Raw genomic sequence first — 72089 nt, forward strand, 5'->3', positions numbered from 1 at the left:
ATTTAATCACAATCTCTAACAAACCACATTTCTTTAATCAATAGTTGCAAGGACAGCAGTAAAGTTACCGGGAACAGAATGTCCTATCCAAAATCTAACTTTGGAACTGAACTTATAGAAGGGAAGATAATCATAATCAAAAGTAAGGAGAAGAATGAATATATGAAAGACTACCTCAATATAATCAGGAAAGTAATAGCTGAAAAAGAACTCAGTTTCAAAATTATTTAAAATGCATTAACAGGAATGTGGAAAAATTCAGATAGACTATGCATATCAGAGGTAGGTGAAAACAAGGTCCATATAAATTTTAGAAACAACTGGAAGGGAGTACAAATCTTGAAGGGAGTCTCGTAAAGTATCAGAGACTACCTAATTAATTTACAGCTTTGGTCTCAACATGAGCCTATGTTGGAAGTAAGTCATGATTTTATGGAGTTTTGGGTTCAGATGCATGGGGTTTTTTTGGAATACATGGATAAGAAGACTGCAAAAATAATTGAGGATTTGATGAGTATAGTAATTGAAGTTGAAGACCCAATTAGGAACAACGTTTTGGTACAAACTTTCCTTAGATCAAGGATAACACTGAACATTACATGTTTTTGGATGACTAGGGAGGAGTTACCTAACATCTTGGTAGAGCTGAAATATGAGAGGTTGCAAGACAGCTATTGCTTGAAATGGGGTATAATTGGGCATGGTAAAAAAGAATGCAGGAGAAAATAAGCAATGGCATCTTGAAATTCCAACATCCCTAGATACACAGAAGGTATGGGGTCAATTAAGCAAAATCCCTTGTTATTGCGGATAAAAAAAGAGGTAGAGTACAAAAATCATATTCATGGGGAGGGAGAGAAGATGAAGCGTGTGAGGCTCAAAACACTCACTAGGAAGTGGGGGAGCAACAAAATTCCACAAGCAATGGAATAGATGGTTATCTGAAAGAAAGGGGTAAGGAGGTTTGGTGCACGAAACTGGCTCCGCAGAATTCGCACAAATAGACCGGCAAGTATACTGGGTCGTCCAAGTAATACCTCAGGTGTGTGAGGATCGATCCCACGGAGATTGTTGGTTTGAGCAAGCAGTGGACACCTTGTAGATCTTAGTTAGGCGGATAGAAAATATAGTTTGTCACGGGAAAAACGCATAAAACAAACAAATAAATAAAATGTTACTAGATAGATGATAATTCAATGGAGATAGAATCGTTGAGGCTTCGGAGATGCTGTCTTTCTGGATTAACTTTTCTTATTGTCTTTTTCAATAACCTTCTGACTCCTTCAATGGCAGCAGTAAGTGATTAACTCATGTCCTCTCATCAAGCCACCTCTAGATTTCTCACTATAGCAGAAGATGAAGCTCTAAGCAGTCCACTTTCCTTCACGATCCTACTCAAGGTGCCACAGATAAGGCAGATCTTCCGGATCAGAAAGTGCTGCTTCTCTGACTCTAGCCTTAACGCTATAGAGACCTCACACACCCATAGTCAATGGGATTTCATGTCACATATCCAAAGTTGCTCAGATGCTCTATTGAAATCCGCAATGAAATCTCTAGCTTTAGTTCAACGCTATCCGGGTCAGGACTTGCAGGGAACCCATGTAGAACGAGGGTGATTGTCACGGCACCCTCAATTCATAAGATGAAGAACGAGGTTGCATAAGAGAATAGAATCAGACATGTTGAATGAAAACAGTAAGATTATTGATCCATAAAACTCATCAGAGCTCCTAACCTTAACCTTAGGAGGTTAGTGACTCATACTGTACAGAAAATAATGAAAAACATAAAAGTGGGCAAAAGATCTCTAACAAGGGTGATCTTTGTTCTATATATACTAGTCTAGTAACTAAGAATTACAGAAATAAGATAAACTAGTCTTGTAGTGCGAAAATCCACTTCTGGGGCCCACTTGGTGAATGTTTGGGCCGAGCTTGAGTGTCTCCCACGAGCTAGTATCCCTTAGGGGCATTGAACGCTGGCTATGGACCTCCTTTTGGGTGTTGGACGCCAGCTGCTCCCCTGTGGGTGCTGGACGCCAGGAATAGGGTGGGTGGCTGGCGTTGAATGCCAGTTTTAGGCCTTCATTTCCAAAGCAAAGTATGGACTATTATATATTTCTGGAAAGCCCTGGATGTTAGATTTCTATAAGAAGGATAGTTTAGTTTGGCCTTATTCAAAGGATGGAGTATATAATGTGAGGACTGGATATCAAGTGGCAAAGAAAAAAAAAAGAAAACTTAGTAGAAGATTCCTATAACCCCTTGTCTAGTGCAAACTTTAGGACATATGGAAGAAAATTTGAAGGCTGCAAACTCCTCAAAAGATAAAAAATTTTATTTAGAGGACAGTAAATAACATCCTTCTAGTAAATGAAAACCTTTTCAAGAAAAAAAAATTGTGAAATCTCCTATTTTCCAAATTTGTGAGAGATATAGAGACAATAGAACATGCTATTCTGCTATGTCAATGGACAAGGACAACTTGATTTGGAGCGCAATGGCAATGTTGTCCTACACATGATTCAATATCAAATTTTGAAAATTTGCTTCTTGAAAAAATTCAGAGAATTAAAGAAGGAGGAGGGGAGGATATAGGAAGGAGAATAAGCAGCATTTACATCTTAATATGGGAGATTTGAAAAATAAGGAACCAAGCTATCTATAAGAGCTGTCATGTTAATCCCATAGCTACAATCATAAAAGTTAAGACTCTAGAAAAATTTTTTTCCATGCAACAAAACAGTCAGCCAACAACAACTCAAAGGAGAATAGAGATAGAGTTAGAAAGGTATGGATCATGATCAATGTTGATACAGCATTCTTAAAGGACAATGAGTAGGAGCCACTATGGTAGTTGTTAGACATAATTCTAAAAAGATGCTTGCGGAGACTGCTAACAATATTCAAATCTTCTCCACTTTGGCAACAGAAGCATTGGCTGTTAGAAATACTTTAGTATTAGCCCAAAATTTACAATTGAATAAAGTACTAATTGAATCAGATTCTCTTATGTTGGTGCAGGCAATCAAATCTAAAGGATTAATGGCAGAGATCAACATCATTTTTTAAGATATCTTTCAACTAGAAGAAGAAATCTAAGAATGTGGATTTACTTGGGCTCCACGTAAAGGGAATCAACTTGCGCATGCAATAGCAGCCTTGGAAATTTATAATAATCTTCGGAACAGATGGTGTACTGAATCGCCAGCAAGCATTGCAACCATTCTCCATCATCTATAGAAGAACGACAAAGCGTCTCAGAGGTGGAAGAGACATGAATCATGTTCTGATGGATTATTCGAATAAAAAATTATCAAGTATTATTGAAATGAAGACACTGTTGAGACAACCTACAATTCAAAAAAAAAAAAAAACAGAAGAAAGTAACAAGATTTTATATCACAAGAAGTTAGAAGAGAATAAGGCACTTGGTAAGAGTTAAAATTATAAGTATGGGGTTGTCAGAACCATCGACGATTATTGTCAGATATCTTCTTTTTCCTCTTAGACAGAAGAACGTTTGAGCTCTCTGTCATTGGAAGAAGTCTAATCGGGCGTCTTTGTAGTGATTCTTTGTGACCCATATCTTGACATCTTCGCCAAATGTCTTGCCGAAGCTAACTGCACTGAGGACGAGTATCTATAGCAACTAGAAAGATTGCTTGGAGGCTTACGGTACCAGTACAGTAACGCATCTGTAGTGAGGAGATAGGCTTAAGCATGTGATTAGATTAGAAAGCGGGTCAGGGATTTGTAAGAGGGTCGGAAAATACCGTGGGTAACAAAAAAAAATATACCAAAACAATTATCAAGGTAATCTACTATAATCATGTTACATGTATATTAAAAATCAACCACTAAATCAGTCATCGATATAAAATATAATAGATATTGAAATACAATATACACATTGAAATGAGTCAAACTATTCATATATTTACACAAATAAATATACACAACTATATAATGACTGATTTTTAGTGTATATCATATTTTTGAAAAAAATGTTATAATAAAGTGAAAAAAAAAAGTGTATTTTTAATACATTTATTGTTTATTTTATATCATTAAAATTAACATGTGGCCTTAAGGGTTAAGGCACTTATCAATCAAACCCCAAATTATTTCACTCTAATTACAATTTAGTTAGCTGGTATACCCGCATAAGTAACGGACGATGCGTTCCTCATTCTATTAAATGCATGAATATACGGGTGATTGTTCTCCAATTATGCCCCACATGTTTGATTAGTAAATTTGGAATGCATATCAATAATTCCCTTCTGATTTGAACCTCACCTTCCCATAACTTATTTCATTTCATTTCTTTGGTTTTAATCTTTCTTCTTATGAAGACATGAAAAAAAAAAAATTATGGCTTGCATATCAAAAGAAAAAAGAAAAGAAAAGTAAAAGATACAAAGATAAAGTTGGCTGCATCAGAGTGGAAGACCGAGTATACATGTAAGAAAAACATCTTTAATGTTTTTGGGAGTAAAAAAATCTATCATGATCAGAGATTTTGGAAAGGCATAAATGGATCATTCTATTTTATGATTGCTTCGATTCTATGTGGGCCTTCTGATAAAAGTGTGGGCCTCATTGTGGTTTCTTTAGCAATTTCCGCTTCCTCAGTCGCCTTAGTGTAGGATAAAAGTGGGGATTAAAATGTGTGAAAGAAAAAAAAAAGTTGGGTTGGTTTAGTGATTAATTCAGTAGTGCGATGGATTAGTCTTTTATATGTTAGATTGGAGGATACTGTGAGAAACAAAAAAAAAAATTATGCAAAAAAATAAAGTGAGAAATAAAACTATTTTTTAATTTCTTTGATAGAAAAGAGTTTAATTGTTTTGTACTTTTACAACGTATGATTTTTTTCTAAAATAGTTTAATTGAGAAACCAAAAATAATTTGTCTAAAATAGTTGGTCCGACGTGACTACAAAATTCAAATCCATTCTACACCTAACACGTGAAGATTAAGTGTGTTATTTTGCTACCATACCAATAATATAGTTATAATTATAATATAGTATAATAATGTATAATAATAATCCGTCTACTTTTTCCAGCCAAATAATTCTCATATTCATGTCTACTTTCATTACGTACCCATGAACTAGGGTAGTTATTTCTTTTTAAATATATTCATTTACTAATCTTTTCAATAACGAATACACATCTCATGGCCTTTATAGGTTGCTTTAGATTATCATCTTTTAATTGGATGATGACATTGACCCACGAGAGTATGAACAGTTACAGCTTCCCACCAAATGAACGATGTTGCATAGATTGCAATGCAAATTACGATACTATATCTGTGTATATACCGAAAAAGAAAAAGGTTTCATACCCAATAAGTTAAAGGGGTCATTATTGTATACCCTCCTCCCTACTTCCTCTTGTTATATAGAGCATGAATATCACGTAATTGACCTAACTAGATTGATAAATTTATCCCATATTTTAAAGTGAATTTTAGACAATTCTCTCGTAAATAAAAAATTAGTTATCTTTTATGACGTGTTTAATTATCATTGATAAAATTTAACTATGTCATCATAATTAATATTTAACCGCAAATTCTTTTTCATGTGAGAGAGAGACATGTATCACAGAATGGTGTCAGAAAAGAAATATTTTGTTTTTTTTAAACAAACAATCACAAATCGGACAGTCATTTGTGGTTTAGAAAAATAATTTAATATTAAAATCGGACTCTCTGATTTTCAAAAATTAAAAAAAATTTAAAAATATAAATTGGACCCTCCGATTTGATCATTACCTTTTCCATACAAAGAACTCGCATGGTCTGAGTTTTTCACACTGAATCTGAGTAAAAGTTGTCTCACACATTAATGTAGCACCCCAAAAACCCATAATCATGCACAACACAAATGAAGTTTTCATAACAAAAAAAATTGAGCCATGTTTAACCGTCTCTTTTTTTTTTACTTTTAAAAATCAAATAACTCAATTATAATTTTTTTTTGACAAATTAAAAGAGGTTTCAACTTTCAAATAAGTCTCAATTTTTAATTTTATTTCTTAAATCATCCAATTTATCATTTATTTTTAATCAAAAAAAAAAAAAGAAAATAAAAACAAACGGTGAAAATAATGGTGTATGTGCGTTACTAGTGTATAATCTTGATAAAGACATTTTAAAATTTAATAATGTTATCTTAATTGATTATGTTTAATATAGTAGAATTTAAGTTGGATATATATGATATATCTTTTGATGTAGTGTTCTGTTAGATTGTATTTGTTTTTGAGAAAAGAATAAAATAAGACACTAAAAATAAGACACATAAAAATAAAGATATAAATTTTGTATTTTTTTATTTTATTTGGTGATAAATTAAAACATATTATGAAAATTTAATTTGTTCTCATTTTTTATCTAAAAATTTTGAGAAAAAATATAATAATAAAAAAATATAATTATAAAAAATTAACAAAAATAATGAAAAAAAAAGTTATGTCTTTTATTAGTGTTTTTGTGTCATTTCTGTCAAGATGAACACAAAATATACTAATTCAGTGACTCTGAATACAATATTTCTGTTCATGTCTCATCTGTCAAATACAATTTTGTGTCTCTGTTTTAGTGTCCCGTCCTTGTAAATAAACGCGACTTTTAGTGTACTTTTTATGTTTGGAGGTTTTTTGTGCTCCCTCACCCCTATATATATATGAGACCGGTGAGTAATAACTATTTGGGAATAAATCTGATCAGTTGTTAAAAAAATTAAAGGAGTACAATGTAATCTCTAATTTTTTATTTTTTATTTTTATATATTTTTTAATTTTTGGGCAATTTATGCAACTAAATTGTTTGATCCTCAAAATTACGCAAATACATTGTTTCAGTTTTTAATACGCAAATGCATTGTTTCTATATTTTATGTAAACCGCTACTGCCAGTAGCGGTTTACGTGTGTGTGTGTGTGTAAACCGCTACTGGCAGTAGCGGTTTACGTGTAAGTGGGTGTGTGTAAACCGCTGCTGGCAGCAGCGGTTTACGTGAGTGTGTGCGTGTGTGTAAACCGCTACTGGCAGTAGCGGTTTACGTGTGTGTGCGTGTGTGTAAACCGCTACTGCCAGTAGCGGTTTACGTGTGTGTGTCTGAATGGGGCTGCTTATATAAACCATAGAGGGACCAAATGTGAAGAAGTAGAGTGTTATTCACAAATGGAGGGAGAGGAAAGTTTTGTGGCTCTGGTTCACTGCTCTGGAAAAATTCAAAAGAGCAAAAGGCATGGTGTAAAATTCACAGATAGAGAACCACTTAGTGTTTTTATCCGATCTTCGAATACGTTGGCGGAGATTAAGCAAAGCATATTATGGAAGCTCGGTGTGTGTGGGACGAAGTGGGTAAAAAAATTATTTTACAAGATTCCCATTGATGTTGTCTCAACTGGTGTGAGATATGAGACCTTCGTGATCGGGTCGGATGAAGACTTGCATGTCTTGTTTCACTGCAGGCGTAGTTTTCCGGAGGTGAGGGTAACTGAGCTGTTTGCAGAGTTGGAAGATGGTGTGGATAGCTCAGGGGCATCGGCCTCTAATCCTCAGTCGATCCCAGCCGGTGGTGCCTCAACATCGATGCCTGTGGTAGCAGTGGCAGTTCCGAATACGGAGCCCGAACGTGCTGGGGCTGTTCATGCATATGTTGGTCCTGTTGTTCCTGATTTTGAATGCGATGCCGGACCGGATCGGGTTGAGAATGCACTGTTTGACGATGATTTGGATGAGGAGCCTGTCGATATTGGTGGGGACAGTGATGATGATATTCCAAGAGGCGGACGTTCAGCCCATGGATGTTCCGGTTCTGCAACACAGGAGTACCCTCCCCACCTCTCTTCTTTGAACTTGGAAGCCATCGGCCAACAGCAGAATGCTGATGCAACATTCGAGGGGCAGGGGATGCATGATGGGACAAATATGTCTGAATTTTAGATTGGCCAATCCTTCCAGAGTAAAGAGGAAGCCGTGTTGAGTGTGAAGGATTACAGTATTCGGCGTGGAGTTGAGTACAAGGTTATGGAGTCCGACAACCTGAAATACCAAGGGAGATGCAAGGAGTTTGGTAACGGGTGCACGTGGTTGATTCGGATAGTCATGCGGAAAAGGAAGGGCACATGGGAGGTTAGGAGGTACAACGGTCCGCACACGTGTATGGCCACATCGATATCAAGCGACCACAAGCAGCTTGATTATCATGTTATCTGTGCGAGAATCTATCCATTGGTTCGAGCTGATGCGTCGGTGTCTATTAAGGTGTTGCAAGAGGCCACGGAGGCGACTTATGGATTCATGCCTAGTTATCGGAAGGTGTGGTTGGCGAAGCAGAAGGCAGTAGCGCAAATATATGGTGATTGGGAGGAGTCATATGCAGATCTGCCTCGGTGGATCCTTGGAGTCACATGCACGATGGAAGGTTCGATTGCTCTACTGAAGACGTCCCCGGTTAGGGTGGGTGACCAAGTTGACGAGGATAGAGTTTTCTTTCATCGGATGTTCTGGACGTTTCCTCCGTGTATTGAGGCTTTCCGCCACTGTAAGCCGCTGATAAGCATCGACGGCACACACCTGTATGGCAAATATGGCGGGACGTTGTTGTTGGCGATCGCACAGGATGGTAACTCGAACATTTTGCCTGTTGGGTTTGCACTCGTGGAGGGAGAGAACGCAGATTCTTGGTCGTACTTTCTATCGAACCTTAGAAGGCATGTCACTCCACAGCAAGGTATTCTCGTGATCTCTGACAGACACAACGGCATCAAGGCTGCATTAGAGAGCCCCGATAGTGGTTGGCAACCCCCCCATGCTTATCGGGCATTTTGTATTCGGCATGTTGCTGCAAATTTTGCCCTCACTTTCAAGGGGCAGGATGCGCGGAGGTGGTTGGTAAATGCCGCGTATGCGAAGACGGAAGCAGAATTTGACTATTGGTTTGATATAATGAGGACGGAGAACCCGGCCATGTGCGAATGGGCAAACAGAATGCCTTATGAGAGGTGGACACAGCATAAGGATGGTGGGAGAAGATACGGTCACATGACCACCAACATCTCTGAGTGTGTGAACTCTGTCTTGAAGGGCACAAGAAACCTCCCGGTCACGTCTCTGGTTAAGTCGACATATCTCCGGCTGGCCGAGTTGTTTGTTGTCCGTGGGCAGACGGCAGAGGCACAGTTAGGGTCCGGGCACCGGTTTTCACAGGCAGTAGTTAAGGCCATTGAGCGTAATCTGAAGGAATCGAGGTGCTTCACGGTGACAGTGTTTGATAGGCATCAGCTTGACTATACTGTGGCTGAGACGACTCCCATCGGGAAATTTTCTTTGGGTAGCTATCGGGTTTCTCTGAGGGATCGCACCTGCGATTGTGGATACTTCCAGGCGCTGCACTACCCCTGCTGCCATGCCCTCGCATGCTGTGCGCAGTCACGCCTAGATTGGGCAACTTATGTTGATGGGGTGTACACCATGTCTGAGGTCTTTAAGGTGTATGAGATGTCCTTTTCACCATGTATTCCAGAGGGGCTTTGGCCACCATATGACGGGCCGACGGTTATACCCGATCCGGGCATGAGAAGGGCTAGAGAAGGACGACCACGGTCCACCCGCATCCGCAACAACATGGACGAAGCCGACACCAGCCGACCTAAGAGGTGTGGTCTGTGCAGGCAGTCCGGTCATACTCGACGGGTTTGCCCTCAGCGAGGATCTATTAGTGGGATGTAGATTTATCTTTACTTATTTCGTTTGTCGTGGTTTCCGTGATAACAAACGTGTCTGCTTGTTATGAGTTTTAAGTTATTTGTTTTTAGTCTTTTCGTTTATCAGTTATGAGTTTTTAGTCTTTTTGTTTTGTCTTGTTAATGATAATATCGGTAGTTGTGTTTCACTTTTCTAGAGATATTGTCCTTAATTTCCATCTAAGCTAATAGATCGATAAAGAATAGACTGTCTCAACATAATCATAAAGTAAAAACTGAACAATATAAAAGTCCTTCCAACAAGAATAAACATAAGGTCCAACGGGCATAAAACATAAAGTAACAAGTACCCAAAATAACAGTCATCCAAATATAAAAAACATAAAAGTCCTAAATCAGAAAATAAACTACATAGCGAGAAATAAAAAACAACAACACATGATGCTAACCATCGCGATCATCCCTCGCAACATCATGAAAGTCACCAAGGAGATGAGATCCTGTCCCACATCGAGCTGGACGTCTGACTCGAGTCGGTCGGGCTGCCTCCTGTCCAACATCATCACGTGGAGGGTCTAACCCGAACGCGGACTGGGGGGTGCCCCCCCATAGTGAACCAAGTATCCAACGGACTACCTGCAGGCACGTTCAGATCTACCCCATACTGACCCTGATAATCATGTGCCTGGGAATGCATCTCCGTCAACTGTGGCTGGTAAGCTCCGGTCTCCATCTGCACATCCGGCATCTGCTGCTGGTAAGACTGGCCACCAAACTGCACATTCGACGTGCCAGCATCATCCCTAATCAACTCAGCAAAGTCTGCATAAAACCGTGGACTGACCAGCTGATCATCTAAATCCATAGTCATGGTCGGTGTGAACTCCGGCATCTGAGAATAAGCTCTGCTAGTGAATGTATCCCCTCCAGCCTCAGTCGCTGCAAACCCACTAACTCCGCCTGCGTGCTGTGTATCATCCGGAGTTCTCCCACGTCTGGCATTAGCCCGACGAACACGGTGATCGACCTCAGCTCTAGCATCTCCGCCTGCGTCATCCTCCTGCATCGCATCATGTAACCACCTCCAATCTCGACCGGTGTCCCTAGTACCAACACGACGGCGTCTCTCAACACGACGGTTGTCCGGCATATCAGGTAGCTGTGATCTGCGTGGAACCTGGGAGGATCCTCTCTGATATGCCTCCGGAGGTATCTGGGTGCCTCTAGGATCGGCAAATGCAGCCCCAAGGCTAAGGAACCGCTGAGCCTCTCGGTACCACCAATCTAGGTAATCTGCAGATGGGCCAGGATCTGCCACTCGCTCAATGGAAATGACGGCATTAAGTCGGTTCTCCCAATGCTCATGCCATTTCTGATAGTAGTGGGGAAACCACCTATCGCCACCCCTACCGTCCTTAGCATGCAGCCAGTCTACGTTCAAAGCATCCTCGGGGATATGTTGTACTCCACCTAGCTGTGGAACAACCCTGTCAACCTGATGCCACTCGATGACCGCAAAGTATATCAAGGCAGTCACGGCTCGCCACATGCGACTGTGCTCCTCTGTAAGTATCTCTGGATGGACCACGGCAAGTACATCAAGCGCGGAGTAGGGCTCCAACACAATCTGAAATTTAAGAACTCATCAAGGACTACAATAACAAGTATATATCTAGTCACGAATAGAGATCAAACAAAAAGTAAAACTCTTGCTGCTATAAAACTTACATCACGAGCGGTCAGTCGATCCAATGCAAGCCGATACCTAATGACCCTCTGCTCCTTTCCATCATTAGGAGGTAAGTAGGCAGACCACCTAAATTTAAGTCATATTAGACACGAAATTTAAAATATGCCCAATAAATTTGTTAAACTTAAAAAAGCATAACCCATACCTTGATGCCAGCGGGAAAGAGGAAACCTCAAACCCGGCCGGCCTAAGAGACGGAAACCGCCAGAATATCCAACTCTGAAGTAACTGGAGCGGGCCCGCAAGATTAGTCACATTTCTGTTCGCTACCCGACACATACATCGGTACAGCCACGCCAAAGCGGCCGAACCCCAGCTATACCTCCCCATGCCATCAAGGTTTGCCACAAATGGCAACCATCGTATATGAACCCGGTTCGCACTCTTGTCCCCAAATAACTGAGTCGATAACAGCATCATGATGTAGGCCCGTGCGTAGATGCGGACAGTCTCCTCGCTCGCATCTGGTGGTAGCACCCTAAACCTCTCGTGGAACCATGTAAAGTGTACTGTCATCTGCTTGACCTTATTCGGTGGGGGCCGCTCACCGAATAGGTCCTCAAACCACTCCCAAGCTGGTCGGCCAGATGTAGGCCCGTGCGTAGATGCGGACAGTCTCCTCGCTCGCATCTGGTGGTAGCACCCTAAACCTCTCGTGGAACCATGTAAAGTGTACTGTCATCTGCTTGACCTTATTCGGTGGGGGCCGCTCACCGAATAGGTCCTCAAACCACTCCCAAGCTGGTCGGCCACCCTCCATGTATGTCTCAAACTCACCAAGGCAACCACTCACAGCCTCCCCGTCCACAGGAAGCCCTAGCTGAAATGCCACATCCTGCAATGTCACTGTGCATTCTCCGAAAGGCATGTGGAACGTATGCGTCTCAGGACGCCACCTCTCAACGAACGCACTAACGAGTGGCTCATCCAACCAGAACCATTGGCTATTTAGCCTAGCCAAATGGTACAATCCAGCCCGCTCTAAATACGGGATGATCCTTTCATGCATGGGCATATTCTGTTGCCGCCTCACACTGTATATACACCTATTGGGCTGCACAGAACAACAAACGAAAACAGAGTCCAATTAAATTCTCCTATCCTTAAACAGATTTCCATATCTAACCGAATACGAATACCTTAAACCATCAGCAAATTCTCCTATATAATATTTAAAAAAAATTTCCTACTCACGATAGGGAAAATAACAACACAAATAATTTACTTATTAACATCCAGAAATTTTAAAATATTGTAAAGATCTAAAATTTAAAACTTCATATCATACAAATATCCTAAACAAACTATAATAATTCACTAATGTCAACTATCCCGTTCCCTAAACTAAACCAACATTAATTAGCGGGCATAACATTCATTGAATGGAATTAAATTTCAGGTAACTAGGCATATCTATAACTAACCAACAAAAACTAAAAACACTAAACCAAGATTAGTGAACTAACATCCTAGCATGCGAACCCTAAATTCAGGATACAACGACTAATCTATAAATTCTAATTCGTCTACCTAACCTACCGTTTTTCTGACTAAGATATGCAAAGACTAGAAAAAAAATAAATATTAACTAACCTCGTCACCAATAGAACCGGCAATATGCGCAACGCCGTTCAGTCGGTACAGGTTCCTGCCTGCCATGATAACTCGCCAGAAGTCGCCGCTGAGGAACCTCGGGCCCGCTCACAACTTGCTCTGACTTCTCTCTACAATTTCCTCTCTCTAGAAAACTCCTCAAACCTTCTAAACACATAATCCGCGGCTGCAACCACGGTTTATATAGACAAACCATCACACGTAAACCGCTACTGGCAGTAGCGGTTTACACACATGCACACACACACGTAAACCGCTACTGCCAGTAGCGGTTTACACACACGCACACACTCACGTAAACCGCTGCTGCCAGCAGCGGTTTACACACACCCACTTACACGTAAACCGCTACTGCCAGTAGCGATTTACACACACACACTCACACGTAAACCGCTACTGGCAGCAGCGGTTTACATAAAATATAGAAACAATGCATTTGCGTATTAAAAACTGAAACAATGTATTTGCGTAATATTGGGGATCAAACAATTTAGATGCGTAAATTGCCCTTAATTTTATTTATAAAATTAATAATAAAAAAATTACACTTTACTCTTTCAATTGTTAAAAAAAATTGAAAAAATCTATTCTCTAACTATCTCAAAAAAAAAAAAAAAAAAAAGACCAAAATCAAGAATCAATGGATTTACGAGGATACCACAACCTTCGTAACTCAGGAGATCGCATGGGGATGGGATGCAAATGCTCCAATTTCTCTTATCCCTTGTTTTTACTCTTCATGCTTCCTTATCTTTTTCATTTTGGTTTTTGTATTTGAACTTTTTAACTTTTTTCTTTCAGCCTTTGATTTTTTTTTTGTGGTAACAATTTGGTAAAATTACAAAATGAGTCTTCTTAAAAATTATTATAATTTATAAAATAAATTTTACCATAGTTTAGTGATTTAGTTTTCAAAAATATAATTAAAAATATAATTAGCATTAACTATAATAACATAATTAAATTTCACCAATAATAATTTAACAATTAAATAAATTATAGAAAATAGGCAAACTTTTATGAGAGAGTTAGTTAGAATTTATCTATATATATTCTATTCATTTTTTTCTAAAAATAAAAGATAAATAATCCCTTTCTATATATCTAATAATTATTAGATAAAATTAATTAGCTTATCATACATAATTAGCTTATCTAGTTCAACATCTCACTGACTTAGATTTAGGGGTGTGCATGGCCCGACTCGGTCCGAAGACTCGGTCCGGTCCCGAATACTTTAGGGGCTAATTTGGTGTGATTTTATCGGGTCTAGGGCCGGGTATGGGTCTCAAAAATAGACCCGGTCATAATTTCGGGTCGGGTTCGGGCCATAGCTCGGGTCACCCGAAATCGGCCCGGTGGCCCGGTCATCATATATAATTAATATTTTGTGTTATTAGTGATGGATGATGGCTATTATTATGTGAAATTTAAGTGTTGTTGTAAACCTTAATATTTTGTGTTATTAGTCATTATATATAAGACTATAAGTTAATATTTTATGTTTAAAATGCATAAGACTTTAGACTAATGCATAATCTTGTGTTATTTGTATTGATTTAAATATTTGGTGTTATTAGGCAATATTAGTATTGATTATGGTTATGCTTTAATTTTAGAGAAGAGTTGGTTCTTAGTATATATTTCTAAGTGAATTTTACCATGTCAAATAATGATTGGAGTCTTGGAAATTTGGATATTTTTACATGCTAACTTACAAGAAGGTATCAAGGTAATATAATGTTAACGGCCCGGTTTTCACCCGGTTTTTACCCGGTATAATCGTGGCCCGAAAGTGTATAGGTTTCATCAGGTCTAGGGTCGGGTTCGGGTCTTAAAAATAGGCCCGATATATATTTCGGGTCGGGTCTAGATCACACCAAACCCGATTTCACCCGGCCCATGCACACCCCTACTTAGATTTATAATCTATTTTATCTACTCTATTATATAAAAATTAGGTTTCTATACTTAATAATGGAATTGATGTGGCATGCTTTTGAGAGTATTTTTTAATTTATTTTTTTAACTCATTAAGGACTTGTTTGGGCGTCATTCTTGAAAAAGATTTTCTACAAAAATAAAAATAATTTTATGTTTAGATATCTTATGTAAAAAGATCTTTTTATTTATCAATTATGTTTGGGTAAAATAAGATAAAAATACTTTTTTGTTTATTTATGATGTGAAAAATATATTTTTTTAAAGAAAAAAATCTTTTAAAAAAAGATATAAATTGTAACTTCTCAAAAAAGAAGTTTTTATTTTTATTTTTTTAGTATTTTTACTTTTATTATTAAAAATTTTCAAACACACTAAAAAATAAAAAAAAAAATTTCATTGAATTTTTTTATCAATTTAATCGCGCTCAAACAAGCAACTAATATAATTTACTATGATAAATTAATTATATCAACTAATTGATTTAATTAGATATTTAAATATCACACAATTTATTATAATTTATATCAATTTATTTTGGTAGTATTTTTTAATTTATTTCTTTTAATATTCTGGTAGTATTTTTAGTTTATTTCTTTTAATTTATTAAATCAAATTAATTATAATAATTATATGTATTAATTAATTGATTTGATTAATTTATTAGTCATTAAAATAATAAATTTATGAATAAAATAGACAACTGAAATATTTTCAATTAATAATCAAATCAAATCATATCTATCGAGTCAAATTTAAATCATGTGAATTAAGGACTAACTTAAAATAAAATAATTTCTTACTTATTCAAATTAAATGTAATAAATACAAATTAATTTTGTTAGATGATCATGATCTTCTAGTCTTTTATATATATATATATATATATGGCCAAACAAATTAATAAGAGCATCGCTAATTAATTTTATTTTATTTTAGGTCCCACAAAACGTCACATAAATATTTGTGAACTATATATCATAAGACTTAATTTAAAATTTAATGTAAAATTTGTCACTTCAATATTTGATTTCATTCAATTTAAATTTTAAATTATTTTTTATTAATTTAAATAAATTTAATTAAATCGTGAAAATTTAAATAAAATAAAAATATAAAATTACAAAATTAATAATTATCTATCATATTTGGATCGATAGAAAAATTAGAATGTTATAAATAATTAAAAAAAATTACGTTAAATCGATTTCGATCCATTTTTTTACAAAATTAATAAGATAATAAAAAATAAAATAATCAAATATATAATACAAATAAATACATCTAATAGTCACAAAAAAAAAATAAATACATCTAATTTATTTGAATAAATTTAGTTTGAGTCTTTATTATGATGTTACAATAAAATAAAGTTACATTGTTACAGTAACACCGTTAGTCTTTATTTAATGGATAAGTTTAAACAAGCGACAACATTTAACTTCTTTATTTTTAAGTAATATGATATCTCTTTAGTATCATTTTAAAAATGGTATCCAATACAAGTTTTTATTTTAAATCAGTAACAGGTTAAAATTGACACCTAAAATTGATTTTACTGAAGTTACTCTAAGAATCATTATTTTTATCAATCTTATTATTTCAACTCTTTTTTTCTTCTTTTTTTTTATGTATAATTTTTTTAGGATAAATTATATTTTTTGTCCCTAACGTTTGACAAAAATTTCAAAAATACTCTTTAAGTTTTATTTTGTTTCAATTTTGTCCCAAAAGTTTTTCATTTGCATCAAATATACTCTCAATGGCTAAATTTTTAAAAAATTTAAGACCAATCTAACAATAATGTATGAAAAGTATGCTTGATTTGCTTGTGTTGAGGGATGTTTTTATAAAATTATTGTTGAATTGGTCTTAAATTTTTTGAAAAATTAGTAATTAGGGGTATATTTGATGCAAATCGAAAATTTTTGGGATAAAATTGAAACAAAATAAAACTTAGGGGTATTTTTGAAATTTTTGTCAAACTTCAAGAACAAAAAGTATACTTTACTCTTTTTTTATGTATAAATATACTCAAAATGAGAATGTATGGATGAATATTTCATTGATTATTTATTTGACGAATACCATAACCTAAAAATGACTTAATTTAAGCATTCTACCGCTGCGGATGGAAGTTAGATATGTAGTAATTAGGGTGATTAGTGTATTTTTATAGTATTAAATAAAAGAATATTTGTTAAAATAAATATACCCATTGTAATAATTTTTTTTGTCAATTTATAATCTTTTACCTAATATAAACAACATTCATGTTGAATATATTATTTTTATCAGAAGTCATATATAACTGATTGATTATTTTGTGTAAAAATATTCTTGTGGCGACTAAACACCGTACTATTAACTCACTAAAATTAATTCTCCTATGATGATCTCAATGTATAACACTATCAGATAGAAACTTATTAGATTATATTTGTTTCTAATAAGGTGAGCGAGCTTTTACACCTAATCACAGTTAGTGTTGAAGAAGGTAAAAAAAATACTAATAATACGAATATTATTTATTTTTAATATCCAATAATAATAATAATAATAATAATAATAATAATAATAATAATATAAATTAAAACTAATATTATTTTATACAAAATAATAAAACGTATATTATATTTGAATAAGGGGAATTTTTTCTTGCAAATCACATTAAATACATCATTTTAATTTGCTTACATGTAATTTTAAGTTCTCATTTGTTATTAATACTCCTCATATCTTTAATTTTAAAATGTTATTTTTCATAATGAATATATTATAATTATGTTGAATTATATTGAATCGATTATTTTATAATTATTATATTACGACGATTTTTGTTAATTTTTTTTAAAAAAATTCAAAAAATATCTATAGATAACTGTGGGTATCTGCATTCTCTAAAAGGATAATTAAATAGAGACTTGCGACGAAAATAGAGAGGGGACGAAGGATATTTTTTCAACACAAGAGTAAAGGATGGGAAAGGAAGTCCGCCGCGCTCACACAAATATACAGTACCATCTCTAACTAGCAACAGAAATTCAATTTGAGCCAATTTGAGATGAAACACGTAGACTTCATCTGTATTAAATCCTAAGATAATGAACCTAATTCAGATTTCGAATTTGAGTAATGAACCTAGGTTAATCTTACTCACTTGAGTTAATATTTTTAGTCATTGCTATAACAAATATTATATTATTACATATTAATACATTTAGTATATATAAAAGTTGAATATGCTTACAAGAGAGTTTTTAATCAAACTAAAAAAAATTTAATTATATTTTTTCTTTTTTAGTCTTAAATATTATTTACTAACGTAATGAAAAAGTAAATAATAATAATAATAATAATAATAATAATAATAATAATAATAATAATAATAATAATAATTCACATAATTAAAATAGATCATCCTAATATATACATGATAGTACATATATCAAGGATTATTATATATGATAAATTATTTTTATTTTTAATAAAATTAATTTATGTGTAAATCAACTAATTTTTATAACATATCATTTATTATATAATTTTTCTCCTCTTAATATGGGTAAATTTAATGAATTTAATATACAAATATAATTTATATTATTTAACATATAACTTAAACCATTATTTAAGATCACTACTAGAAAATTTGTTATTACGGACGGATATTTCCGACGGATTTTATCATACGGAAATACAGAGGAAATTTCAGAGGGATTTTTTGTCGGAAAATAAAAAAAATGAATTAGCATAAATTATAGACGGAAAAGAGAATCCGTCGATAATTCCGTCGAAAAAATTAATTTTTTTTCCGTGAAAAATGGTTACAGACGGAAAATCCGTCTGTAATTTAAATTTTCCGTCGGAAATACCGAGGTAACCCTAATTTTATCACCACCCATTCACACTCCATTCACACTCATCCCTCGAATGTTTCCAGCAGCCCTCATCCCTCGAACTCTTCTCCTCCGGTAGAAGGTGGTGTCGCCGCCGGCGGGGACAGACCGTGGGTGCCCTCATCATCTGGGGAAGCTCTACTCGGCCCTCTTCGCATCGTTCCTCCTCATCTCGCCGTCGCACGAAGTTCTGAGTTGAGCTCGTGGCGTCGCCGTCGCGAAGGGTTCCTCCCCTCCTCACCATCCATTGTTTCTGATTCTCTGCTCCTCGCCGGTTTGTGATTTAATCTCTGCTCCTCGCCCTCGTTGTTTCTGATTTTGTGATTTCATTTCCGATTTTGTGATTTAATCTCTGCTTCTTTTAATTCTCAAAGGTGCTTGATCTGCGGTTTTGCCTCTTATTTCTCTCTCTCTCTCTCTCTCTCTCTCTCTCTCTCTCTCGTTTTCTTAGTAGCCAAACAACTTGTTCTTGTTCTTGTTCAGGTAGTAGTTGCTACGTGTATTGGCTTTGATGTTTGTGCAAAGGAGTTGAAGATTGACCAGCCTTGAAGTTTGGTAAATGTGGTGATTCATATCTTCAAAATTTGCTTCAGGTGCCACTCTTCACAGTTTTTCAATTTTTCAAACCTAATTTCTCTGTTTATTCTTTTGTTAATTGTTATAATTACTGTTTTTTATTTTTTATTCATATTAATTTCTTGTATTGTTTTCTTGATGGAGTATATTTTCTTCTACGATGATACGCTTTTTTTCTTTTTTTCAACTTTTTAATTTTCTGATTTGATTTGATTTATTTTGGGGTTGATGGATGATGTTGCTAATCACTTAACTTTGCTTGATTCATGCATCCAGCCATATCCAGTGAGGAAAAGGTTTTGATGTTGTCATGATAGGTTTTAGTGAATTACATCATAGTTTGATTTTATTACTAGCTACTTGGGTTTGTGATCATCCAAGATTATCCCTCTCCAGGTGAAAGAATAACTTCCTCACAAATGAGATTAGGAGAAGACTCTTCCATTAAAATGACAGCTTTTTTTCCAAATTGATATATTAAAATGACAAATTTCAGCATGAAAGTTAAATGCACCAGAGAATTGGCCAATTAATTTTAGATGCAAAGTGACCTAATCTCCTAACCTCATTTTATTGTGTTTTTTAGTAAAGTGTAGATCTAAAACACTTTGATATCAGAAAATACGCATTCAAATTTAAAGCCTGATAGTTTATTTCTAACACAGGTTGGAGAAGGTGGCACCCAACTTTCTGGAGGATAGAAGCAGAGAATTGCTATAGCTGATTGGGAGTAGCAAAGGTGGTTGAGAACGACATGTTTGTTTTGATGAACAAAGAACGGACATGTATGCTCTCTATGCTCCCATCCTTTTCATTCTCTCCTTCCCCTTTGTTTAATTTTGATTATTGCTTGTTCCCTACTGCAATTAAAAGGAAGCTAAGCTAAGCTAAGCTAAAATACTGTAAGTAATGCTTTATAATCTCTTTTTGACACTTTTTTTGTTGGCATTATGCTTTATTTATTTAATTTTTTTTGCTGTTGTAAAGATTAATTTTTTATTCAGAAATTGAATACTGTTGTTTGTACTTCACTTATGGATACTGCTTTGGTGTGGAGTTGACTATTGATAACATCATAGCTGAGTACTTCTGTGACAGATTCAATCTCAAGCTGCACACTGCTGGGATCATTGCTGCCAGTTTCGGATTGGCAAATCTTTTCTCCAGGCCCGGTGGAGGGTTCATATCTGATGCAGTTTCAAAGAGGTTTGGAATGAGGGGTAGGCTCTGGGCCTTGTGGCTTTGCCAAACATTCGCTGGTGTCCTCACCTATGCCAGTTGTTTCCTTACAGATAGTCAGAGTTCAACAGCAACCACCTTAAGATGCTGTTTTACTCTTAATAGATACATAGTGTTTTGCTCTTAATACGCCAGTTGCTCTTTATAGATTTGGGTTCCATGTTTCTTATTTATTTGTTTCTTTAATTACTTATTTGAAGTTTGAAATTGGATTGCAAGACAAGGAGAATGTTTGAGGAAAAGGGGTGTTACAGGTTACAGGCAGGAGAGACAGAGCCAAGCCTCTGCCATTCAAGATGGATTCTAGCGGCCCATAGGTCTTTGCCGGAGCTAATGAAGGGAACCCAAGAGTCAGATCCAAGTTTATTGCACCATGTTATTATATGAACAAGTAAGGTACTTACTCTCCTTCTTGCTTTTAAATTCAATTTTGACTATATAAAGGATTATTAACTGCTTCAAAGTAAGAGACTTAATATAATTTCATGACTAAGCTAGGTTTCTAAAATGGAAGTAAGAAATTATTACGTCTCTGCTGTGTTATATATTTCTCTGAATCTTCCCGAAAATAAAAGCAAACCAACCCATTGATCAAATTTAAATGTTTTTCAAGGTTCAAGCACGCAATGTATGTTTATCCATTTATTTTTATTATCTCTCATCAACAATAATAAGAAAGCAATATTTGAATTTGAAATCAATATCTACAATTTCATGCGGCCAGTAATTCATTTATTCATGATACTATATTACTATATTCCTAGCTAGTATAGGTTTAGTGTTCACTTGATTGCAGGGCTTGTTAAGTTATTAATTAATCATACTTGTTCACTTGATTTCACTCCTTCTCTGTCTGCTGTAAGTTCTAACCTAACATTTTTAATAAATTGAGATCATAATATATATTTTCTAAATTAATTAAGCGAATGAATCTAGTCTTTAACCGTGAACACAAATAGTTAATTAGTTGTTGCTTGTATGATAAATATAGTACTCATGAAGCTACTTAATTTTAAGGATAATTTCAAGTTTTCTTCTCTCTAACATTCTTCTCTCCAAATTTTGTTGCTTTATTCTAATTATTTGAATGTGTTCTTGTTTGACAGTTGACTGAACAAAAATTGACGAGAAGGAAGGTATAAGCTTTTCTTGTTTGAGGTTACTTGTTTGTTAGAGTTACTTGCTTGTTTGAGGTTACTTGCTAAGATTAAAGCCTCGCTATATGTATTTGTTGCTGCAAATCAATGGCTTATTGAATTCTGTTTTTGGCTGCAGTTTTTCTCATCAAATGGTTTTCCTTGCCCAAGTCTCTAATTTACAATGTTCTCTTTGCCTCGTGCTCTCTCCTACCAGGGAGCTAGCTCAACAAGTATGCTTCTTATCTTTTAATGCATAGGTTGTTGTTTCATTGATTTTAGGCTCTTTATCTTTCAAAACCAGTGTCGCACTTTGCCTATTGCTTAGTTTATTGAGATGCAGCATTACTGCATTACATTCAAATCTGTTTTGACAATAATAGATATTTCAATGTGTGTGGTAGCTTTGATTAAGTGTCTGCCTAAATGGAGTTATTCCTACTTAGTCAAAGGACTAAAATGAACATTACCTCCTTGTTATTCACATATAATTTTATATATTTGATGCAGCTTAATATTGATTAGTAATTTAGAATAGAAGCTTCTCTATTCAATTAAGTTACTCAACTTCCCTTGAAATTTGATTATGCAGGGTCCATGCCTAAGCAAAGTGGGCACTACTGTTTCTTTTATTTAGTGATGGCACTACTGTTTCTTTTATCTCTTTTCCGTTCTTACTTTTCGGTGGGTTTGGTATGAATGTGAATATGATCTTTGCTTCTTTTTTTTTCTCTCTTGGTTCTTCAGGAATCCGACAATATCAGAGGGTGAAAACCAACGAGAGGTACTCTACAGTTCTAATCTGATCAAGGCACTCATTTTATGTGAACTGTTTCAAACACTTCTAAAACTCTGTAGATTTGTGTTAGTTCTATTTTTCTTGAAGGTGAGGATATAAATATGAGCATTTCACATGCTGCTGATTCTATTGGTTTGAAAGAGATACCAAGATATGAAGTTAAAATTATTGAGGAGGATGACTGGATGAAAGGAGCTCAGGTCAGTTTTCTTCTTGGTTTCTGTTTAATAGCTAACTGCTAATTGTTTGGTTTCTATTTAATAGCTATTAAATTTACTGCGTTCTTTACTTAGCATTCTTATTCGGAGAATGATCACTTATTCATATTATGAAAAAATGTCAGTGCGAGAATGCCTTTGGTGTACAGTAGAGTTCATTTTCATTCTTACTTTGTTTCCTTGAACATCTGTGTGGAAAGCTAAATATTATAACCGTCTCTATCATATTCACATATTTTAACTGTCTTTTTTTGGTTAATTGATAGAACATATGACAGATATAAATTTTCAGAGACATTTTGATATGACATGTTCTGTACTTATTGGGCCTTATATAGGGTTTGGGGTTTAATTATTAAGTTAGTATGAAAGAGCATATTATTGATGTAATAGAATCAGTTGAGAAATTAATCAAATGAGAGTTTAGGAAAGCAATTCTAGACCTTCTGCAGTTTCATATTCACCAATAATAGACCTTTTGCAGTTTGGTGCTGCCTTTGCCATTGGAGTCGATATAGATTCACAAGCAATTGCATCAGCATCTGAAAATGCTACTCTGAATAACATCAGACCAGACAAGCTACAACTGCACTTGATTGCAAGCCAAACTTCTTCATCCTGCAGGGATGACTGGCCATCTAGAGTTGTCGAGGGAGAAAATGCTTTTGAGATAGACAGAGTCACTCACAAGGATAAATATGATGTGGTCATCGCAAACATACTTTTAAATCCTCTGTTAAATCTTGCTGATCAAATTATCTTTTCTGCAAAGCCTGGAGCAATTATTGGTCTCTCTGGAATCTTAAGTGAACAGGTAGTTTAAATGTTCAATTAATTCTCATTATCGATTTTCTTTATTCGGAATGCAGCTATCTCTTTACTGCCAAATGCAGATTCTTGTTGGTGGAACTGCTTCGAATCACATTCTCCTCCTAAATTCATCTCCTTTGTTCCTTATGCAGGTCCAGAACTTATTACAGAAATATTCACTATTCTTAGAAGGCATAGAAGTGTCGAAAATGGATGACTGGGCCTGTGTGAGTGGCAGAAAAAGAAAGAATATAGATATATGCTGATTCGTTGCTGTAGATGCTTGGTTTAGGGGTTTAACTTTTCTCATCCAATCATTCTTTGCCGTTTTAATGCCACCTAGAATGTTTTACAAGAAGCAGCATGTTGATGATATACTAGGAATTATAGTTGATGATCAATACATTTTGTTTGTGTTTTGAATTATATATATTGACTTGCTTGTTTATAGTACTTTTCTTTTAGTTTGATAATACGATGAATTTGTTTATTTTTTGAATTATTATAAATATTCGAATACAAATTAGATAAAAATTTGTATTAAATTTATATTTATTTTGTATGAAAATAAGTTTATTTTGTAATTAGAAAAATTTTTTTTACCTTACTGACGGATTTACAGACGGATTTTCTGTCTGTAATCAGAGTGTGAGATGATTTTCCAAAGTTTAAATTATAGACGGAAAATCTGTCGAAAAATCCGTCTGTAGTCTGTAATTACAGACGAAAAATCCGTTGGAAAATCCGTCTGTAATTACAGACGGAAAATCCGTCTGAAAATCCGTCTGTAATTACAGACAGAAAATCCGTCTGTAATTACAGACGGAAAATCCGTCAGAAAGTTCGTCGGTTTCAAGAAATGGATGGAGAATTTACAGAGGGAAAATCCGTCGGTAACTGGTAAAAATCCGTCTGTAATTTTCCGACGGAAAAAAATCCGTCGGTAAATAATTTCCGACGGGGCTTTTACAGAGGGACAAAATCAGTCGGTAATTTCGTCGGTAACCAAAAATCCGTCTGTAATAAGGACTAAATCTGTTTGTAAATCTATCTGTAATAACTAGTTTTCTAGTAGTGGATAATAAGTATAATAGTATAAATACTTAGTATTAGAAAATAGATAAATAGTATAAATATGATTTTTTGGTAGAAAAATAATAATAAAGGTTATTAATTAAGTTAATTACATAATAAAAAAATTATGAATAATTTTTCAAATAATAATAAAAAAGATCATTATTTTTACATAGTAAAATGTTTATAAAAAAAATTTAGATAATAAATTAATTCTCAATAAATTATACATTAATCCTGTCAAAAAAATAAATTATACATTAAATATTATTATTTACGTATTAATATATATATATATATATATATATATATATATATATATATAATCGATTATTAAGTTATAATTAATTTCTAACCCAATTTTTGTGAACTGAAATTTAAATGATTGAAATTATTAAATACCGAATTTTTGCCGCTAACTAATTTTGTTTTGTTATTAAAATAAAAAAAAGTGAGTTAATCAATTCTAAAGTCAAATTTAAATTTGTGTAAAAGAATTATTTTTAATTTTATCTTATTGACTAGAATTAATTTTAAAATAAAAAATTATTTTATACATCATATTATAAAATAGTGTAGTCATTCATTTCTCTTTAGTGATAATTATTGCCAAATAAATTGATGTAAAGGGAGAAAATGCATTTATCAATCTAGGAATAATAATTTGTTTTCCAATAGAATAAATTATTTATTGAACAAAAAAAGTTATTAGGGTTTCTTTTCACATAAACTAATACTCATGGATAGTGTTTTGGTAATATTATTAAGGAATATTAATCAATCTAATAGCTTTTATAGTGACATAACTCTATAAGTTTGGAAACTTAAAATCATGTCATAAAATGTGAAATATTAACGGATAAGAATGTTGATTATATTCTTTTGGCTTCATGAGTGAATATGATACTAACAAATAAAGTTGTTACATTTAAATTTTAACAAAGACAAATCTCCGCAAGTATTGCTATCAATGAGAATTGTTCTACTTTTAAGACAAATACTATTTTTTTTATCATATTTTTCAACTAGGCAAGCCGAGAACTAATTCACCACGGATTGAAGTTCCATTTATTAAGGGTACGTCGCTAGCTAATGAGTTGTTACATACACAAGGTGAGATTTGAAACCCTAATACTTCCTTAAGTGGACGAGCGAGATGATCACTCAACCAACTCAAATTTGTTAAAATAAATACTAATTATTTTTAATATTTTTAACATTAAAAATCGTTAACCTATGATTTTTATTAATTATCCTGTGTACTACACGAGAACTGATGATCGAACTCTTGACGATTTAGAATTTCCTCAAATGAATGAATTCTCGTTGTGAAGTATAGTTTCCAAACTAATCAAGAATCCTTTCATACAAAAATTTTGGTTGTCACAATTAACAAACCCCAAATAAGAAATAACTGGAGTATTTTGGACTCCGGGTCGTCTCACGAGAAATTGTAATAAAGTGAATTATTATTGGCTATGAAGGGGTAAAGGGGGTTTTGATTGATGAGAGGACAAGAAAATAAATGGCAAGAAAAGTAAAGAGAGCAATTAAAGAAAGCAAGTAATAAAGAGAGACATTCATGGCAAGGTTGAGATCATATGCTTTTTATCCTAGTCATGCAATGATTAATTCATCTTATTTAGTCAACTCCAACAAATAGGGAGAAAGTCAAACAAGATTAATCAATCATACCACAATTATAAACAAGAATTTATCTCATTACGTCATCTCCGACGATTGAGGAAGGTATCATGTTATCCTCATACTCGGAGAAAGTCTAATAAGACTAGATAATCTCAATCCAAAAGTCCTAATCAACTCACTAATTAAATTAGCGTCAATGGAAACAATATTAGCTAACAACTCTAGATCACCAACATGAGTTGGGTTTTCATGACTCAAGATTGCCCAATTACTCTTTCCAAGCCAAGAATGCTCAAAATCTACTCTAAAGTCCAACCAAGCATTTTGTCAAACACTTGGTGGGTACAAAGGGAAATCATGGTAAATGTGCAAGAATAATAAAATCTAGCAACTACCAATTGCAAGAAAAGTAAATCAACAACTCAAATCATCAATAAAAGAACATCAAACATTAAATTTCATTAAAGAAAAGATCCAAATCCAACAAAGGGCTCATGAACATAAAAAGAGACATAAAAGTAAAATTGACAAGAGAACTAAGAAGAATAGAGTAGTAGCAACAAGAAATTAAAAGGAGAAACTAAATTAAAACAAGAATTAAAAGTTGGATTTAAGAAAATTAAACCTAAACTACCCTAAAATCTAGAGAGAGGAGAGAGCCTCTCTCTCTAGAATTCTACCCTAAAATGTAACACCCTAACTACCAAAGCTCACACTTTCGGCTGCGCGACTCTAATAGCTCGGACATTACGACGACTTTTATACTATTTAATACTAAAATATGAGCCTGTTTAAAACTTTAAATCGCAATATCGCTCCCAAAAATACTTTCATCCGATAACATACATCCATAGATACCATACAACTTACAAAACTCATAAAGAGTATATCCATATATATATATATATATATATATATACACAAATATATTTACAAGCTTTAACCAATACAATCCCTATCCCTCTCACAGAATATATCAAGATAAAGGCGAGGGTACAATAAATAATCTACATCAATACAGAACATATCAATAACTAAATAAATTCTTCGTGACTTCTGCGCCCATATCCTGAAAGGGGAAAAATGTAGGGGGGTGAGAACATCATCCTCGAAAGGGTTCTCAGTAGAGAGTTTTTGGGAATTACTGTAATAGGATACTGATGAGCGGATATTTTATACGCTTTTTGGGGATAATTTCATATAGTTTTGAGTATGTTTTAGTTAGTTGTTAGTCTATTTCTATTAGTTTTTAGAAAAAATTCATATTTCTGGACTTTACTATGAGTTTTGTGTTTTTCTGTAATTTCAGGTATTTTTCTGGCTGAAATTGAAGGAGCTGAGCAAAAATCTGATTCAGGCTGAAAAAGGACTGCTGATGCTGTTGGATTCTGACCTCCCTGCACTCAAAGTGAATTTTCTGGAGCTACAGAACTCGAAATGGCATGATTCCAATTGCTTTGGAAAGTAGACATCCAGGGCTTTCCAGCAATATATAATAGTCCATACTTTGTACAAGAATAGACGACGTAAACTGGCGTTCAACGCCAGTCTTCTGCCCAATTCTGGCGTCCAGCGCCAGAAAAGGATCAAAAGCTGGAGTTGAACGCCCAAACTGGCATAAAAACTGGTGTTCAACTCCACAAATGGCCTTTGCACGTGAATTGCTTAAGTCTCAGCCCCAGCACACACCAAGTGGGCCCCAGCACACACCAAGTGGGCCCCAGAAGTGGATCTCTGCATCATCCATCATAGTTTATCCAATTTTTGTAAACCTAGGCTACTAGTTTAGTATTTAAACAACTTTTAGAGATTTATTTTGTATCTCATGACATTTCAGATCTAAACTTTGTATTCTCTGACGGCATGAGTCTCTAAACCCCATTGTTGGGGGTGAGGAGCTCTGCTGTGTCTCGATGAATTAATGCAAGTATTTCTGTTTTCCATTCAAACACGCTTGTTCCTATCTAAGATGTTCATTCGCGCTTAACTGTGATGGAGGTGATGAGCTGTGACACTCATCACCTTCCTCAAATCATGAACGTGTGCCTGACAACCACCTCCGTTCTATATACGATTGAATGAGTATCTCTGAGATCTCTTAATCAGAATCTCCGTGGTATAAGCTAGAACTGATGGCGGCATTCATGAGAATCCGGAAAGTCTAAACCTTGTCTGTGGTATTCCGAGTAGGATTCAAGGATTGAATGACTGTGACGAGCTTCAAACTCTTGAAGGCTGGGCGTTAGTGACAGACGCAAAAGGATAGTAAATCCTATTCCAACCGGATCGAGAACCAACCGGTGATTAGCCGTGCTGTGACAGAGCGCGTGAGCGTAGTTTTCACTGGGAGGACGGAAGGTAGCCATTGACAACGGTGATCCACCAACACACAGCTTGCCATAGGAGGGCGTGCGTGCGTGAATCAGAAGACAGAGGAAAGCAGAGATTCAGAAGACAAAGCATCTCCAAAACTCCAACATATTCTCCATTACTGCACAACAAGTAATCTTTAATTTATGTTCTCTTGGTTATTCACTATTCAACTGATAAACATAATTGACTTCCTGACTAAGATTTACAAGATAACCATAGATTGCTTCAAACCAACAATTTCCGTGGGATTCGACCCTTACTCACGTGAGGTATTACTTGGACGACCCAGTGCACTTGCTGGTTAGTGGTACGCGTTGTGAAAAGTGTGATTCGCAATTCGTGCACCAGATACGTGAAGATAACCGCATCAGTGATTAATAACCGTCTTATGCCTCTTTTCAAAAACAACAGTTTCCAATAAAAGTAAAGTCGGAAATCTTTTCGGAAAGAAGAACCGTTCAATTCTCAAAATCTCAAAAGCCTTTCAAAATGGTTTATCTATGCGGAACCAAAATAGCCTTTCATAATTTTATTCCAAACCAGAAACATAAAACCGAAATCAACCATCAGTTCATCTCTTTCCAACGACGGCCCTAGGCCCAAACAATCCAACCAACAACCAATCACCACAATCCAACAGAGTCCCAGATGCAAACACAAATAGGAAGATGCAGGCACAAACAAACAGTTATTGCAAGTAGGACAATTAGCAATTAATCACAAAGGCAAGCCAAGTACAATATGCACACCCAAGCAATGTCACATAGATGCATATGATGAATGCCTGTCCCTAGTGGCTGATGATATCATCTGTCGGTTATAGAGCCAACCCGACAAGTCCTGGTAGCTAACCATTGGACTGTCCCTCTGTCGCGCATCCCCAACTCGAGTTATACTCATCATAAACTTGATCATAATCATGATCCATATCCATCACCCTCACTGGTGAATATTTTCGGGGGCGAGCTCATCCGGGGCTTTCACAGTGCCCGGCCACACTTACGACATAGGGTCAACAGAGTATCAAGTCTCAACCTGGAGCACGTGGTGGCTAGCCACTGCTACTACCCAGGAAAACTCGTATCTCAGATAGTGGAAGTGCAACATTCACATTTATCAATGATTCAGCATAAACATGCAATCAATCTCATCCATGGATCAACATCCATCTCAGCCATCCGGCTCACGGTTCATTCCAGAACCAGCCAATATTCATATCATACACAGCCATTCCGGCTCACGGTTCAATCCAGAACCAATCAATATGTATAAACATACACAGCCATTCCGGCTCTCAACAAAACAGCACTTCCACATTCAAAATCATCAAATTCATGAAATTGGCATTTAAGCCATAAATCATTTTCTCAACTCGTTTCACTTTGAAATCAAGTTTCAACTCTTTTCAGCCTTGGCTTTAAAGATCTCATTTCTCAAATCATCTCAGACTCATAAGCCACTTTTACTCAAGGTAAATTCTCCTTTCAAAATAATGCCACTCTCGGCATCCTCTTTCCAAAACTTCCATAATCATGGCAAGTTAAAAGCCTCTTTGAGATATTCAAAATCACCCATCCAACAATGGGATTTTATAACAAAAGTTTCTCGGCAGAGTCCCAAGTCTTTAGGGGAGAATAACATAACTCATTTCGCCAAATTCATTTAAAATCATTAAAACATTGGCTTTCCGACTTGAGTAATAAAATAGGATCTAAGCCAAACCGAGTCATGTAATCATTTACTTCTTTCAAAGCCGTTTCCTTTACCTAGACAAAACCAGCTTCAACCCCCATGATAAATTCTAAAGCATTTCAACTGTTCAAAATTGTTTTAGTCTTGCAAAAGTTCAGAATTCAAAGAGTACTTAAAACCTTTCTCAAAACATTTAAAAATGAAACTTGTCAATAGACAGTCAGGTCTTTTCAAAATCATTAAAACTCTTTAATTGAAACCCCCAAGTCAAATTCAAAGGCATAAACCCTTTTCACATTCAAATAGCTTTAAAACACAAGTTTCATCTAAATAACTTTCTCCTGAAAGAGATACAATGCCTTTCTTAAGAAGCAAGACTAAATCACAATTCCCTCTTTAATAATTCATTTCAAAAGTATGAATCATCCTTTTCTTGATAATTCAAATAAAATAGTAGAAGTCTTTAACTCATCATTCTCCAAACAACATTTCAATAAAGACTCGAATTTTATAGAAATTTCGGCAGCACCTCCCCTAAAACTTGGACTTTTGCCACCCGTTTCGGGTCCCAACTAAACCGTTTCTCATTCCTTTTCAACAGTTCAAAACCAGAAATCAATTCAAAAGCAAGCTAAATCCAACAGTCGCCTCAGTGGCATATCTCAAGGAAACCATTTCAGAAATCAACTCAATATCAACCGATTTAACTCATTTCTAAAGCTTTAAAGAAACGGCTCAATAACAAATCATTTGTCCAAAACCAAATCAATTAAAGTAAACCAGGCTGATTTCAAAAGTGCGTTCGACTTTTCACATTATCAAGATAATTAACTCAATTCAAATCAATCCTCAACGGATCAAACTCAGATTTCAAATCTTTAAAGAATCAACATCAAAACATTATATTTCACAAGCCGCACAACAATTCATCCAAACAAGCATCCTTAACCATTCGAGACAATCAAATAACACACAAGGCAGATACAATCACCAAATACCAATTGTCTCACATCAATATCCATATGTAATAATTCCAATACATAAAGCATAGTTTTTGGAAAGCGCCCCTACCTCAAAACGCAATTCCATAATCCAAACGCGTCACAGGAACCTCCTCTCTTAAACCGAGATCACCAACAACGCAACCTTGGCTCCAAGCCACTCCCGCGGTAACCACAGCAACACTAATCGCGACACATAACAATAGAAACTCAGTCTCATAGCAATTGATGCCGCAAAGCCTTGGTGTATGAAGCCAGAATAGTAACTAGAGAGCTTTCAAATCGAAAACGCTTACCGAATGAAGAAGGAACAGCTGAACCGGAATAGTGGCGGTCTCTGAACCGGTTCAACGGCATCCCGGCAGCCACCTCAAGCGGCAGCGGCGACAAATTCCAATCACGATGACTGAAACCAACAGGCAGTGACCATAGTAACCTCGGAATTCAAAAAGGACAGAAACCCCAAATAAAACCCTTACCGGCATTGGATCTCGACGGCGGCAGAGGCGTTTTCCGGCGACGGCAGCGGGGTCTCAAGTGGCAGAAACGGCCAGATGCTCCGGTGTGGCTCCTGCAGCCACAACCACTTCTCCGGCAGCCATTCACGACAGGCGACGACCACCGCAGCAGCTGGTTGGACGGCGGCAGCTTCTGACGGCAATGGAAGCTCCAGCGGCGTCGCGGGTGGCTTCCCCCTCTCTCTCGTGTCGGGTTCTTCTCAGACGACGGTGGCGTCCTCCATTACTGGCGCTAGGGCATGACGGTGACGCCAGGTTGAGACGGAATGGCGATGGCGAAGGCACGGGTAGCGGCGGCGGCGCGACGCTCTTCGCGAAGCCTTCCTCCCTTCTCACGCGCATGCCATCCCGTCAGACTCTTCCTCTCTCGCCTCAGTTCCGATCTGTGATGGAGGCGACCTCGCGAACAGCAGCGGCGGCCTCAACTGGGCAGGGAGCGGCGGCAGAACGGCTCCCCACGTGTAGCTCTCGGCGGTGGCGGCAGAACCCAGTGGCGCCGGCAGACAGCCCCTTTCCTCCCTTCTCTCTTCCGTTCTCCCGATTTCTGCCTTCCCTTTCTTTCTCTTCGTTGGTTTCTCAAAGAACAGTGTGTGTGTGTGTTTCGCATAGGGCTGCGCAGAAGGAGGATGAAGGAAAGCCTGGAGGCTGCGCAGCGTGAAGGAGGTTGGTTTTAGGGAATGAGTGTATCAAAATTAGGGTTAGGGTTACTTTTGTAATTTCAAATAAAAGTAGGGGTAATATAGTAATTGAAACTCAATTAAATTCAACACTAATTATATATAGAAAATACTATTTGTTCATCACTTTCACAAATTATTTTCAATAAAATGTCCAAATCAAATAATTAGAAATAATATACTTAATTTCTTCATTTTCCAAAATAGCAGTATTAATATTTAAAATATTACTTATCCAATCCAAACCATATAAAATCCTTATTATTTCATAACTATCAACTTTATACTTTAAATATAGAAAATAATCCAATAATTATAAAATTGGATAATAATCATAACTTATCTCAAATCCAATAAGTCAAAACTTGCCTTAATTATTTTTAATAAAATAATTTCTGAAATTAAGGCTATAAATAATCATATGATCTGAGACTTGATCATAATAAGACTTTTCAAAAGTTCTGGGCCTTACATTCTACCCACCTTATAAAAATTTTCGCCCTCGAAAATTGATACAAAACGAAAGAAATTCCATAACAGTTCACCTTTGAATACATTTAAGAAAGAAGCAAAATATCTCAACATATAAACATATATACGGTTTTTAAATACTTGGATGGTCGTATGCGTAAAGGTACAAAGGCAGGAGTGTGATTGTAAAGCAAACGTTATAAGATAGGCTCAATGCACAAGGTCATATGATCTCAATGCCTCACAAACTTGAGGTGCCAAAATAGGGTGCAATTCAAGATAGGCGTTCATAAAGCAAAGATGACATGGTTCAAACATGTGATGGTAAAGCAGAGCATCGAAGGCTATAAACGTGATGGGATTAAAACGACGTGCTTAACATCCGCACACTAATCTCTTATCAACCTCAAAGTTTCAACTTTCTAACTCCATCAAGCACCTTACAACCTCATAGCCGATTATGAGCCTAACACCTGCAAGCTCGTTTGCAAGGGACAAAACACCCACAACTCATCATAACGTTACACACCTACCGCTTCACCTTCCATATACACATATCACGTCTTAGGGAACTAACGCATCACGTCACTACGTCTACAAGTCGCACGTGATATCAAACAATTCTCGAGTCTACTCAGAAGGATACAAGATTCTAGCAAGGAGAAACAATATCAAGGATAATGCTCATAGATTTAAGAGAATATATCCAATTCCAGACAAACAAGGATGCTCAAGCAATGAAGTTTGCTAGAAATAAATCAATTGACAACTTCAAAGATAACCCTTGGATCAAATAAGTTCAATAGGATCAACAAGAAGAAAACCAGCGCATCAGTTTGAAACAAACTCAAATTGAGTCGAAGAAGTAGGAGGTTTACAAAAAGGAATATCAAACCCAAGACAAATCTCACAGAACTCAAGAGCACGATTAAAGGTACTTCCGAATACATTGTTCATAAAGGAACCAAAACTTGCGGAAAAACCACTTCGCAGTCTAAAAGAAAGGTTAAGTAACAACACCCTTCAAGAGAGTAACAAAAGCATAATCGTGGCTTTACTTCAATACAATTTCATGTTGAAGTAAATCATGTAGAGTTTTAAAAACAAAATGCACACAAGTTTTGCTAAGAGCTAAAATATTTCCTCAAATATTTTAGAAAGATAATTAGGTGCACAACTTAACCAAAAGTAATTCATAAAACTCGGAAGAGAAATCAAATGCTTGTTCAAAAATTCCCAAAGTTCATATTCAAACAAGCGTGTATAACATTCATAGCAAGGGTGAAAGAGGAAGTCAAACTCTTTTTAGAAAAGAAATTCCGAGATAAAAATTTGCTTACAATTTGGTAAAGGAAATAAGTGGTGCATTACAAACGAACCAATTTCCACTAAACAAGGGAGCTTTCCAAAACCTCATTTAAAATGGCGCATGCCAACTTTAAATTAATTTTGTCAAAATTGGACAAAGGTTTTCAATCTTAATCAAGCAACAGATAATAAATTCCGTTTAATATTTCTTCAAAGAGAATTCAAAACCCTTTTTAAAAGTTCAAAACAAGATCCACTAGGCATGAGACATCAAACAAGCCTTCAATTGATTCAAAAGAATACAAAAGTCATAGGAAAAGACAACTCAATCATTATTAACTTCTCAAGGATAAATCTTTGACTAAAAACTCTGGTAGAGGCAATGAGAAGATAAACAATGCACTATTTTGAAACGAATCAAACTGACTCATATAAGAAAGATTCACCAGAGAAAGGACAAACCAAGATCAATGATAATGTTCACAAGATGTAAAAGGTTAGTTAAGAACAGAATCACGTATGACGTTCATAGAGGTGAAAAGCTTAAGAAGGAACGATTCCGTTCATAAGAAGAAAGCTACGAATCCAACATTTTCAAAAGAACAACAATGGCATAACCCATTAGTATGCTAAATCAAACTCAAATCAAAATGAATTAAGTAAAGTTTGTCAAACGAAACCCAACCGGGATAAAAGTGAAAAATTCTTTCTTTCCAAAATTTTGAAAAATACCCAAATACATAATCAAATGAAGTTGCGCAGTGGAACTATAGTAAAATTACTAGAAGGTCAAATTGTAATTTAAGGTAAATGCAGTTCCATAATCCAGTAAAAGTACAGGCGGGGTATTGGAAATAAATAGTTGTTAAACTGTATAAGTAATCTCAAAGTTTCATATATAGAAAAGTATATATCAACTCAACAGCGATTCATAAAATCTCAAAATTGGCTGTGATCACTGTCAAGTAAGAGAAAAACTGAATCAACAATTTCTCAAAGAATGGACTCGGAATTCGGAGTTAAAAGGCACAGCGCATTAAGACAAGTTCAAAGCTATATCAAGGAATATGGGAATCAGGAAGAACTCAAACAGAAAAAGACAGAGGCAACAAGGATTCCAAACAAACATATGCAATTGAGATCAAACAAGAATGCATATGAATAGAGAAATAGAGTGGAAACATCAAATTACTTTTCGAAAGGAGTAGCAAACAAGAACTTCAAGTTAGGACATGAAAGAACAAGTCGACTCGAATGAAATTCAAGACACACAACTGAATAGCCTCGAGAAATAGTTCCTAACATTCTCAAAACCCGTGATTCGCTTTACCCGAAACTCGTATTTCATCTATGATAACCCATCAGTGCTTTCATATACAAAATCCACTAGTATTAAGCTGGCCAAACTTAATACCAAGAATTATGCAATGCAAGACTAACAGCGTTAAATCAATAGATCGTCATGTGCATAAAGCTCTAATCCTCGTCATTCGACAAGACCTAATACATGAAAAACACTCAGAGTATGCAATTGAAGCATAGTCAGTCCATTCCTCAGGCTCTACAGGAAGAACTGCTCTGATACCATAATGTAACACCCTAACTACCAAAGCTCACACTTCCGGCTGCGCGACTCTGATAGCTCGGACATTACGACGACTTTTATACTATTTAATACTAAAATATGAGCCTGTTTAAAACTTTAAACCGCAATATCGCTCCCAAAAATACTTTCATCCGATAACATACATCCATAGATACCATACAACTTACAAAACTCATAAAGAGTACATCCATATATACATACATATATATATATATATATATATATATATATATATATATATATATATATATATATATATATATATATATATACACAAATATATTTACAAGCTTTAACCAATACAATCCCTATCCCTCTCACAGAATATATCAAGATAAAGGCGAGGGTACAATAAATAATCTACATCAATACAGAACATATCAATAACTAAATAAATTCTTTGTGACTTCTGCGCCCATATCCTGAAAGGGGAAAAATGTAGGGGGGTGAGAACATCATCCTCGAAAGGGTTCTCAGTAGAGGGTTTTTGGGAATTACTGTAATAGGATACGTGAAGATAACCGCATCAGTGATTAATAACCGTCTTATGCCTCTTTTCAAAAACAACAGTTTCCAATAAAAGTAAAGTCGGAAATCTTTTCGGAAAGAAGAACCGTTCAATTCTCAAAATCTCAAAAGCCTTTCAAAACGATTTATCTATGCGGAACCAAAATAGCCTTTCATAATTTTATTCCAAACCAGAAACACAAAACCGAAATCAACCATCAGTTCATCTCTTTCCAACCACGGCCCTAGGCCCAAACAATCCAACCAACAACCAATCACCACAATCCAACAGAGTCCCAGATGCAAACATAAATAGGAAGATGCAGGCACAAACAAACAATTATTGCAAGTAGGACAATTAGCAATTAATCACAAAGGCAAGCCAAGTACAATATGCACACCCAAGCAATGTCACATAGATGCATATGATGAATGCCTGTCCCTAGTGGCTGATGATATCATCTGTCGGTTATAGAGCCAACCCGACAAGTCCTGGTAGCTAACCATTGGACTGTCCCTCTGTCGCGCATCCCCAACTCGAGTTATACTCATCATAAACTTGATCATAATCATGATCCATATCCATCACCCTCACTGGTGAATATTTTCGGGGGCGAGCTCATCCGGGGCTTTCACAGTGCCCGGCCACACTTACGACATAGGGTCAACAGAGTATCAAGTCTCAACCTGGAGCACGTGGTGGCTAGCCACTGCTACTACCCAGGAAAACTCGTATCTCAGATAGTGGAAGTGCAACATTCACATTTATCAATGATTCAGCATAAACATGCAATCAATCTCATCCATGGATCAACATCCATCTCAGCCATCCGGCTCACGGTTCATTCCAGAACCAGCCAATATTCATATCATACACAGCCATTCCGGCTCACGGTTCAATCCAGAACCAATCAATATGTATAAACATACACAGCCATTCCGGCTCTCAACAAAACAGCACTTCCACATTCAAAATCATCAAATTCATGAAATTGGCATTTAAGCCATAAATCATTTTCTCAACTCATTTCACTTTGAAATCAAGTTTCAACTCTTTTCAGCCTTGGCTTTAAAGATCTCATTTCTCAAATCATCTCAGACTCATAAGCCACTTTTACTCAAGGTAAATTCTCCTTTCAAAATAATGCCACTCTCGGCATCCTCTTTCCAAAACTTCCATAATAATGGCAAGTTAAAAGCCTCTTTGAGATATTCAAAATCACCCATCCAACAATGGGATTTTATAACAAAAGTTTCTCGGCAGAGTCCCAAGTCTTTAGGGGAGAATAACATAACTCATTTCGCCAAATTCATTTAAAATCATTAAAACATTGGCTTTCCGACTTGAGTAATAAAATAGGATCTAAGCCAAACCGAGTCACGTAATCATTTACTTCTTTCAAAGCCGTTTCCTTTACCTAGACAAAACCAGCTTCAACCCCCATGATAAATTCTAAAGCATTTCAACTGTTCAAAATTGTTTTAGTCTTGCAAAAGTTCAGAATTCAAAGAGTACTTAAAACCTTTCTCAAAACATTTAAAAATGAAACTTGTCAATAGACAGTCAGGTCTTTTCAAAATCATTAAAACTCTTTAATTGAAACCCCCAAGTCAAATTCAAAGGCATAAACCCTTTTCACATTCAAATAGCTTTAAAACACAAGTTTCATCTAAATAACTTTCTCCTGAAAGAGATACAATGCCTTTCTTAAGAAGCAAGACTAAATCACAATTCCCTCTTTAATAATTCATTTCAAAAGTATGAATCATCCTTTTCTTGATAATTCAAATAAAATAGTAGAAGTCTTTAACTCATCATTCTCCAAACAACATTTCAATAAAGACTCGAATTTTATAGAAATTTCGGCAGCACCTCCCCTAAAACTTGGACTTTTGCCACCCGTTTCGGGTCCCAACTAAACCGTTTCTCATTCCTTTTCAACAGTTCAAAACCAGAAATCAATTCAAAAGCAAGCTAAATCCAACAGTCGCCTCAGTGGCATATCTCAAGGAAACCATTTCAGAAATCAACTCAATATCAACCGATTTAACTCATTTCTAAAGCTTTAAAGAAACGGCTCAATAACAAATCATTTGTCCAAAACCAAATCAATTAAAGTAAACCAGGCTGATTTCAAAAGTGCGTTCGACTTTTCACATTATCAAGATAATTAACTCAATTCAAATCAATCCTCAACGGATCAAACTCAGATTTCAAATCTTTAAAGAATCAACATCAAAACATTATATTTCACAAGCCGCACAACAATTCATCCAAACAAGCATCCTTAACCATTCGAGACAATCAAATAACACACAAGGCAGATACAATCACCAAATACCAATTGTCTCACATCAATATCCATATGTAATAATTCCAATACATAAAGCATAGTTTTTGGAAAGCGCCCCTACCTCAAAACGCAATTCCATAATCCAAACGCGTCACAGGAACCTCCTCTCTTAAACCGAGATCACCAACAACGCAACCTTGGCTCCAAGCCACTCCCGCGGTAACCACAGCAACACTAATCGCGACACATAACAATAGAAACTCAGTCTCATAGCAATTGATGCCGCAAAGCCTTGGTGTATGAAGCCAGAATAGTAACTAGAGAGCTTTCAAATCGAAAACGCTTACCGAATGAAGAAGGAACAGCTAAACCGGAATAGTGGCGGTCTCTGAACCGGTTCAACGGCAGCCCGGCAGCCACCTCAAGCGGCAGCGGCGACAAATTCCAATCACGATGACTGAAACCAACAGGCAGTGACCATAGTAACCTCGGAATTCAAAAAGGACAGAAACCCCAAATAAAACCCTTACCGGCATTGGATCTCGACGGCGGCAGAGGCGTTTTCCGGCGACGGCAGCGGGGTCTCAAGTGGCAGAAACGGCCAGAAGCTCCGGTGTGGCTCCGGCAGCCACAACCACTTCTCCGGCAGCCATTCACGACAGGCGACGACCACCGCAGTAGCTGGTTGGACGGTGGCAGCTTCTGACGGCAATGGAAGCTCCGGCGGCGTCGCGGGTGGCTTCCCCCTCTCTCTCGTGTCGGGTTCTTCTCAGACGACGGTGGCGTCCTCCATTACTGGCGCCAGGGCATGACGGTGACGCCAGGTTGAGACGGAATGGCGATGGCGAAGGCACGGGTAGCGGCGGCGGCGCGACGCTCTTCGCGAAGCCTTCCTCCCTTCTCACGCGCATGCCATCCCGTTAGACTCTTCCTCTCTCGCCTCAGTTCCGATCTGTGACGGAGGCGACCTCGCGAACAGCAGCGGCGGCCTCAACTGGGCAGGGCGCGGCGGCAGAACGGCTCCCCACGTGTAGCTCTCGGCGGTGGCGGCAGAACCCAGTGGCGCCGGCTGACAGCCCCTTTCCTCCCTTCTCTCTTCCGTTCTCCCGATTTCTGCCTTCCCTTTCTTTCTCTTCGTTGGTTTCTCAAAGAACAGTGTGTGTGTGTGTTTCGCATAGGGCTGCACAGAAGGAGGATGAAGGAAAGCCTGGAGGCTGCGCAGCGTGAAGGAGGTTGGTTTTAGGGAATGAGTGTATGAAAATTAGGGTTAGGGTTACTTTTGTAATTTCAAATAAAAGTAGGGGTAATATAGTAATTGAAACTCAATTAAATTCAACACTAATTATATATAGAAAATACTATTTGTTCATCACTTTCACAAATTATTTTCAATAAAATGTCCAAATCAAATAATTAGAAATAATATACTTAATTTCTTCATTTTCCAAAATAGCAGTATTAATATTTAAAATATTACTTATCCAATCCAAACCATATAAAATCCTTATTATTTCATAACTATCAACTTTATAATTTAAATATAGAAAATAATCCAATAATTATAAAATTGGATAATAATCATAACTTATCTCAAATCCAATAAGTCAAAACTTGCCTTAATTATTTTTAATAAAATAATTTCTGAAATTAAGGCTATAAATAACCATATGATCTGAGACTTGATCATAATAAGACTTTTCAAAAGTTCTGGGCCTTACATAAAACATGATGAAAACTAAACTATGACTACTTGGTTCCTTCCCCCTTCAATCCTTGGGTTCAATAGCATCAGAAATGAGTTGGATTGGGCCCAAAATGCTTCAGAAATCGCTGGGGGCGATTTCACTTTAGTGGGCCACGGACAGAATCGGCGCGCACGCATACATGGCACGTGCGCGCCCCTGAGCGCGAAGTAACATATGGCAAATTTTAAATTATTTCGAAGCCCCGTATGTTAGCTTTCCAACGCAACTGGAACTGCCTCATTTGGACATCTGTAGCTCAAGTTATGGTCGATTGAGTGCGAAGAGGTCGGACTTGACAGCTTTACGGTTCCTTCATTTCTTCATGAGTTCTCCCACTTTGCATGCTTTTCTCCTCACTTCTTCCATCCAATACTTGCCCTATGAACCTGAAATCACTCAACAAATACATCAAGGCATTGAATGGAATTAAAGTGAATTGAATTTAGCTATTTTAAGGCCTAAAAAGCATGTTTTCACATTTAAGCACAAATCAAGGGAGAATTGCAAAACCATGCTATTTCATTGAATAAATGTGAGAAAGGTGATAAAATCCCCCAAAATAAGCACAAGATAAACCACAAAATCGGGGTTTATCAAATCTCCCCACACTTAAACCAAGCATGTCCTCATGCTAAGAATAAAGAAGGACAAGAAAAGGGGTATGAACATTTATTCAATGCAAATAAACTATATGCACCTATCTATATGCATGCAACTAAATGAAAATGATTCTACCTACTTGGTTAAAAGTAAATCAATCTCCAAGAGCATGTATGAACAAGTTGGGCTAAGATCATATGATGATTCATGAATCCTACCAATTTGAATATCAAAATAAAGTACAAATAGACTTGCAAGAAGAACACTCATGAAAGCCGGGAACAAGGAATTGAGCATCAAACCTTCACCGGATGTGTATCCGCTCTAGTCGCTCTAGTGTATAGGGTTGATCACTCAATTCTCTTCTACTCATGCTTTCCAAGATTTGTTTTTCATCTAACAATCAACAATTATTCAATGCATGCATACATTCATCATGAGGACTTATTCATAGGTTGTAATGGGGCTAGGGTCAAGGTAGGGATGCATATGGTCAAGTGAGCTTGGAATTTGAATCTTTGATTAGCCTAAGCTCTCACTAAACACATATAACAACCTATACAATTCTAATACACAACCTAACTACCCATGATTCCCACTTTTTCACATACTCATGCATTCTCTTTAATTCACATTCTATATGCATTGATTTTTATTGAACTTTACTTTGGGGCATTTTTGTCCCTTTTTTATTTCTTTTTCTCTTTTTTTCTTTTTCCATTTCTATATTTTTTTTCTTTATATATATATATATATATATATATTTTCTACATTTTTTTTGAAAAGTATATACAAACATATCAATGCATATGGTTTTACATATAGTACATGAATATGTACCCAATTCCCAATATTTTTCACAAAAATAAAAATTATACTTTTATCTCAACCAATGTCCCAAGTTTCCCATACTCAAATGATACACACCCTCACTAGCCTAAGCTAATCAAAGATCCAAATTAAAGACATTTATTGTTTTTCGCTTATGGTTAATGATGTGCTAACATTAAGAACAAAAGGGATTAAATAGGCTCAAAATTGGTTAACAATGGTTGATGAAAGGTAGGCTATTTGGGTAAGTGAGCTAAATGAAATGATGGCCTCAGTCATATAAATGCATGTATACATGGAATAATGGACATATAGAATCAAACAAATCAAAGATCACAATCATAGAAAGAGAACAATGCACACAAGAATGAAAATAAGTGGTTATAAGATGTAACCACACAATTGGGCTCAAAACTCACATGCTTGTGTTCTTAGCTCAAAAACCATGTTCCAAAATAAATTCTTCAAGCAAGTTTAACAAGAATTTTTTTTTCAAATTGGTAGGGTCCCTAAAAACAATTTCTTGGAAAAGAAATCATCACCCTAACCAAGTAGTCCTAACATAAAAAGAAGTGGTAAAATATGTACAATTTCTAACTAGCATGCAACCTATCATGCAATGCAACAACTAGCTAACAAAGACAAAAATTAAAAATTGGTGTTGAAAAAGGAAATTGTTACCCATGGAGATCGGTCGGACGACCTCCCCACACTTAGAAATTTGCACCGTCCTCGGTGCATGCAAAGAAGAGCAAGGTGGACGGGTTGCTACAATTGGTGAGCTCCTTCAAAAGGTTGTGCGGGTGAACTTGTTTGTTGCCCCATTTAGAAGCTTCCTCATTCCTTTCCTTCTTGGTGGCCAACCTAAAAGGAAAGAAAAAGAAAGAAAATTATGCCTACAACAAAGATATCAAAGCAAATAGAACATAGGCGGGGGCTAATGCCAAATAAGAGTAAGGTTCTCACTACATGTTAGCTACGCATGTAAGTGAGAAAGCAATATAGGCAAAGGGCATATCAACTAATACTTGATGCAAGAATAAAGTCAAAGCATAGGCAAATGACATGAAGAGCATGTTGCATCAAGCTCAAACAAGAAAGAGTGGGTCATGAAAGACATGTAAGCTCATATCAATGCACAAAGGGTACAAGGATCATCAAAGGTTAAGCATTGAATTAGAAATTTCATTACCCATCAATATCAAACAAGTCAAGAAGTACCAAAATTAACCAAGAAATTCTCAACAATTGAGTAAGAGCATTCAACACCATTATTAAAATAAGAAACTTAGAAAAGAAAATAAGAATAAGTTATAAAAACAAAATTAAAATGCAATGAATGGAAATAGGCAAATGCAATAAAAGAAAATGGAAGAAAAGAAATTATTATTTTTTTTTACCGGCGCAGACGCGTCATGCATGCTTCCGCGCCGATGCACAGTTTGGCTAAAGGACGCGTACGCGCCAGGTGCACGCACGCGTAAGTTGCAGGCACAGAATAGGCACAAACTGTGCATAACTCTCTGGAACATGTACCAGGAGGGCAGGTGACGCTATCGGCGCGCACGCGCACAGCGTGCGTGCGCGCGCATTGCGCAATTAGTTTGAAGGGCGCGTACACGCCAGATGCGCACACGCGCGGGTGGTTTTGTGCCTCAGGCATGGTGCTGGCTGTAAGACCCAGAACCTTTGAAAAGTCTTTTTATGATCAAGTCTCAAATCATATAGTTATTTATAGCCTTAATTTCAGAAATTATTTTATTAAAGATAATTAAGGCAAGTTTTGATTTATTGTATTTGAGATAAGTTATGATTATTATCCAATTTTATAATTATTGGATTATTTTCTATATTTAAGTTATAAAGTTGATATTTATGAAATAATAAGGATTTTATATGATTTGGACTAAGTAATTAATATTTTAAATATTAATACTGTCATTTTGGAAAATGAAGAAATTAAGTATATTACTTCTAATTAATTTGGTTGGGACATTTTATGGAAAATAATTTGTGAAATTGATGAGAAAATAGTATTTTCTATATATAATTAGTGTTTGATTTAATTTGGGTTTCAATTACTATATTGTCCACAATTTTATCGAAAATTACCATAATGCCCCTAACCCTAACTTTTGAAAATAAAACCCTAAGCCTTCCCAAACCTAGCCGCCGAAACCCTACTCCAATTGCCCTTTTCTCAGACCCATCAGCAATGATACCAACCTTTCCCTTTCTCAAATCAGTCGCAGCAGTAATGGGGGAAAAGGATGCAGAAGAAAAACAGACCAAGAGAGAGGGGGCGGAGCTGCGATCAGAAGAGGAGGTGAGCCACGCGGCTGCCTCCGTTCAGCCCGTCGCCACTGCGCCGTCCTTATCGTAGCCACTCCCGCCAGAACTCATGCCGCCGATTTGTCGCATGAGGAGCCGCCGTCCTTGCTCGTCGTTCCCCTCGAAGTCGTCGCCGTCGAGCTGCTTTGCGGCGCCATCCATGGAGTCACTAGCTCATGCCTCGCCGCCGTCGCTGCTCTGAAAGGGGCTGTAGTGATTGCCGTCGAGCTCGACTGAGAAGGAAGGACGATGCTGGGATTGAGAGAGAGGCAGATGTGGTGTGGTGCAATGAAGGAGGTGGGCTGTTTGGGTTGCTGTTCGCGCCACCGAGGTTGAGCCGTAGCGCCACCGTCGCGCCATTGATCGCCACTACTAGGGCTTGCCGCCGCCACCTTACCACTGCCGGCAAGCACAGGGGGAGAGAGAGAGATCGAAGAAGACTCGAGGAGAGACAGAGAGGCCTGAGGCTGAGCTGGGGTTCAGCCACCATGCCCAGCTGCGCTCGCGTCACCGGCGCCGCCTCCGCCGGAGCTGCCGTCGTCAAAAAGGGGTTTCGACCGTCGTAGGTGTCGCTGCCGGAAATGGGAGCTGCGTCTCTGTGTTTCTGATCGCCAGGAGTGGTTCTGTGACTTCCGAGAGCACCGCCGAAGCTTCTGGCTGCTTTTGTCGTCGCCGGAAAATTCTATCGGTAAGGGTTTTACGTTGGTTCTCCTTTCTGTCGAGTTTTGGGAACCTCATTGTCACTGCATATGGTTCAGGTCATCGCTGATGCTTGAGGTGGCTGCCGGGCTACTGCCGAACTGATTCGGAGACCGCCGCTGTTTCGGTTCAGCCGTTCCTTCTTCGGTTCGGTAAGCGTTTCGATTTGAAAGCCCTTTCGTTACTGTTCTGTAATCTCACGTTGAGGTTTATGGCGTTAATTGCTATAAGATTGAGTTTCGGTTATTATATGTTGCAATTAGTGATGCTATGGTTATTGCGAAAGTGGCTGGGAGCTGAGGTTTTGGTTGCCGTCAGTTCGGGCTGAGACGGAAAGGACTCTGTGAGGCGTTTGGGTTATGGAATTGCGTTTTGAGGTAGGGGCGCTTTCCGAAAACTATAGTTTATTATTGGAATTATTACATATGGATACTGATATGAGAAAATGTGTATTTGGTGATTGTATCGGCCTTATGTATGGTTTGATTTTGTCTCGATTGATTGTGAACGTTTGTTGGCTGGATTGTTTTGTGGTTTTGTGAAACGAAATGCTTTTGAAGTTGATTCTTTTAAAGCTTTAAGATCGAGTTTAATTCGTTGGAAATCGATTTGAGTTGAATGGATTTTCTTGGGAATGTGAAAAATAGAATACACTCTTGAATTCAGCTTGGCTTACTTTAATGATCTGGTTTGATAAATGACTGTTGCTGAACCGTTTCTTTAAAGCTTTAGAAATGAGTTTATTCGGCTGATAACGATGTGATTTTTGAGACAGTTTCCTTGAAATATGGAATTGAGATGACTGTTGGATTTGGCTTGCCTTGAACTGATTTTGGATTTTGGGTTGTTGAAAAGGATTGTGGAATGGTTTTATTGGGACCCGAACCGGGTGGCAAAGTCCAAGTTTTAGGGGAGATGCTGCCGAAATTTCTATAAAATCCGAGTCTTTATTAAAATGTTGTTTGGAAAAATGATGAGTTAAAGACTTCTACTATTTTATTTGAATTATCAAGAAAAGGATGATTCATGCTTTTGAAATGAATTATTAAAGAGAAAATTGTGATTTAGTCTTGCTTCGTAAGAAAGGCATTGTATCTGTTTCAGGATAAAGTTATTTAGATGAAACTTATGTTTCAAAGCGGTTTTAAATGTGACAAGGGCAATGCCTTTGAATTTGACTTGGGGGTTTCAATTAGAGGAGTTTCAATGATTTTGAAAGAACCTGAATGTCTGTTGACAAGTTTCATTTTGAAATGTTTTGAGAAAGGTTTTAAGTACTCTTTGAATTCTGAACTTTTGCAAGACAAACAATTTTGAACAGTTGAAACGCTTTAGAATTTGTCATGGGGGTTGAAGCTGGTTTTGCCTAAGTAAAGGAAACGGATTTGAAAGAAGTGAATGATTATATGACTCGGTTTGGTTTAGATCCTATTTTACTACTTAAATCAGGAAGCCAAGGTTTTTAATGATTTTAAATGAATTTGGCGAAATGAGTTATGCTATTCTCCTCTAAAGACTTGAGACTCTGCCAAGGAACTTTTATTATAAAATCCCATTGTTGGATGGGTGATTTCGAATGTTTCAAAAGGAATCTTTAACTTTCCATGGTTTTGGAAGTTTTGGAAAGAGGAAGCCGAGAGTGGCTTGTTTTAAAAAGGGGAATTTTCCTCAAGTAAAAGTGGCTTATGAGCCTGAGATAATTTGAGAAATGAGATCTTTAAAGCCAAGGCTGAAAAGAGTTGAAACTTGATTTCAAAGTGAAATGAATTGAGAAAATGATTTGTGGCTTAAATGTCAGTTTCATGAATTTTATGATTTTGAATGTGGAAGTGCTATTTTGTTGTGAGCCAGAATGGCTGTGTATGATTATGAATATTGGCTGGTTCTGGATTGAATCGTGAACCGGAATGGCTTTGAATGATATGAATATTGGCTAGTTCTGAATTGAACCGTGAGCCGGATGGCTGAGATGGATGTTGATCCATGATTGAGAATGAAAGCATTTATGCTGAGATATTGATAAGTTGTGATGTTGCACTTCCGCTATCGGAGATAAGAGTTTCCATGGGAGGAAGCAGTGGCTAGCCATCACGTGCTCCAGGTTGAGACTCGAAGCTCTTTTTACCCTATGTCGTCAGGGTGGCTGGGCACTGTGAAAGCCCCGGATGAGCTCACCCCCATAAATATTCACCAGTGAGGGTGATGGATATGGATCATGAATATGATCAAACTTATATTGAGTATAACTTGATTTGGGGAGACACGACATAGGGACAGTCTAATGGTTAGCTACCAGGACTTGTCGGGTTGGCCCTATAACCGACAGATGATATCATCAGCCACTAGGGACAAGCATGCATCATATGCATTTATGTGACATTGGTTGGGTGTGCATATTATACTTGGTTTGCCTATGTGATTAATTGCTAACTGTTCTACCTGTAATAACTATTTGTTTGTGCTTAAACTTCCTATCTGTGTTTGTATCTGGGACTCTGTTGGATTGTGTTGATTGGTTGTTGGTTGGATTGTTTGGGCCTAGGGCCGTGGTTGAATTGAGATGGACCGATGGTTGGTTTCGGTTTTGTGTTTCTGATTTGGAAAAGTGTGAAATGCTAATTTGGTTCAGCATGGTTAAACCTTTTTGAAAGGCTTTTGAGTTTTTGTGAATTGAACGGTTCCTCTTTTAGAAAAGATTTCCGACTTTACTTTTATTGTAAACTGTTGTTTTTGAAAAGAGGCATAAGATGGGTAGTAATCACTGGTACGGTTTATCTTCACGTATCCTATTACAGTAATTCCCAAAAACCCTCTACTGAGAACCCTTTCGAGGATGATGTTCTCACCCCCCTACATTTTTCTCCTTTCAGGATATGGGCGCAGAAGTTACGAAGAGTTTATTTATTTGTTGTTGAGATGCTCTGTATTATTTTAGTTATGGTTTATTGTACCCTCGCCTTTATCTTGATATATTCTGTAAGAGGGATAGGGATTGTATTGGTTAATGCTTGTAATAATGTTTATATATATGTATGTATATATATGGATGTACTCTTTATGAGTTTCTGAAAGTTGTATGGTATCTATGGATGTGCGTTGTCGAACGAAAGTATTTTGGGAGCGGTATTGCGATTTAAAGTTTTAAACAGGCTCATATTTTAATATTAAATAGTATAAAAGTCGTCGTAATGTCCGAGCTATCAGAGTCGCGCAGCCGGAAGCGTGAGCTTTGGTAGTTAGGGTGTTACATTATGGTATCAGAGCGGTTCTTTCTGTAGAGCCTGAGGAATAGACTGACTATGCTTCAATTGCATACTCTGAGTGTTTGTCATGTATTAGGTCTTGTCGAATGACGAGAATTAGAGCTTTATGCACATGACGATCTATTGATTTAACGCTGTTAGTCTTGCATTGCATAATTCCTGATATTAAGTTTGGCCGGCTTAATACTAGTGAATTATGTATATGAAAGCACTGATGGGTTATCATAGATGAAATATGAGTTTTGAGTAAAGCGAATCGCGGGTTTTGGGAGCGTTAAAAACTATTTCTCGAGGCTATTCAGTTGTGTCTTGAATCCTATTTGAGTCGACCTGTTCTTTCATATCCTAACTTGAAGTTCTTGTTTACTAATCCTCTTGAAAAGTAGTTTGATTTTTTCAACTCTATTCCTCTATTCATATGCCTTCTTGATTGATCTTAAGTGCATATGCTTGTTTGAAATCCTTGTTGCATCTATCTTCCTCTATTTGAGTTCTTCCTGATCCCTGTATTCTTTGACATGGCTTTGAACTGGTCCTAATGCACTGTGCATTTTAACTCCTGATTTCACGTACCTTCTTAGAGAAATTGTTGATTCAGTTTTTCTCTTATTTGATAGTGATCACAGCCAATTCTGAGATTTTTATGAAAATTGCTGTTAAAAATACATATACTTATCTATATGTGAAGCTTTGAAGATTTCTTATCCAGTTTAACAACGCTTTATTTTTAATACCTCGCCCGTACTTCTACTGGTTTATAGAACTGCACCTACTTAGAATACAATTTGACTTTCTAGTAATTTTACTATAGTTCCAATGGACATCTTTATTTGATTGTGTATTTGGATATTTTCCGAAATCCTGGAAAGGAAGAATTTTTTTATTTTATTCCGGTTGAGTTTCATTTGATAAACTTCACTTAATTCATTTTGATTTGATTCTGATTTAGCATACTACATGGTTTATACCATTGTTGTTCTTTTGAAAATGTTGGACTCATAGCTTTCTTCTTATGAACGGACTCGTTCCTTCTTAAGCTTTTCACCTCTATGAATGTCATACGTGATTCTATTTTTAACTAATCTTTTACATCTTGTGAACATTACCATTGATCTTGGTTTGTCCTCTCTTGTGAATCTCATCCTTATGAGGGTCAGTTTAATTTGTTTCAAGTTAGTGCATTGTTTATTCTCCCATTATCTCTACAAAAGTTTTTAGTCAAAGATTTAACATTGAGAAATTACAAATGATTGAGTTATCTTTTTCTATGACTTTTGTATTCTTTTGGATCAATTTAAAACTTGTTTGATGTTTCATGTCTAGTGGATTTTGTTTGAACTACTTTAAATTAAGATCCTTTCTTGCAAGGCTTGACTCCTTTTTAGTACATCTTAAACTTCTTGAATGTTCTTCTGAGATGGTGATTTTAAGAATACTTTTGGAGTCTTGTTTTGAACTTTTTAAAGAAGTTTTGAATTCTCTTGTAAGAAGTTTTAAACGAAATTTATTTTCTGTTGCTTGATTGAGATTGAAACCATTGTTCAATTTTGACGAAGTTAATTCAAAGTTGGCATGCGCTATTTTAAATGAGGTTTTGAAAAGTTTCCTTGTTTACTGGAAACCAGTTTGTTTGTAACGCACCACTTGTTTCCTTTACCAATTTACAAGCAAACTTTTACCTCGGATTTTCCTTTCCAAATAGAGCTTAACTTTCTCTTTCGACCTTGCTAAGATTTTTATACATGCTTGTTTGAATATGGACTTTGAGAGTTTTTGAACGAGCATTTAATTTTTCTTCCGAGCCTTCTGAACTACTTTTGGTTAAGATTGTGCACCTAACTATCTTTCTAAAATAGTTGAGGAAATATTTTTGCTCTTAGCCAAACCTGTGTACAGTTTGTTTTTTTTTTAATTCTACATGATCTGCTTCAACATGAAGTTGTATTACAGCAAAATCACGTTTATGCTTTTGTAACTCTCTTGAAGAATGTTTATTACTTGACTTCCTTCTAAACTGCGAAGTGATTTTTCCGCAAATTTTCGATTCTTTTATGAACAATGTATTCGAAAGTATTTTTAATCGTGCTCTTGAGATCTGTGAGCTTTGTCTTGGGTTTGAAATATTCTCTTCTGCAAACCTCATGCTTCCTCGACTCAGCTTGAGTTTATTTCAAAATAACGCGCTGAATTTTCTTCTTATTGGTCCTGTTGGATTTCTTTGATACAAGGGTTATCTTTGAAGTTGTCAATCGATTTATTTCTAGAAAACTTCATTGGTTGAGTGTCTTTGTTTACCTGGATTGGATACATTCTCCCAAATCTATGAGTATTATTCTTGACATATGTCTTTCCTTTCTGAATCTGGTATCCTTCTAAGTAGACTCGAGAATTGTTTTGATATCACGTGCGACTCGTAGGCGTAGTAACGCGATGCGTTAGTTCTTTAAGACGTGATATGTGTATATGGGAGGTGAAGCGGTAGGTGTACGACGTTATGAGTTGTGGGTGTTTTGTTCCTTGCGAACGGGTTTGCAGTTGTTAGGCTTATGATTAGCTATGAGGTTGTAAAATGATTGGTGAAGTTGGGAAGTTGAGGTTCTGAAGTAAGAACGAGATTTGTCGGCGAACGTTGTAGCCATTGTTTTATTACCAACCTGTTTTGGTAGCCTTTATGTCACATTGATACCACCTTGTTTTGTGAACGCCTATCTTGGTTTGCACCCTATTTTGTTACCTCAAGTTTTTGTAAAGTCTTGAGATTATGTGACCTTGTGCATTGAGCCTATCTTGTAACGTTTGCCTTGCAATCACACTCCTACCTTTGTATCCTTATGCATACGACCACCCAAGTATTTGAAAACCGTATATATGTTTATATTTTGAGATATTTTTGCTTCTTCCTTAAATGTATTCAAGGGTGAACTGATATGAAATTTCTTTCGTTTTATAACAATTTTCGAGGGCGAAAATTTTTATAAGGTGGGTAGAATGTAAGACTCAAAACCTTTGAAAAGTCTTTTTATGATCAAGTCTCAAATCATATAGTTATTTATAGCCTTAATTTCATAAATTATTTTATTAAAGATAATTAAGGCAAGTTTTGATTTATTGGATTTGAGATAAGTTATGATTATTATCCAATTTTATAATTATTGAATTATTTTCTATATTTAAATTATAAAGTTGATATTTATGAAATAATAAGGATTTTATATGATTTGGACTAAGTAATTAATATTTTAAATATTAATACTGTCATTTTGGAAAATGAAGAAATTAAGTATATTACTTCTAATTAATTTGGTTGGGACATTTTATGGAAAATAATTTGTGAAATTGATGAGCAAATAGTATTTTCTATATATAATTAGTGTTGGATTTAATTTGGGTTTCAATTACTATATTGTCTACAATTTTATCAGAAATTACCATAATGGCCCTAACCCTAACGTTTGAAAATAAAACCCTAAGCCTTCCCAAACCTAGCTGCCGAAACCCTACTCCAATTGCCCTCTTCTCAGACCCATCAGCAATGATACCAACCTTTCCCTTTCTCAAGTCAGTCGCAGCAGTAATGGGGGTAAAGGATGCAGAAGAAAAACGGACCAAGAGAGAGGGGGCGGAGCTGCGATCAGAAGAGGAGGTGAGCCACGCGGCTGCCTCTGTTCAGCCCGTCGCCACTGCGCCGTCCTTATCGTAGCCACTCCCGCCAGAACTCATGCCGCCGATTTGTCGCATGAGGAGCCGCCGTCCTTGCTCGTCGTTCCCCTCGGAGTCGTCGCCGTCGAGCTGCTTTGCGGCGCCGTCCATGGAGTCACTAGCTCACGCCTCGCCGCCGTCGCTGCTCTGAAAGGGGCTGTAGTGGTTGCCGTCGAGCTCGACTGAGAAGGAAGGACGATGCTGGGATTGAGAGAGAGGCAAAGGTGGTGTGGTGCAATGAAGGAGGTGGGCTGTTTGGGTTGCCGTTCGCGCCACCGAGGTTGAGCCGTAACGCCGCCGTCGCGCCATTGATCGCCACTACTAGGGCTTGCCGCCGCCACCTTACCACTGCCAGCAAGCACAGGGGGAGAGAGAGATCGGAGAAGACTCGAGGAGAGACAGAGAGGCCTGAGGCTGAGCTGGGGTTCAGCCACCATGCCCAGCTGTGCTCGCGTCACCGGCGCCGCCTCCGCCGAAGCTGCCGTCGTCAAAAAGGGGTTTTAACCGCCGTAGGTGTCGCTGCCGGAAAAGGGAGCTGCGTCTCTGTGTTTTTGACCGCCAGGAGTGGTTCTGTGACTTCCGGGAGCACCGCCGGAGCTTCTGGCTGCTTTTGTCGTCACCGAAAAATTCTATTGGTAAGGGTTTTACGTTGGTTCTCCTTTTCGTCGAGTTTTGGGAACCTCATTGTCACTGCATATGGTTCAGGTCATCGCTGACACTTGAGATGGCTGCCGGGCTGCTGCCGAACCGGTTCGGAGACCGCCACTGTTTCGGTTCAGCCGTTCCTTCTTTGGTTCGGTAAGCGTTTCGATTTGAAAGCCCTTTCGTTACTGTTCTATAATCTCACGTTGAGGTTTATGGCGTTAATTGCTATAAGATTGAGTTTCGGTTATTATATGTTGCGATTAGTGATGCTATGGTTATTGCGAAAATGGCTGGGAGCTGAGGTTTTGGTTGCCGTCAGTTCGGGCTGAGGCGGAAAGGACTCTGTGAGGCGTTTGGGTTATGGAATTGCGTTTTGAGGTAGGGGCGCTTTCTGAAAACTATAGTTTATTATTGGAATTATTACATATGGATACTGATATGAGAAAATGTGTATTTGGTGATTGTATCAGCCTTATGTATGGTTTGATTTTGTCTCGATTGATTGTGAACGTTTGTTGGCTGGATTGTTGTGTGGTTTTGTGAAACGAAATGCTTTTGAAGTTGATTCTTTTAAAGCTTTAAGATCGAGTTTAATTCGTTGGAAATCGATTTGAGTTGAATGGATTTTCTTGGAAATGTGAAAAATAGAATACACTCTTGAATTCAGCCTGGCTTGCTTTAATGATCTGGTTTGATAAATGACTATTGCTGAACCGTTTCTTTAAAGCTTTAGAAATGAGTTTATTCGGCTGATAACGATGTGATTTTTGAGACGGGTTCCTTGAAATATGGAATTGAGATGACTGTTGAATTTGGCTTGCCTTGAACTGATTTTGGATTTTGGGTTGTTGAAAAGGATTGTGGAATGGTTTTGTTGGGACCTGAACCGGGTGGCAAAGTCCAAGTTTTAGGGGAGATGCTCCCGAAATTTCTATAAAATCCGAGTCTTTATTAAAATATTGTTTGGAAAAATGATGAGTTAAAGACTTCTACTATTTTATTTGAATTATCAAGAAAAGGATGATTCATGCTTTTGAAATGAATTATTAAAGAGGAAATTGTGATTTAGTCTTGCTTCGTAAGAAAGGCATTGTATCTCTTTCAGGAGAAAGTTATTTAGATGAAACTTATGTTTTAAAGCGGTTTTAAATGTGACAAGGGCAATGCCTTTGAATTTGACTTGGGGGTTTCAATTAGAGGAGTTTCAATGATTTTGAAAGAACTTGAATGTCTATTGACAAGTTTCATTTTGAAATGTTTTGAGAAAGGTTTTAAGTACTCTTTGAATTCTGAACTTTTGCAAGACAAACAATTTTGAACAGTTGAAATGCTTTAGAATTTGTCATGGGGGTTGAAGCTGGTTTTGCCTAAGTAAAGGTAATGGATTTGAAAGAAGTGAATGATTATATGACTCGGTTTGGCTTAGATCCTATTTTACTACTCAAATTAGGAAGCCAAGGTTTTTAATGATTTTAAATGAATTTGGCGAAATGAGTTATGCTATTCTCCTCTAAAGACTTGAGACTCTGCCAAGGAACTTTTATTATAAAATCCCATTGTTGGATGGGTGATTTCGAATGTTTCAAAAGGAATCTTTAACTTTCCATGGTTTTGGAAGTTTTGGAAAGAGGAAGTCGATAGTGGCTTATTTTAAAAAGGTGAATTTTCCTCGAGTAAAAGTGGCTTATGAGCCTGAGATAATTTGAGAAATGAGATCTTTAAAGCCAAGGCTGAAAAGAGTTGAAACTTGATTTCAAAGTGAAATGAATTGAGAAAATGATTTATGGCTTAAATGTCGGTTTCATGAATTTGATGATTTTGAATGTGGAAGTGCTGTTTTGTTGTGAGCTGGAATGGCTGTGTATGATTATGAATATTGGCTGGTTCTGGATTGAACCGTGAGCCGGAATGGCTTTGAATGATATGTATGAATATTGGCTGGTTCTGGATTGAACCGTGAGTCGGATGTTGATCCATGATTGAGAATGAAAGCATTTATGCTGAGATATTGATAAGTTGTGATGTTGCACTTCCGCTATCGGAGATAAGAGTTTCCCTAGGAGGAAGCAGTGGCTAGCCATCACGTGCTCCAGGTTGAGACTCGAAGCTCTTTTTACCCTATGTCGTCAGGGTGGCCGGGCACTGTGAAAGCCCCGGATGAGCTCACCCCCATAAATATTCACCAGTGAGGGTGATGGATATGGATCATGAATATGATCAAACTTATATTGAGTATAAATCGAGTTTGGGAGACACGACATAGGGATAGTCCAATGGTTAGCTACCAGGACTTGTCGGGTTGGCCCTATAACCGACAGATGATATCATCAGCCACTAGGGACAAGCATGCATCATATGCATTTATGTGACATTGGTTGGGTGTGCATATTATACTTGGTTTGTCTATGTGATTAATTGCTAACTGTTCTACCTGTAATAACTGTTTGTTTGTGCTTGAACTTCCTATCTGTGTTTGCATCTGGGACTCTGTTGGATTATGGTGATTGGTTGTTGGTTAGATTGTTTGGGCCTAGGGCCGTGGTTGAATTGAGATGGACCGATGGTTGGTTTCGGTTTTGTGTTTCTGATTTGGAAAAGTGTGAAATGCTAATTTGGTTCAGCATGGTTAAACCTTTTTGAAAGGCTTTTGAGTTTTTGTGAATTGAACGGTTCCTCTTTTAGAAAAGATTTCCGACTTTCCTTTTATTGTAAACTGTTGTTTTTGAAAAGAGGCATAAGACGGGTAGTAATCACTGGTACGGTTTATCTTCACGTATCCTATTACAGTAATTCCCAAAAACCCTCTACTGAGAATCCTTTCGAGGATGATGTTCTCACCCTCCTACATTTTTCCCCTTTCAGAATATGGGCGCAGAAGTTACGAAGAGTTTATTTATTTGTTGTTGAGATGCTCTGTATTATTTTAGTTATGGTTTATTGTACCCTCGCCTTTATCTTGATATATTCTGTAAGAGGGATAGGGATTGTATTGGTTAATGCTTGTAATAATGTTTATATATATGTATGTATATATATGGATGTACTCTTTATGAGTTTCTGAAAGTTGTATGGTATCTATGGATGTGCGTTGTCGAACGAAAGTATTTTGGGAGCGGTATTGCGATTTAAAGTTTTAAACAGTCTCATATTTTAATATTAAATAGTATAAAAGTCGTCGTAATGTCCGAGCTATCAGAGTCGCGCAGCCGGAAGCGTGAGCTTTGATAGTTAGGGTGTTACACTGGCACAGTGTAGGCGCAACTCTCGGGTCAATGTATGGAGGGGTGAGATTTTTGCAGCCACGCGTCCACGTACATGGCGTGTCTGCGTGGATGGTCGAAAATGCTTGAGGCGCGCGTACGCGCCAGGTGCGCGCATGCACGGGTTGGTACTCTGTTTTTCAAAATTTTTCCAAGTTCTTGCACCAAACCAAGCATTCCAAAGCTCCAAACAACTACCCAAACACCTTAAAACCTTATTTAACATATTATACTACCAAATAAATTGAACAAACAAAACAAAACATGAAATCAAACCTATTCTACCAATATTTACAAAAGAGAAAAATGAAAAGAGTTTACCATGGTGGGGTGTCTCCCACCTAGCACTTTTGTTTATTATCCTTAAGTTGGACTTATGGGGAGCTCCTCTTAAGGTGGCTTGTGCTTGAAGCTATCCTTGAACATCCACCAATGCTTAAGTCTCCAATAATCTTTATTCTTCAATTTTAATATCTTCAAGTTTTGATGGAGTTCTTCACAACCAATGAGCTCCCAAATTTGATTCTTCTTGTGCGATCCGGGATCCCACACTTTGTTTTGACACCCATCTTCAATTGATCATCATGATTCCAATTGGGTGGTATGACCTTAGAATTCTCAATTGAGCACCCAAACATTGTCCTAGACCCATGCAATTTGGTTTTACACCAACCATTGTAATTAAACTTTGAGCATGCAACTATGATGAACTTAGAGTGATGTTTCCAACCACTACACAACTCTCTCCTACTCTTAATTTCACAAAGAGCTCTAAGTTGACCATCATTTTCAATCAAACCGTATTCAAGTGAGAAAGTGAAGCTTAGAGATAAGAATTTTACCCACTTGAATGTTGTGTTGGATGATGGTGACTTAGGAGGGGGTGGTCTCAATGATCTTGCAAGCTCCACTCCCTTGTACTCTTCCTTGATTACCTCCACCTCTTCACAAGCTTCTTCAAATTCAACCTCTTCCTCTTGGTAGCTCTCTCCCAGTTCAATCTCTTCTTCATTGCTTACCAAGGGCATGGGAGGTTGTGCATCTTCTTCTTTGATCTCAATTTCAAGCTCAATGGGAGAGGATTCAATTGTAGATAGGAACTCCTCAATGATTGAATCCATCTCTTGATCAACCTCTTCAAAGTTTTCCACCATGATATGCCTTGGAGGTTGTACACCCTCCTCAACATCAATATCAAGCTTCTTGAAAGAGGGCTCTATAATGATACATTCCCATGGACTTCCAACATCTCCTAGGTCTTCAACCACTCCTTCCGGCTCAATTGTCTCATCTTCCTCCCCTTGTGGCAATCCTTGTTTCAACTCTTCTTCTCCACCTTGAAGCTCTAAAATCACTCCCTCACTATGCTCCTTGGTTGCTTCTCCACATTCGTCAATGGGAGTTCCTTGATTGCTTAGTTGGGAGGAGGCCATGTTGCTAACTGCTTCCACTAGGATAGCCATCTTGGTTCCTAGCTCTTTAAACTTCTTTTCATCCTCCTCTTGTCGCCTTAAGATATGAGATTCAAGATCTCTCAATTCCTGCGTGGGGGCTTCATCGGGAGGTGATGGTGGAAGAGAAGGTTCATTATTTGGGAGGGAAGTTTCATAATTGGAAGGTGGTTCATCTTGGTAAGGGTATGGAGATGGTGTATATTGAGGTGGTTCTTGAGAGTAATTGTGTTGGAATGGTAGTGGTTTCATGTATGGTTCATATGGTTCATAAGGTAGTTGGTATGGTGGATAAGGATTAGGGTCATATGGAGGTGTTTGGTGAAAATGGGCTTGTGAGTAAGGTGGCTCAAAGTCATGTTGATGGGGTGGTTCATAGGCATGTGGTGGTGGTTGTTGACAATCACAATAAGGGTCACCACATCCATTAGATTGATATGCATTAGGATTGGAATTATACCCATAAGAATCTAGAGGTTGTTGTTGCCAATAAGGTTGATCAATCCCTTGAGGCTCCTCCCATCTTTGATTCCCAAATTCTTGATGCACATCCTCATGGTAGCTTCCATTCCCTAAAACATAATTTGAGCCAAACTCATAGCCAAAGTGATGAGAATTCATAATAGCAACTAAAAACAAAAGCTATAAAAATAAGCAACAAGTCCTAAGTCTAACAAAAACTAGCAAATAAGCAAAAGGCAAACATATTCACAATAGCCAATAATGTAACACCATTGCAACTCCCCGGCAACGGTGCCATTTTGATGAACGAACTCTTGACGGTTTAGAATTTCCTCAAATGAATGAATTCTCGTTGTGAAGTATAGTTTCCAAACCAATCAAGAATCCTTTCATACAAAAATTTTGGTTGTCACAATTAACAAACCCCAAATGAGAAATAACCGGAGTATTTTGGACTCTGGATTGTTTCACGAGGAATTGCAATGAAGTGAATTATTATTGGCTATGAAGGGGTAAAGGGGGTTTTGATTGATGAGAGTACAAGAAAATAAATGGCAAGAAAAGTAAAGAGAGCAATTAAAGAAAGCAAGTAATAAAGAGAGACATTCATGGAAAGGTTGAGATCATAGGCTTTCTATCCTAGTCATGCAATGATTAATTCATCTTATTTAGTCAACTCCAACAAATAGGGAGAAAGTCAAACAAGATTAATCAATCATACCACAATTATAAACAAGAATTTATCTCATTACGTCATCTCCGACGATTGAGGAAGGTATCATGTTATCCTCATACTCGGAGAAAGTCTAATAAGACTAGCTAATCTCAATCCAAAAGTCCTAATCAACTCACTAATTAAATTAGCAAAAGATTAGCGTCAATGGAAACAATATTCCAAAAGTCCTAATCAACTCACTAATTAAATTAGCAAAAGATTAGAGTCAATAGAAACAATATTAGCTAACAACTCTAGATCACCAACATAAGTTGGATTTTCATGACTCAAGATTGCCCAATTACTCTTTCCAAGCCAAGAATGCTCAAAATCTACTCTAAAGTCCAACCAAGCATTTTGTCAAACACTTGGTGGGTACAAAGGGAAAGCATGGTAAATGTGCAAGAATAATAAAATCTAGCAACTATCAATTGCAAGAAAAGTAAATCAACAACTCAAATCATCAATAAAAGAACATCAAACATTAAATTTCATTAAAGAAAAGATTCAAATCCAACAAAGGGCTCATGAACATAAAAAGAGACATAAAAGTAAAATTGACAAGAGAACTAAGAAGAATAGAGTAGTAGCAACAAGAAATTAAAAGGAGAAACTAAATTAAAACAAGAATTAAAAGTTGGATTTAAGAAAATTAAACCTAAACTATCCTAAAATCTAGAGAGAGGAGAGAGCCTCTCTCTCTCTAGAATTCTACCCTAAAACATGATGAAAACTAAACTATGACTACTTGGTTCCTTCCCCCTTCAATCCTTGGGTTCAATAGCATCAGAAATGAGTTGGATTGGGCCCAAAATGCTTCAGAAATCGCTGGGGGTGATTTCACTTTAGTGGGCCACGGACAGAATTGGCGCGCACATGTACATGGCGCAAATTTTATATCATTTCGAAGCCCCGGATGTTAGCTTTCCAACACAACTGAAACCGCCTCATTTGGACCTCTGTAGCTCAAGTTATGGTCGATTGAGTGCGAAGAGGTCGGACTTGACAGCTTTATGGTTCCTTCATTTCTTCATGAGTTCTCCCACTTTGCATGCTTTTCTCCTCACTTATTCCATCCAATACTTGCCCTATGAACCTGAAATCACTCAAAAAATACATCAAGGCATCGAATGGAATTAAAGTGAATTGAATTTAGCTATTTTAATGCCTAAAAAGCATGTTTTCACATTTAAGCACAAATCAAGGGAGAATTGCAAAACCATGCTATTTCATTGAATAAATGTGAGAAAAGGTGATAAAATCCTCCAAAATAAGCACAAGATAAACCACAAAATCGGGGTTTATCAAGAACATTGCCAAATAAAATAGTGTAAGAAATTAGAAGAAAATGTATTTACCAATTCAGCAAATAATAATCCATTTTATAATAGAATAAATTATATATTGAATAACAAAAATTGTTATTGGTTTCTCTTCCCACAAACTAATACTCAACGATGGTGTTCCAATAATGTTATCAAGAAATATTAACCAACTTAATAGCTTTTGTAATGACATAAGTCTATAAATTTATAAACTTGAAAATCATGTCATAAAATGTGAAATTTTAACAGGTAACACTATTGATCATATTGTTTTGACTTTAATAATGAATATGATACTAACAAATAAAATTATCGCATGTAAATTTTAACAAAAATAAATTTCCATAAATATTGCTATCAACGAGAAATTATTCTACTTTAAAGACAACTACTATTTTTTTATACGATATTTCTTAACTGAATAGGTCAAAAACTAATCCACCACGTATAGGGTTGGCAATGAGGCAAATTTTTGCCCTACTTGGCCCCACCTCGCCATCCTTACACTTCTCAATTACCTACCCCACCTATACTTACGGATAGTAGAATGCTGTACCTAACCCTCTCCTGCGGGTACCTTTCCTACCTCTACCCATCCTATAACACTTTAAAATTTACATATTCATACATAAATTAAGATAAAAAAATTAAAATTGATACATAAATTAAAATGTAAACATAAAATTCATTTAATGTCAAATAATATGAAATAAATAAAATTCATTTAATGTCAAATAATATGAAATAAAAAAACTAATGTCTTATCACTACAAATTTAATATGTAGTGGATTAACATTACTTTGAATTTCAATCTCAATATCATTAGGAATAATACTGTTACTTTGTGTATCTTCTCTAACATTACTAGCCATGAAATAATCTTAAAGCATCTATATTAAAAAAATTGAAAAAACTAAGCAAACCATATAGAAAGAACGTATTGAAAAAATTGAGCAAATTATTGCAATATCAGCAATTAAACCCATTACACATATATAAATCAAGCAAATCACAAAAGTCCTAATTCTCAACCAACATATATAAACTATTGCAACATGCCAACATCAGTAACTAGACCCAATGTCGACAATGATTTAAAATAAAAAAAATACAAAATGAACTTTATATAAGGAGAACACGCACACTTCAATAAAGAATCAATCATGAAACATGTTTATTTTTATATAAAATAATCTTAGAATCAATCATGAAAAATATTAATACATAATATGGACAGAAATAAGTGAAATGCAGATTAGACTCACTGCACGTATATAAACAAAATCGCAACACAAATTCACAACTTCACCAACAAAATTACAACACAAATTCACAATTTTACTAAGTACAGATTCAATGAAATACAGATTCAGTCATTCATAATGCGTGAGAGAGAGAGAGACAGAGAGAGAAACTTATCTGTAGACAGGGAGATAGAGGAAGAAGATAGCGACATTCTCAGGAAAAAGGGGCTCTGATGACAAACTCACATAAAACTGCAGCGACGATCAAGTGATGAGTCTATGGAAGAAGAAGAGAAGAACTTAACAGACTCACAATGTGATGGAGAAAGAGAGGGGGGGGGGGGGAGGGAAGGAGGGAGGGGGAGAGGAATTTACCTATAAAAAGGGGCTCCCGACGGGTTTAAGGAATTTACCTAGCAGAAAGGGGCTCAGTAAGAAGGTGGCGACGGGCTTAGCAACGATGGTGATGGGCTCAGCAGCGGTGACGACGAGAGTTGTGAAGGTAGACAATGATGGGCTCAGTAGCGACGACGATGGGCTCAGTGGCGAGACGACAGGAGCTGTGACAGCAACGAGAGCTGTGAGGCTTTCTACGGAGAAGTCAAGAAGAAGAAGACTCTGGGTAAAGATGACTGGGTCTCTCTGGTATGGCTATGGAAATGGACTACGACTGTGAATCACTAAATATATGATGTGAGACAAATTCTAATCCCTAAAAAGTGTTTCTATGTATATACCCTGGGGCGGGTACACCCCGTCCCGAATGAAACTCACCCCTACCTCGGGTTGGGTTAGTACTACCCGTCCTAACCGGTCAGGGACGGGTCGGGTACGCGTGGGTTTTGGTATTCCTATAAAGTCTAACCATATATTGATACTTTATTTATTAATGATCAACCGCTAGCCACTGAATTACTACGCACGCAAGACGAGATTCGAACTCCTAATACTTGCTTAAACGAACGAGTGAGATGACCACTCAACAAACTCAAATTGGTTAAGACAAATACTAATTATTTTTAATATTAAAAATTCTTAGAGTTTGATTTTAATTATAACTTTATAAAATATTTATAATAATAATTACTATACATATTTTTTATTTTATTTTTTATTAATTTTTTTTTATATAATTTTATGTATTATCCTATACAGGATGTAAAACCTGGTTAATTAATGACTAATTATCCCATAAATGAGAATTTATTTTAGAAAGTCAAAAATGTGATTTTTATGGCTTAATATGATAGAGGAGATTGAGACGAGAATTTCGATACCAATTTTATAGAAATCAGCCAAAGATTAGACCGAACGGGCCAAACCGGACCAACTGGACCCATATTGGGCTCTTGGTCCAACCAAACTAAACCTAAAATCCTCATTTCAGTACTCTTTCTCCTCTCTACACACTCAAACACGCTGAACTTGTGAGAAAATTGGGGGAGGGGGGGGGAAGAACACTCTCTCATGGTTCTACCTCTCTTTTGATTTTCAAACCACCATAACTTTTGATCCAGAACTCCGATTGCCGCACCGTTTGTGATCATGCGTTTACCGCAAAGAGTTCTACAAAACCCACTACTTTATTCTTGAGGTAAGCTACGAAATTATTCCAATTTTCTCAGCCTTAAATTTGAATTTATTGGGAAAAATATTGAGATTTTGGGCTCTTTGATGTTATAGGACCCAACTAGCTTGATGGAGAAGAGTAATATTGTCTCCTTGGTCCTTGGGTGTGGTAAGTTTCTCAATCCTAATGGACTTTGTTGGTTTATGATGTTGGATATTGAGTTGTTGTGTTTGAATATGATGATTGTGGCTTAGGTAGTGTGCATGTGAATATTGAAGCTTGATTGAGATTTTGAGAAGCTTGGAAAAGGGCTTTGGTGTGATAAAAATCTGTTCTTGGAGGTGTTGAAGCTTGGTGAGCTTGTGAAAAAGTGATTTTGAAGTGCTCTGGGTTGAGCGGGAAAATCGGCTAAGGTATGGTCTCGGTTTCTTGTATCTAAAATGTAATGTGGTGTGAAAACTTAGGCTAGAGGCCCTAAGATAGGATTTGAATAGTTGATGTTGTTGAATGGTTGAAACCAATTGTATGGTCATATATGTAATTATGAATATTGATAATTTGGTGGTGTGATGCATGAGAGATATGCATGTTTTAATATATGATTGATAATTAGTTGAGGTTGAAATGTGGGTGAAACCATGTTGAGAATGAGGGTGGTGATGATTGTATGTATTGATGATTGATTGGAAATGGTGTTGTTGGAAATCGGAATGAGGACAATATATATAACATGGTATTGTGTTTTAAATTGGATTATTTGATGAGATTGGCCAATATAGTGGGTTGATGGTTATGGTTTTGATAAAAATGTTAACATTTGAGTTGAGGAGGCTTGAGGCTGAATTTTGGTATTTTTGGTTGATTTTACAAAGAGTTGGAATTGATTGTTTTGAAAATGGCACTTTGTTATTTTGTATGAAAATGTGGTTTTTGGGCATACTTTGACGGAGCATAACTTGGACTCCGGATTCCCGTTTTGTGCTAAACTTATTTAGAAATGAAATTGGATCCGGGATGTTTATGCCGTTTGAAGAACGGGTGAAAAATGATTTGAAACGAAGAAGTTATGCCCGTCGGAAGATTGGGGTTTGAAACTGTAAATTCTGCAGCTTTTTAACTTAGTAAAATTTTTGGCAGAAAGCACTCCCACGCGTAGGCGTGGCCGACGCGCACGCGTCATTTTCAAAGTTTCACTATCCACGCGTGCGCGTGGCCCACGCGTACGTGTCGATGAGCGAATTTAATTGCCCAGCCAAATTTCAGAGAGTTGTGCCAGCTTTGTGCCTGGGGAACAAAATGCACCCACGCGTACGCGTGGTTGACGCGTAAGCGTCACTTGGTTTTTCTCCCATCCACGCATGCGCGTGCGCGTCCCTGTTTTCATCCCAAAGTTGATTTTTGAGTTTTTAAAACCAAATTTCAGACTTCTAAGCCTCCGATCTCACCCCTTATGTCTTAAAACATTATGATAAGGCTAGCAGTGGTAAGAAGATAGGAAATGTGATAGCTTATGAATGAAGAAAGGAGAGAATTAATGATGAATGATGATCGAGGATCATTGTATGAGATACGGAGGATGAATGTGGAAGTGCTTGATATGCCATGAGCCGAAGGGCTGCAATTGTTAATGAATTGGCTGGTTATGGATTGAATTATGAGCTGAATGGCTGAGTTATGGCCATATTATGGCTGAGCCATTATTGAATTATGGCTGAGTATGATTGCATATATGCGTATTGAATGAAATGTTGAATGTTGCACTTCCACTATCTGAGATATGAGTTTCCCTGGGAGAAAGCAATGGCTAGCCACCATGTGCTCCAGGTGGAGACTCGATACTCTGCTGACCCTATGTCGTAAGTGTGGCCGGACACTGTGAAAGTTCTGGATGAGCTCGCCCCGTGAATATACACCAGTGAGGGTGTTGGATATGAATTATGATTTATGATTGAGTAGAACTCGAGTTGGGGATGTACGACAAAGGGACAGTCTAATGGTTAGCTACCAGGACTTGTCGGGTTAGCTATATAACCGACAGATGATATCATCAGCCATTAGGACAGGCATTCATCATATGCATACTATGTGAATTGTTTGGAATTGCCTAATTGACTGCATATTACCTGCTAATTATCTAAATGTCATATCTGCTTCCTATCTGTATATCTTCTTGTCTGATATAATTGTGTTTGCCATATTATATTACTGCTGGCGATTGGGAGGTCTGCAGGAATTGGAAAGAGAAGTATTAGTTAGACTAAAAATTCTTAGTCAGTTGCCATTTATGGTTTAGTCTGTTTATAAGCTTTGAATTATATGGTGGAAGTTCTAGGATTGCCTTCGCCTTTTCCAGAACATTACATGTTAGATATGTGGGTACTGTTACCATACTGAGAACCTCTGGTTCTCACCCATGCAGATTTTGTGGTTTTCAGATGCAGGACGTGATGCTTCTCGCTGAGGCATGCTAGAGACTTCTGGATTAGCGAAGATCCTTGGTTCTCGGGACTCTATTTTTTTGGTCTTATGTTTTTACTTAGATACTTTTATCTCCACTAAATAATGTATACAAATATACTGTTTTGACTCCTCTTAGAGGATGTTTTGGAGAATAGGTTTTAGTATTCGCCCTTTGGGTTTCTTTTAGGTTTTTTGCTTTATATATATTTGTATATACTTCTATGCTCGGACCGATTTTCTTTGCAACCGGATTTTGAGTTTTGGATATTTGAGTTTTTGGCACTCTTTGGATATATTCTTGCATTAGCTTATCCTTTATCTGTTTCGTTACGTTAGCGATCGGAGTGTTGCGTTTTTCGAGTTGCGGTTTTGATTTACCCCATTTCTTTCAAAGGCTCCTAGTTATAAACATTCTTCACAATACTATATGTACTAAATTTTATTTTTAGAGGTCGTAATACCTCGTCACCTCTGTCTTATGACTTAAGCATAAGGCTCTGTGTGGTAAGGTGTTACACAGAATACGAAAACATACACTAATATGATATATAAAAGTATGATTTATGTATAATAGAATTCATCTGATTTAATTTTGACCATTATTATTGTTGTAGTAAAGTGAAATGAGATTTTCTATTCTTGTAGACTTGTAGTATATACCTGAGTAAAATTTTACTAATATTTTATTTGAAATTAAACTTAAGAAGATTTATTTCTTACAAAATTTACAAATAATTCTAAAATATTATATTTAATTTTGATGAACTACTGGTATATAAATTTTGTTATGCATTCATCGATTAACATACGGGTACGTGGCAGAAGTTAACCAATTTAGATATTTCAATTAAGAGGACAGCGTTGCACGTATAGCTCTTAACCGGCTAAGATCTGCCTCACCAATTTAAAAAGGGTTGTCACAAATTTTAGAAATAAAATACTGGGAGTATGAGTCCCAGGTCGTCTCTCAACGAGTTGCAGGAAAGAGTGCTATTTTATTAACTAGGGGTTTTCAGAAAAATTGATTTTTGATAACAAGTAATTAAAAATTAAAGCAATAAAAATAAACTAAGAATAATTATTGATACTCTGAATAAAAGGTCTTGATTGGGGAAATAATTAAATAGAATTTTTATTCTTGTTGGGATCTTCTCAAGTGTAGTGTAAAAAGGGTGTTGTTCTCACTCGGTTATCCCTTACTAATTAAGGGAAAGTATGGTGATAAAACTAACTCTTACCCTCAATTCCTAGTCCTCCCCCTTGGGGAGATCTAGTGCTAGTAGGTATGGAATTAGATAACAACGTCCAATTCAACCAAGCACTTGAGCATTCCAACTCAAGTATCTCCTCTTAATCAACTCCCATGTCAAGTAGAAATTCTACTCCATTGACATGAAATTAATAATCATAAAAATATGAGAAGACATAATTAAATAAAATAAAATAGAGAATTAAAATTAATTAAAATAAAAATAACTCTATATATTAATAAATTCAAAAACGGAACATAATTATCTGAACAGAGTCAATGAGTAACTAATTAAAAATAAGGGAATAAGAAAACAAACTAAAGTAATGTCTTCAACGGAGGTAATGACTCTCAGCATCCAAAAATCCAAGCAAAAGCATAAACTATCAATGTAATGCAAATCTCAAAACTTAGATCTAAAACTGACGTAATCCTAATGTGATGAATCTGAATGTGTGTGGATGCGTGTTGAGTTTCAGCATGTTCCCTAGGTTTAGTCTGTGTTTCTGGGCCGAAAACTGGGTCAAAATGCGGCCTGAAATCGCCCCCAGCGTATTCTGTTATTTTTGCAGATCGCGCAGGTCACGCGTACGCGTCGTCCATGCGTTCGCGTCATTCAGCGATTTTCCTTGTCATGCGTTCGCGTCATTCGTGCAGACTCCAATCCACGTGTTTGCGTCAGGCACGCGTTCGCGTGGGCCATGCGCTCGCGTCATTGCTCGTTGGTCATCTTCTTAGTTTTTTGTGTTCCTTCTATTTTTGCAAGCCTCATCTCCAATTTCCAAGTCATTCATGTCCTATGAAGCCTGAAATACTTAACACACGGATCACGGCATCGAATGGGATAAAGGAGAACTAAAATACATAATTAAAAGTCTCTAGGATCAACCATATGGAGTGATTTTGGGAAGGAATTGTAAATACATGCTAATCATATGAATAAATGGGTAAAAATTTGATAAAACCACACAATTAAACACAATTTAAATAATAAAATAATAGTTTATCACATACTCATCTAACTATTATAATATTAAGCTACTAGTATGTATGTAATTTTCTTATGCAGTCATCAAAATATACATACTACTCATCTATATCTAAATCAATAAAAATTTTAAAAGTATATTATTTGAAAGTTATTTTTTCTAATTGCAAAGTGATTTTTTTATAATATTTATAGTATAAAAGAATTCTTTTAATTAATGCAATCACTATGAGCAAAATTAGAGATAATTTTAATTAAAAAATACGAATAAATAATCATTGCAATGTATCAACTATAATAAGCTAATCAATTTTATCTAATAATCATTAGACATATATAAAGGAATAGCTTATCCTTTATTTTTAAAAAAAGTTAACTATATATATATACCTTTGAACATCAAAATATGAATGTATACTTTCACACATTTAAATATGAAAATAATATTTTATATATAGCAAATGTAAAATATTTTTATAAGATCACGAAAAAATTACAATTAATATTGACTTGTAGGATTTAAAGGGTACTCTGCTCGAGTTTCTTTTTATAAGGTTAATTCTTTCGATTTTAAATCGAATTCTCATACAAATTAAACTGTGCTTTGATAGTAACAATGACTGGACGTAATACTGATCAGGGAGTGGTGTTAGATGACACTGAAGGGTTGGAGGACGCAGATATTATTGTGTTTGGAGAGGAAGAAACAGAGAAAAATCTCCAGATCTATGCCAAAAGTCTTATAGGCCGAGTCTTGGCAGATCAATCCTTTAGTGTTGGTACCATAGAAGGAACAATGAGGGCAATTTGGTCTCACCCAGAAGAGTTTAAAGTTATAGATTTAGGTGATAACCTATTCCAATTCTTCTTTTAAAAAGAAGTGGATATGGTTTGCGTAGAACGCAGTGCACCATGGCTGCTAAAAATTACATTGTTAATGTCAAAAGTTGGGAGGAGAATGCTATTAATAACAATGATGATCTAGCTCGAGTTCCAATTTGGGTGCAACTGTGGGAGATTTTGGAGTACTATAAATCAAAGGAGTTGGGGAGGAAGATTGGAGGTACTCTGGGAGAGGTAGTAGAGGTGGATTTTTTTTCAATGGGAGAAAGAGAAAGCAGAATTTTAAAGGTTAAAATTCTCATGGATGCTACAAAACTATTGAGAATAAGCCCCAGGATTTCTGGACCTAATAGAAACGTGATTGAATTATCCGCAAAATATGAGCAAATTGGGACATTTCGCAACTATTGTGAACACCTCGGACATGAAAGTAGAGGATGCAATCAACACTTTGAAGACTCAATTAAGGGAGATGTGAAAGAGGAGAAGTGGGAAAATTGGTTAAAAGCCGATGAAGTAGGTTAGAGGGTTGAAAGTCACAAGGAGAATGCAAATCCTAATATCCCTAAGGTTGAGATGTCTCGGATGGAAGGTCTTAAAAAATAGGCTCCAGTTAACTTGCTAAGGAGCTTTGCCAATCTCTCAATGCAGAAAAATAGTAGAGAAAATGAGCAAGTTGGCAGCAAATCGAAGGGAGATATTAGTGATAATGAAGGACCGAAGAAGATGGTGGCAGATCAAGGGAAGAGGCTGCTGTTAGTCCATAAAAAATATGGAGACAGAGAAGGTCATAGTGAAGATAGAACTGAAAGTAAAGTTAAGAGAGGACGAAGAAATGGAGGATTGGAAGGGATGGAGGAGGCAGTGATCTATGGCTTCAATATTGGCTGAGAATCTGAGTCACTGGAGGGCAATGACCGAAGGATGAAGTTAAAACAACTGGCAAGGAGGAGTGGAAGTAAGTATAAAAGATTCAGTGGTGAAAAACGAGAACAATTGAGAATGTCGTAGATAATGGAGGGAAAAAAATGCATTAGTGATGAAAGCTCAGAGACAAGAGGGGAAGGAGCCAACCCAAATTTGGCACCCAAAGGGTTATGAAAATGATGACGTGAAACTGTCGGAGTTTGAAAAAATTCCTGACAGTTCACAACATAAAAGAGATCAATAGATCTCGTTCCCCCAAAGTTCTGTTCTTATGTGAGACAAAGAACAGTTCTTCGTTCGTGATAGACCAATGCCATAAATTGGGGTTTGCAAATGTTAGCTGTGGTGAACCTCAAGGATTGGCAGAAGATTGGTGTTGGCATGGAGGAATGGTGTAGATATTGTAGTGGTGAATAGTGCAGAATTTTTCATTTATTTTAGGTGAAAAGATAGGAGGCTGCAGAGGGAGTGTGGCATTATTGCAGTGTATTTACACAGTAAAAAAGGTCTGCAAAACCAACAGTATGGCACCATTTTGAATCAATCAGAAGATATAGAAGATCCTTATATGGTTACCGGTGATTTTAACGCCATAATGGCTCATGATGAGAAAGACAGAGGGAGCGTGAAATCAGTTGCGTCTATTGAAAATTTCAATAATTTTATAAATACATCATGCCTAATTGATTTGGGATATGAAGGAAGCAAATTTACCTGGTGCAGTAGTCAATTTGGGGGGAATTTGATAAGGGAGTGATTAGATCGATGTTTAGTCTCTATGAATTTATTGGAATTATACTTGGGAGCAGTGATCTTCCACTTAAATGATCAAGGTTCCGATCATAGACCACTACTATTTGAATCGGATATAAAGCAACGAAGCTTTAAGAGGAGGTTTAGATTTCAGGAGAGGTGGTGTGGGCAGATTGTAAAAGACACATGGAAGGAATCTATATAGAAGGCTCATGTATGTTCTGTCTTTACACAAAGCTTAACGCCTTGTTGATTGGCAACAACAGCCCGGCAGCAACTCCCTAAGACAGATCCAGCAGCTTAAACAAAGGATAGAAGAAGAAAAAAGCAATGCACAGCAAGCAGACAACTTTTTTATTAAGGTTTTAGAAGAAGAACTTATAGAAGCCTACCTAAATGAAGAACGTTATTGGAAAGAGAAAGCAAGAGAGCAATGGCTAAAACATGGTGATCAAAACATGAAGCATTTTCACTCAAGGGCACAAATGAGAAATAAGCACAACAGAATACAGAAACTTGAAGATGAAGAAGGGGAGGTGCACTCTGATCCAAAAGGAATTGGGAAGACAGTGTAGAAATACTTGGAGACACTGTTTAGTTCGAGATCCCCCACTAACCCGAATGCATTGCTCTTAACAATGAGAAGGAGGGTATCTAGACAGAACAATTGGGCCCTTATAAGACTAATTAAGGAGCAGAAGATTAAGAGGACAGTCTTTTCAATCAATTTATTCTCAGCCCAGGAGACGATGGTTTTACAGTAAAATTCTATCAATTCTTTTGGGATACTATTAAAGAAGATGTTATAAAAGCAGTCACTAGTTTTTTCTCAAGCGGAAGAATGGTGAGATCTTTTAATCATACACTCATTTGTCTTATTCCTAAAATACCTGAAGCTACTACCATGTCTAGGTACGACCTATCAGTTTAAGCTCAGTCTTCTATAAAATTATTTCGAAGGTCTTGATACATCGTATGCAATTTATAATGAATCAGGTAATCAATGATAACCAGAGTGCATTCATAAAGGGCGGTTGATTAGTGAAAATGTCCTAATAGCACGTGAGTACATGCATTTTCTGAAGAATAAAAAATTTGGTGACCGGAATTTGGCTTTGAAGCTCGACATGAACAAAGCATATGACAAGGTGGAATGGTGCTTCCTATGGAAGATTATGAGTCAATTGGGGTTTTGTGATCGGTGGATAGGATGGATGAAGGAGTGTGTAACTACTATTTCCTATTCTGTTATTGTAGATGGTCAACCTAAAGGTTTCTTTAAACTTACAAGAGGTCTCCGACAAAGGAATCCTCTTTTGCCCTATCTTTTCATTCTTTGCGCAGAGGGACTCTCCCATTTGCCACACAGAAGAGAACAAAATAATGATATTGTCGGGATCAGATTAGACAATAGTTGCCATACTATCGCATTTATTTTTTGCAGATGACTCTATAATTTTCAGCAAAGCAAATTTTCAGGCATGCCAAAATATAATGCAGGTATTGAATAACTACAGCAGTATAAGTAGACAGGAGGTGAACCTGAATAAATCTGCTGTGTTTTTTAGTCAGAATACACCACAATCAGAGAGAGAAACCTTTGCAACCATTCTTCAAGTTCCGAATGTTGGCGCTCAAAATAAATATCTGGGTTTATCAACAACAATCCAGAAATAAAAAAAAGCAACATTTACTTTTGTCAAAGATAAAGTTACAAAAAAATTATAGCACTGAAAAAGATTGTTACTGTCGGTTAGTGATCGTGAAGTTCTAATTAAATCTATGGGTATGGCTATCCTGATATACACTTTGGGGTGCTTTAAACTACCTGAAACTTTTATAGACAAAATTCAGAGACTGCTTATGCAATTTTGGTGGGGGCAAAAATAAGGAGTAAAGAGACTTCACTAGATTAAGTGGGACATACTGTGTAGACCAAAAAATCAAGGAGAATTTGGGTTTAAGGACCTAAAAATTTTTAATCTTGTCATGCTAGGAAAATAGGGATAGAGGTTGATGACTAGACCGAATTTCTTATTGACTAAAGTATTCAGAAGCAGGTATTTTAGACATTCTTCATTTCTAAAAGCTAATGTTGGCTACAATCCTTCATGGACTTGGAGGAGTCTGTTAGAAGGGCGAA

The 72089-nt window shown here is 36.7% G+C and overlaps 3 protein-coding genes across 14 annotated transcripts; 2 read left to right on the forward strand and 1 right to left on the reverse strand.

Moving 5' to 3' along the window:
- The first annotated feature begins 8056 nt into the window (after positions 1–8056).
- Positions 8057–9760, forward strand: LOC148581528 (uncharacterized). Its single transcript, XM_088492422.1, has one exon. The coding sequence runs from the start codon at positions 8057–8059 to the stop codon at positions 9758–9760; it is 1704 nt and encodes a 567-aa protein (XP_088348548.1).
- Positions 9761–10106: 346 nt separating this feature from the next.
- On the reverse strand, positions 10107–13226 carry LOC148581529 (serine/threonine-protein phosphatase 7 long form homolog). The gene is made up of 5 exons (XM_088491625.1): positions 13079–13226; positions 12177–12539; positions 11631–12010; positions 11464–11551; positions 10107–11362 (listed from the first exon to the last, which is right to left on the reverse strand). Exons 1-5 carry the CDS (start codon positions 13142–13144, stop codon positions 10298–10300), a joined length of 1962 nt encoding a protein of 653 aa, XP_088347751.1. The 5' UTR covers positions 13145–13226; the 3' UTR covers positions 10107–10297.
- Positions 13227–18921: 5695 nt separating this feature from the next.
- LOC107645757 (uncharacterized) lies at positions 18922–24165 on the forward strand. 12 transcript variants are annotated; one of them, XM_088509952.1, is made up of 12 exons: positions 18922–19213; positions 19423–19532; positions 20181–20300; positions 20595–20735; positions 21009–21145; positions 21861–21890; positions 22030–22123; positions 22483–22500; positions 22638–22674; positions 22760–22889; positions 23392–23721; positions 23870–24165. In XM_088509952.1, the coding sequence occupies exons 7-12, from the start codon at positions 22075–22077 to the stop codon at positions 23981–23983; spliced, it is 678 nt and encodes a 225-aa protein (XP_088366078.1). In that variant the 5' UTR covers positions 18922–19213; positions 19423–19532; positions 20181–20300; positions 20595–20735; positions 21009–21145; positions 21861–21890; positions 22030–22074; the 3' UTR covers positions 23984–24165. The 12 variants fall into 12 exon arrangements, with proteins under 12 accessions (XP_088366078.1, XP_088366076.1, XP_088366096.1 ...); XM_088509950.1 differs by having other exon boundaries at positions 20614–20735; positions 21009–21150; XM_088509970.1 differs by having other exon boundaries at positions 20614–20735; positions 22749–22889.
- Positions 24166–72089: the final 47924 nt, after the last annotated feature.

This window comes from Arachis ipaensis, chromosome B10 (genome assembly GCF_059453495.1).
Source record: "Arachis ipaensis isolate K30076 ecotype BB chromosome B10, ASM5945349v1, whole genome shotgun sequence".
NCBI classification, from domain to species: Eukaryota; Viridiplantae; Streptophyta; class Magnoliopsida; order Fabales; family Fabaceae; genus Arachis; species Arachis ipaensis.

What these genes read in the sequence shown, in the direction of transcription:
- LOC148581529 (XM_088491625.1), bottom strand. Translation starts at nt 13,144, where the DNA reads ATGGCAGGCAGGAACCTGTACCGACTGAACGGCGTTGCGCATATTGCC. An exon ending in AGCGGCCCCCACCGAATAAG is followed by an intron (nt 12,011 to 12,176) that starts GTCAAGCAGATG and finishes CCACCGAATAAG; the next exon opens with GTCAAGCAGATGACAGTACA. An exon ending in TCTTTCCCGCTGGCATCAAG is followed by an intron (nt 11,552 to 11,630) that starts GTATGGGTTATG and finishes ACTTAAATTTAG; the next exon opens with GTGGTCTGCCTACTTACCTC.
- LOC148581528 (XM_088492422.1), top strand. Translation starts at nt 8,057, where the DNA reads ATGGAGTCCGACAACCTGAAATACCAAGGGAGATGCAAGGAGTTTGGT.
- LOC107645757 (XM_088509952.1), top strand. Translation starts at nt 22,075, where the DNA reads ATGTTCTCTTTGCCTCGTGCTCTCTCCTACCAGGGAGCTAGCTCAACA. An exon ending in AGGGTGAAAACCAACGAGAG is followed by an intron (nt 22,675 to 22,759) that starts GTACTCTACAGT and finishes GATTTGTGTTAG; the next exon opens with TTCTATTTTTCTTGAAGGTG. An exon ending in CTGGAATCTTAAGTGAACAG is followed by an intron (nt 23,722 to 23,869) that starts GTAGTTTAAATG and finishes TTCCTTATGCAG; the next exon opens with GTCCAGAACTTATTACAGAA.